We start from the raw sequence: 62,510 nt of genomic DNA, 5'->3' as shown, positions 1-62,510 counted from the left end.
GTTTGCTACTTTTAATTATTGTTTGCCCTTCTACTTCTGCTCCCTAGTTTAAGAGAAGGTTGGGGACACATTTGCTACTTAAATGTTGAGGAGGTTGAATAAAAAAAAGAGAAATTGAAATTAAAACAAAGTAGTGAGTGACCTGCGAAAATAGTAATCAACAGGTAAAATAGTCTATAAAAAATGTGTATATTAAATAAGAACATTACCTTGTTATTGTTATATAAATGAAGATAGTGTACAATTTCCAGTTATATGAACAGCACAATAGGAAACCTTTGTAAAAAAAATTGAAAATGATCTCTTGTAACCTACTGGTAAAAGAACTAACACAATAGGGATCGATATACTCTACTTGTTTTGGGCCCATTAAAGCTTACCAACCTTAAATAACAATCTTTGTTGTAGTGTGGTCGTGCATTTTTTGTTTTTAGGATAAATAGTAGTTGTTAATTGTTAATTTTTTAATTATATTTCCGTGTAAACATCCTTATATAACGTTTCAATCCTTAATGATAAAGATGATGGATTACGATCCCGCAATTACTCTTCTCCAGTTTTATTTATTTACTTTTAGCTGTTTATTTGCAAAATAAATAAATAATCTATGAAGGTGAATAAAATTAATTTTAATTAATGATGTCATAAATATAAAAATATCATTTTTTTAACTTACTATAATGTAAGACTCTATTTTTAGGCTAGTGGTGGATTTTATTTTTTTTTTGGGAGCGAGGGGATGACGCTTTTAAATTCCGTTAACTTTTGTTACTAAAGAAAATCATATAATACTAGGAATGAATTCCTGAGAGTCCGAGACAACCCAAAACTTTTATAAAGATGATAGATAAAACTCTTAAATTTGGACTTACAAACTGTGTACGTTTAACAAATTAAACCTTCAAGAAAGTTAAAATTCATTCTTAATTTGACAAAAAAGCATTTTTATATATTAAAAACAAAAGCTTTTGCACCCCATTCAAACAATACGTGAGAGACGATCCACAACATTATTTATACTTTTCATCTGCCATCCAAACAACAGTTTTTGTTATGGTAGCATTTATTCACTTCTCCCTCCATTTCTAATATTTGATTGCTTTGTTTTTGTTTCAAAAAATTTGATGTTTGTTTTAAAATTCTTATATATAACTGTGCATTTTCCAATAATACCCCCAACACTATATGATGAATCCCATTGTCTGTCCTTACATTAAAAAGATCAATAACTATATTCGAATGCCTTAGTTAATGTAACATCAACTTTCTTTGGAATCGATGTATGATGAATCCTAGGGTCAAATTATTGTAGGCACTTTACTTACACTTCAGAAGATTAGTCTACTTTTTTTGCAAACCACACAAAGGCAAGACTTACTTTATAAAAAAAATGAAGACAACTTCATAAGTCAAATTATTTTAATAATATTAACTCGTAATTGAATTATATTAAAATAAACTACTAATCTTCAATTTAAGTTTTTGTACTCAGCAAATATATATATATTTTTTAACATCTAATCATATTTGCAACCATCTATTACCAATTTTCTGTCCATTATTACAATCAAATAGAATCCACAAAACAACAAATTCGACCTACTTAATTTTGTCTATCACATGTAAAACTCAACATAAGTACGTCAACTTAGCTTACTTTAATAACGAATCAGAAATTAACTAACTTAACTCAATTCACTCAAATTGGTGAGCTAAGCAAGTGACTCGCCTAAATTTTAAAAAATAAAATAGGAAAAACTATTTTTTTGAGAGAAACTAAAAGTAAAAAAAACCGTAAAATTTGCAGTGCATAGAAAATAAATAAAATATAAAAAATAACATCATTAATCAAATTCCACTCTAAATGAACAGGTCCATGTTAATAAATAATACTATATCATTTTCAAGATATAAGACTCTTTCAACTAATTTACAACCTTTAAAAAAATAATTATTTTAATTAATAACATTAAAAATAATCCTTTATTTCTCTGCACTTAATTTCTCCTCATAAAAAATAATTAATGATTGGAGAGAGAATATTGCAATTAATTAAGGGTATTATAGGATAAAAACAATCAATACACTAAAGTTTTAGAAGAGTATCTTATAAAAAAGGATAAACTATAAAATAAAAAGAGTTTTATACAGGGATGAAGGTAATAGTCACCATTAAGTTGTTACCAATTGCCTTAAAAAAAAGTTGTCACCAATTAATATAAATTAAGTTTGAATTCTTTAAGTAAGATCTTTTGTTGAATATTATGGATGAAAAAAAATATAATTGTGAGAGATTTATTAAGATGCCTAATTAGATTCCATGCAAAAAATTAATCATTGATGAGATTGGTGCGCACCAATAACAGGCCGTTTGATTCTGCTTTCACTGTATAGGAAGAAGCTTTGGGGTTTTTTAAAGTCTGTTGTTGTCCCAAGCACTTTGCTTGATTTTTAGTTTTTTCTGTTTTGTTCTATTGGGCCTAGCCCCGGTGTGAAGAAAAAAAAATATTACTCTAAATGGATAAATCATAAATAATTAAGTTTATCAAAGAACGAAAATTCTTGTTGATAAATGGTTGAATGCGTAAAGGTGTGACAAGTATGTCTTGTAGGTAAGTTTTTTGAGATTATTTTTTCATAAGTTATAATGATTAAGGATCAATTGGACATTAATTTATAAATTTTATGAATTAATTTATTATTAAGTTATACAATATGATGTAATTATTGTATTTTTACACATTCAAAAATTAAATCAAAATTCTTATTCTTTTAAAGACTAAATTATCACTAACTTACATATTTAGCAACCCAAATGATGGTTTATAAAAAAAAAAAGGATAATGATACGCATGATAGAAAATGTGAAAAAATTGGATTGTTTTATCAGTAATTTTGAATCATGCACCATTGCGTTAAATATTGGGGGAAAAAGTTATCATTCAGAATGGTTTTATTGGGTTCAAGTAAGATTAGAATAAAAATGAAATAAAAGTGAAAGTAAAATAGTAGTAATATTATTTATAAAATTATAATAATTTAGTGCGTTTTCAGGTGAAAGAGAAGCATGGAATGTATGCGTGACATTGTGATTGGTCCCTTGTTTTTGTTGATTGGTTCATATTCCTATCTCCTATCTATCATCTCACAATGCCTTTGATGATGAATTGATGGAACTGGGAATCAGAAGCCCTGTCCATGCAACACTCTTTCACCATTTCTCCAATTCTCTTCTCTTCCCTGCACGTCTCACCCTCTTAAACACTACCTCTTCATCTTTCATGGCTACCCATTTGCACGTCTCCAGTGAAGAATTCGACCCTTCTCCTTCTCTTGCAATTGGACAACACGACCTCTTAATCGTTGGTCCTGGGATTCTTGGTCGTTTAGTGGCTCACAATTGGCGCCAGGTACCTACTTATTCTTTTATATCTACTATTTCATTTTAATTATTGTTAGACATATCATATCAGTATATATATATATATATATATATATATATATGTTATTGTATATGTATGTATGTATGTATGTTTACTCAAGCTGCAGGAATATTCTGGTTGTCAAGTTTTTGGACAAACAGCAACCACTAATCATCACCGAGAGTTAACTGAAATCGGTATCAATCCGTCTTTGAAGTGGACCAAAGCCTCCCTCAAATTTCCCTATGTCATTTTCTGTGCTCCCCCTTACCAATCCTCAGACTACCTTGGTGATCTTAGGTTAGCAATCTTATCCTTGAAATTTAAATTAAAGAGGAAATAAAATAAAAACAATTATAAAAGTCAACCTTTTTGTGTTTGCAATTGTGTTTTTCTTCTGAACTTATGTGGGGTGGACTGTCAACCAATCAGGCTGGCTGCATCATGCTGGAATGGTGAAGGTGCTTTGCTGTTTACATCAAGCTCTGCTCCTTATGATTGTAATGATAATGGATTGTGTCACGAGGTTGGTCTTAAAAACATTCTTTGGCTGTTCTCTCTGTCTTTTATAGCTTAATTTGTGCAATTGATCATCACTTATTTTTCTCATCTTCAAGACTTCATGTGCATAACATTGTAGAAGTGACACACTCTCTTTGATATATTATTTTGAACACACTCTTTATTATTAATTAAAATTTATTGAAAATCACAAATTTTTTGTAGGTCTCATTTCTTATTTAATAAGTCTGTCTGTTACTTTTGTAGTTTCCAATAAAGTTTAAGTAATAGCACAGAGTGCGATAGGGTGTGGTGTGAGCACTCTTCTCCTTTCCCATGTTTTTGGCATGGTTGTCTCAACAACAACGTATCTTGTTCATGGGGTTAGATATTTATTTCTGTGCAGGATAGTCCAGTGGTGCCAACAGGGAGGAGTCCCAGGACTGATGTCCTTCTAAAAGCTGAAAAAATAGTGCTGGAGTTTGGTGGTTCTGTTTTAAGACTGTCTGGACTTTATATATCCTTTTCAAAATTCAGTTTACTAGGATTCCAACTATTCATTCATCTGGGTGGTTATTTCTATTATTATGTTTATCAGTTTATGTCTAGTGTCTGCTTCCAACCTTGACATTTTAAACAAAGTAGATAAAGGTGCACATGCTTATTGGTTAGAGAAGGGGATAGTCGAATCTCGTCCTGATCACATTCTGAATCTTATACACTATGAGGTCAGAATTTAAGTGCATTTTATCATATTCTGTAAATTAACATGACAGTGGTTTTATCCATATTTGGCAATTAGCCTCTTTAAATTTGTTTGACATACATTGAGTCATCGAGGTATTGAGATTCATTCTATGTCAAAAGATGTTTCATTCATGTGCTTTCACTAATTATCTCTATTTCCATCACACTTACATATTTTGTTTCATATTTGACATTTCACCATGAGACTTGTTTGAGTCCCTTAACCAACTAAAAGTTGAATACATTGTTTAATGTGTTTAATGTGCTGCTTTAAAGGTTGAAAAGTTGAATACATTGTTTAATGTGTTTAATGTGCTGCTTTAAAACCAGGATGCAGCTTCACTCTCTGTCGCAATTTTAAAGAAACAATTTCGTGGGAGAATTTTCTTGGGATGTGATAATCATCCCTTATCCAGGTTACATGTTATATGTCCCTTGAGTTTACAACTATTTTCTTTCTTTGAGATTTGTTCCTCACTATTGCTTGCCATGTGTTAGGTAGTGATGCCAACATATGTTTCTTGCTCTCTCTGACCCTTTCTAAATGTTGTCAGGCAAGAAGTGATGGATCTAGTTTACAAAAGTGGGAAATTTAGTAAAAAGTTTGAGAAATTTACAGGTAATAACGATTGTTTCCTTAAGTGCTTATTCAAACATTCAAACGCGGGTACAACACTGGTGATAGTTGGTACTTTGAGATTCAGTATGATTTCTAATTAGTTGATAATGTAAAAAAAATATATTGATATGAAAATTAAACTCTAATGAGAATCACCTGTTTTTTTCTCACTTTTATTTAGGATGCTATCACTGCGTAACTCATCATTGTAAAAGCATGCCTTTGTATATTTCCTTAGCAGGAACCGATGATCCTCTAGGCAAGAGATTGAACAACTCCAGAACACGCCAGGAAGTAGGGTGGGAGCCCAAGTACTCTAGCTTTGCTCATTTCCTTGAGACCATCTGATTCACTCAGTATTTTGTTATCAATAATACTTTTTGCATGTAAATCCGTACTTGACATGATTTTTTAGCCTTGCTGTGGTGGGGTAATAAAAACATGATGGAGTGCATTTGCAGATTTAGGCTGTGTTTGGATAAAAAAATTGAGAACGTGCTTTTGAAAATTTCAATGCACCTAATTGTTGTGCTTGTTATCACGAAGTGTCAATGCTTTAAGAAAAATGTTAATTAATATTCTTGACACTAATTAAGGAATAAAAATTAAAAAGTTTTTGTTTAAAGATATATGAATACTCCCTTTTGTAATTTCTAAAAATGTTTTTTTAATTGCTAAATGACCTTAGAATTATTTTTGTTGCCTATTCCATTTACACACGTATTTTCATGATTAAAATATTGAATTTTAAAAAATTGAAATAAGATGAATATTTTTTATAGATTATTGTTTTTAATTCGTTTAAGGTGAAATGTATGGGTACCTTCTTAAAATTAATGTAAGGTATTGAAGCAATAATTTTTTTTGAATAGTTAGGGTCAGTTTGTTTGTAGTGGATTAAAATGCTAGAAAATTCAAATGAAGATATCCCATAATAAGGCAACAATGAATTTTTATGACTACTGGTAGACTATCCAGCCTCTGTTTCAAACTTCCGGTATGTGGAGTGGAAACAGAAAGAATGAAAGTGAGATAAGATGAAACTTTTGAAGTATAAAAGTATGAATTTTACATCATTTTAGTGTTATTGTTTTCATTTTCTACCTTCTTTCTCTGCAAACGAACGGGGCCTTCATGATAAGATAAGTTCATAACAAACTCGGTCATCTCAGAAAAGAATATTTCACATGGGATTGACCTCCTGTGCTGCAATGGCAAGGAATGTTGTCAGAGTCCAAAGACCTACATTAACAAATGACCCTACCCTAGAAATGCATTATGGGTAAAGAAACTCACTCATATGCAATTTTAACATCCAGAAGCCGGGAACTTGCTTGATTCTGTGACAATGTCACTCTTCCTTCAATGAGTTGATCTTGTTTCAGATCTTTTGGATCAAAAAAGTATATCAAGGTCTGCAAAATACAATTGTTAAATCAAGAGACCAAGATAATATAAAAAAAGATGATGCAACTTTTTCAGATCTCTCATCCTATGCATTTGTCTTTAAGAAAGCTTAAGATAAGAATCGATCAAATATTTAAATGTACACTTCTCTGAACAATGAAACTAGGCCAGCATATTGGAATTGGAAATTGAAAATATATACTGCACCTGTTGCCAATGTGTTGGCAGGACATTAGGTGCAGTGGACAGGAGCAGCGTAGGGTCTCTTCTTGTTTGACTATCCACCGGAGGATGATCGTCAACAGATGAAGTCGGGTAACGAATACTGAGTGGCATTGGTGATGGTCCAAACTCAACATCAAACCAAAACGCAAAACCATGTAGCGGTGCTGGAAAAACAGAACTATAAGTACCAAGATATTACAGGCATCAAATGCAGAAGAACTATTCAGTAAATTGGTAGAGAGAAACAAAAAAAGAAGTACAACAAAATCAAGGCTTTAGAGCTGTGTCGTCAAAAGAGATTTGACACACAAAAGCATCTCCAATAAGGGTGCATACATGAGATGCTTAACTTTAAGTTAACATTGTTTATTTTTTTTTACTGGAGCAGATGACATCAAGTTGCTTATATAGTCACGGTTGCTTAACAAATTTATATTACAAATAACACATTTTTTAGCATTATAGGACTTGTAAAATTAAGTTAAACATTCATTTTAGCCACTTAACATTTGAGTAAATTTTGTGTAGAGTGGTTAAATCTACATGAAATTGTAATGTCTATAAAATTAAGATAAACAACCCATCTAAACAATTGTGTACTTTAGATGCTCTAAGGGATTTAGTATAAAGAGTAAACTGATGATGAGTTATAACTTATAACCATTGATTGAAAAATCAACTGTCAGGATTGTGATTAAATGCATACAAATGTTTAATAAAATATTTAGCTATTTAAATCTCAACCATTGATTTTCTAATCAATGGGTATAACTTTCACTTTACTCTCTAAAGTGAATCCCTTACATTAGAGGAGGAAAATCAGAACAAGTGAGTCTGGGTTGGACACAGAATTTGAGACAAGCAAAGGGAAGAGGAAAAACTAGCATGATTGATCTTAACAAGGGAGACGTGGCACGTTAGCTGTAAACAGAAATTTTAGCAGCAAGACTCAAATTAAATACATCAGCCAAATGGAAGAGCATAAGAAACTTACCTTTCACCGTTGAGTTGAACTTAAAGCTTTCTGTCACAGATCGTAGCTCAGGAATGGTAACAGAATCACAGTTCACGCATTTCACCTGTAATATTAATGTAAAATATCAACTACTTCAAAATGAGAGGGGATTATTAGCATAGAGAAAAAACTGAAACAACACAGTACCACACACAGAAACAAACATATAGACATATCTACAAACACTTAAAATTAAGCTAAAGTCCTACATACATATAAGACATTCATATTTGTTAAAAGGGAGGCAAGACTCATGCTGCAAAATCCATGGAGGAAAAATTATATAGAAGAGCAGTGATAAACACAAAGATCACAAGTATCCTAATTATATCTTAGATTTCCTTTAAGACTAGTTTTTCTATTCCTTCATTATCTCGTAGGATTAGTCACCATATTTGCTTGATTCATGATTTGTTTCCTATTTACTCCCTTTCTTCCCTCATTCTTGACCAAGTTGTCAAGAGTTCAACCCTTTCTGCCCTATTCTTCTAAATATGAAGTTGAATTTCAAGTAACCAGGCCTACAAATTATTCATGCTCCAAGCTCTAAGGACTTTTGCATGAAAGAGTGTACTAGATATAAAAACCATTTATAAGTTTTAAATATGTGGGTCACTAGTTCCAAATTAGTAGCTCCACACTAAAGTATAAAATATAGGCAAGATCACTAGATTTCAACTTTTCTAGACAAACTAACTTGTCTGGTCCAATTTAAGATAGAATACAAAAATTGCGAGTAACTATCCGTTTAAAATACGTATTGAAAAAATTTCATAATTTAGAATATAGTTATTAAACATTAATATATGTTTACAAGATTAATTTTTGAAAATATATAATTGTAATTTTGAAGCAATTATAATTTTTTTAAAGTACTATTATATAAAATAATAAAAATAAAAATATTATTATAAGATAACAAGCAGATTTAGGACAGATTATTATATAATATAACTATAGTTATGTTTTTCATGCAATAGTTAATATAATAATAAAATAAAAACTATTAACTTCGTTAAGATAAATATTAGAATATTAACTTGACATTAGAAATTATATTTTCGGGCAACACATTTGAGTTGGTTTCTAATTTTTTTTAATTAGTTGAAAAACTGTTTTATGTTAATTTTAGTAGCTCTTAATAGTTTTTAATGTTTTTTTTTTAACTTTACTTGAAACAGGGTTTTTTTATAAAACTTGTTTATTATTTTTTATTTTTCTGCTATTTTATATTTTCCAGTATCTAATTTTATAAAATTCTTATAATTTAATAAGTTAATTTTTTAATTTTTGATTGCTAATGTTTCAGCTAATTTTATCGAATTTTATCCAACGTAACCTAAATTTCAATGATTTTTTTGAAAAAGATAAATGAAAAATGTAAAGTTGAAAAAAACTTCTTAAATTCGGAGAGAAAATTGAAATGCATTGATATTGGTGCAGTTAAAAAAAAGACAAATAAAGAAAAAGAAAACACATTAATTAATATTAAAAAAGGGATGCAAAAGGGAACGTTGAGCAGCTCTGGATCTGATGCACCGGCACCACCAGAGTAGGCTTCGATGACGTATCCGCAAATCGTATGTTTTTCGTATCCGATCGTATCTAAACCGTATCGGATATTTTAATATTTGTTTTTTAAATATAAAGATAAAGATAACTGATATCGCTAGGACACGTATCCGATACTGATACGGGAGCAAAAATGGCGTATCACTTTGGTGCAAATAGTAATTGAACCTGTGATAAAATATAGCATAAAATCATAAAAGTTAAGTACAGTGAAATTTCAAATTAACATAAGGCTAAATAAATATCATTCAGCAAATGTCACTTGAAATAAAACAAAGAAAGGATACTTTCTATTATGTTCGTGCTTCAAAGTTCAAATGGGCTTCAACAGTAGTATATAGCAGATATAAAAGATAACATCATAAGAGGCTATACTTTCTATTTCAACATATGAGGACCTTCGTAGGTTTAGATTAGGTCTAATGGGCTCAAAAAATGTTTTTTTGTCGAGTTAAAGTTTTTTCATAAAAGAAGGTTGAAACCTATAAGCCACTGGTTTTGCTGTTGTTGCTTTAGTTTGGCTAGTTTTTCAACTGTTCTTCACTCCTCTGCTTTTATGGGTTGAATGGACCAGCTGGACCAGTTCATTGCTTTTCCAGTCAAACCAGATGTCTGATTTGGCTTTTCGATCAATGCAAATTAGTGAGAATTCAACATAGGACACACGAAAGACACCAATTCAACATGCTTCATATAAGTGTAGAAAGTACATTCATCTCACTTCAAATGGGATAGTCCATTAATTTAACCAACCTTTTGATCCTATCGCAGCACTAAATTTCACATCACACTCACAAGCAGGTAACAAAGTATGTATAGCCAAGGAACTGTGTACAGCTTAGCATCTGTACGAGATATAAGATTAGTTGGGTGGTTAAGAAAGAAGGGAAGAAGGAAAATGCCGTCGATTCGATCCCTCTGCTATCTAAATCTAACAAACTAACAATTAACATTTGTCGATAAAAAAACAGTTCAGCATCTGAAAGTTGAAAAGTGAGGTAAAAAATCAATGAATGCAGTAACATTAGGGGACTCACCACTTGTGGCCTTGCCAAAACATTTTCAAAAGTAATTGTCTCCACACAAGGTCCCAGGAATGCACTCTGTTTTGCTAATGGTTTAAATGCAGACACTGCAACAAAACTCAGTATTAGGGCATGCTAAGTTTTCCTATGGTATCAGTATAGTTCAACTGTATGATTTCATGAGACAGGTTTAAAAAATAATAGTAATAAATCTAATAAGGTGACTGAAAATGTTTGATCATCATGTCACTTGAAACAGGAAACTTTAGTTAAAAAAAAAATATGAAAGCTGCAGACAAACTGTTAGTCTATAAGAAATAAATGAAATGTTGCTGGACAGATAAGATAATGTAGTATTGATTAGCAGATTATATTATATTTATAATCATTATGAAGAGTCATTAACAAAGACAGTAAATAAGCAGATCATAGCATGCATTGTATGTCTGTATGAATTACAATATAAATATGAGCATCAATAAAACTAGCTACGTAGTACTGTACTCACTATTAATTCCATAAACACTATTCCAGTAGTTAATGCTTTCCTCGTATCTTTTGGTATTTGTAACAGGAGCCATGTACAACTACAGAGAGAATACTAAGAGGTAAGTATTGTCTAGTACAACATCTATTGAATTCAGTAACTAATAAGTTTCCAAACACATCCAAGCCAATTAACAGAATTAACACAGATTAAACTTTGGCACGCCATTAGTCTGAAAAACAACCTCAGGGAATTTCACTACAAACTATTAATGATAGAAAATAAATGTACCGTTGCCTTTGAAGGAAGCATTAGACCTCCTGGTTTGAGCCAGCGATCTCTGGCAGTAATAACACTTTCCAGCATGTTCTACAAGTAAAGGCAAGTCTTCAAACCAATAAAATTATGAAAGCAAATGTATTCTAAAAAATCTAGGAAACTTAAGGTCATTTCGCCTGAAATAAAACAAAAAAGGGTCATCTCATTTTCTCGCTTTGCCATATTTTTATGATCATAATGACAAGGAGATGTCTTTCTGTTAGTTAGCCAATGAATTCTTCAAGAGGATTCTTTGTTCAATGTTCAATAGGATTTGAGAGTTTCATTGTATTGATACTTGGTTCTACTTTGCTTTGGACAATAAGATCTAATTTAAAGTTTGAGAGGTCCTTTTCACTTAAAAGTTTGTAACCACAGGACTGAGTTGCAGGTTTTTCTGAATAATTCCGTTTTTCTTCGTACTTAGCAACAACATTTTATTTGTTTCAATTAATTTTAATATCTGGCTTTTAACCCACTTATTTTACAATCATGTGTTTCAACGTTGAACTACAAAAAATATATATTTACTCAATTGATCACAAAAATCCTAATGAGCACCTTATGTAGAAGCATATAGCCCATCCATTCTGAAATTATAACATCAACTTGTTCCTTGATTTCAACATCCTGCAGACACCATAACAAAACAGCCGATTATTAACAGCAAATATACAAATTGATCAGAAAACAAAGTATAAATACAATGAAGTGAGGATTGTCCAAGGCTTAATTTTAGCTCTATTTTGACCATAACTATAGTCTATGTTAATGTGGGATCTCAACACACCCAAATTTTCACCGATTCAAGGGGAATTAATCTCGGGATCTAGTTTTGGATCACATATCTAAATGGTTTGGTCATTCTATTTTTTGAAAACCGAGTCAATATTTAAACTCTCATAATCTAAAATTGGAAGTTATAGCAACTCTTTCAAAGAGTAAAACATATTTGGTCAGAGTACCCTACCTCAATTCGTCCTTGCAATACCGTGATAATATTTGAAAGATTGTTATCTTCAACTACTTTGCTTGTCTGCTTGCAACAAGGAAAAAGTCAATCGAAACCAAGAGCTCAAGCTCTAAAGTGATACTATAAAGAGCATAGATTGATTGATTCTGTCACAAATATATGTTTTAGCTTGTTATAGCAACAATGTAAGAGAGAAAAGCAAATCGTGGGCATCCACCTAATAGCGCAAGCTTTTAGGAGAGTTCGTCTTTAACAAGATATTACAACCTTTATGAAGCCCAATGGGTTCTTGCGAAAAGGGGCATGTATGTGAGATACAAAACCATACTTTTTGCCTTCACCAAGTAGTTTAAGTTCTAAAGAGAGTTGATTTTTGACATTTTACTTACAAAGCTCCAAAAAACACACAAAAATATAGTGAGGAACACATTTCTGTAACCGTAACCCTAATCAACAACACCACAAAATAAGCAATGAGAACTATGATCTTGAAAAAATTTACCGCATGTGCAATGTCATGAGTTGCTTCAACTGCATACACCTGGCAAAATAAAATTTCAGTGTCATGCCGCAGGACAACAAATTAATGCAAGTTTTAAGAAGTAATCAAATCAAATTCATCCATAATTAATTACTTACAAGTCAACTAAATGAACATTATTGATGAAAATCAGAACTAATATTCTGATTTTAGTATTAATTAAAGTTTATGGAGATATTATCTTTTGATTTAGAGGAAATAAAATATCCTTTATTTATCCATTGTGTACTCTGACACAATTTTCAGTCCAAATATCCCTCACTTTCTCTCATTTTACAATTATGAATGTGTAACTGAAAGAGCTAATTACCCGCTTTGCACCAGCCTGAGCACAGAGTATAGCAAGGATGCCAGTACCGCATCCAACATCAAGAACAACCTGCATGCAGACGATCGAGATAACCCATTACATTAGGGAGAAGAATAGAGCCAAAAAATAATAATTAAAAATCAAGTTCTGAAGTTTGCTTAATTACTTTGTCTCTAATAAATTCCTCGTGACGAATTATTGCATGCAGATAAGCATCAGTCCGTGCCTTATCCTGTACCAAACAAGGGGGCAATAAAGGAAACATGATATCAGCATTCCACATATATATAGAAACACAACATATATAGAGACAAAAAAGGGGGCATGGCGCTGTTGTTGACTGAAAGTGAATGTTTGAAAGATACATAATTAATAAATCTTGACAGATATAAGCAAAAATGACATTGAGATACTGTATCAAGAAAAAACTACCTATCAAATACGGACATGAACACACGAACTTGATGGTATATTTATTTTTTTAAGCCAACCTTTTATATTTTTTTAAGTGTAATAATTATGTAAAAGTGAAAACTTAAGTGTTAAAGTAAACAAAAGTTAACTTTTGAATCCCACACCATGTAAGTGTCAGACAACACTTGAAACAAAAGAGGTATTCATGTTTCTTAGAAAATAATTAGTATATCAAACGAAAGAGAAAAAAACCTAGCGCAAGATCGAGAGATTAAGAAAGAAAACCTTGAGCAACTGTTCGTGAACGCTAATTCGAGCATAGGATTCGAAATACGCCTCGTCATGATCAATGCTACTGGTCACTCGCATTGGCACTACTTGCTCTTCTCCATCGATACCTTGTCGTTCCTTCGGCTGCTGCATTTTGTGGTGGCTACGGTTACTTGCTGAGATATATAGAAAAATGAAGGAAATCTATATATATATATATATATATATATATATAACAGCCTTTCCACCAAACCAGGTGAGATACAAAACTACGGATAAGCTTAACAGCAACAGAAATTATCTCTTATCTAAATCAGTTTGTTTCTTCAATCTTCTCTTATGTTAGCCCAAATGAAAGTGGTTAGGCAAGTTAATTTATTATAAATTTTAGTTTTCTTTGAAGTCATGACATTAAATAATTTAAGAGGTGATTATTTTTTAAAATATATTTTTTCGACCAATGAATGTAATTTATTTTGTTGATATGATTTTTAGAAGGCAAATTTTACGGTGCCTTTGTATTTGAAATGGTATTTATGCCTTTTTGAGGAAAGTAATTACTTGGAACATTTACCTTATAAATAACATGGAATTGATAATATGCTCATTGTCTAGGCTTTTGTTACGTACTTTTAATTGCTAAATGATTATTTTTGTTGCTCGTTCCATTTACACTGGTATTTTTTATGATTAATATTGAATTTTAAAAAATTTAAATAAAATGAAATTATTTGTAATTATAAAATATAAAACAATAAAATTGTAACTCATTTATTGAATTATTTTAATATAAAGATTATTGTTTTTAATTGATTTAAGATGAAAAGGTACGGTTTTAAAAGTATTTACTATGAAAAGTTAATAAACTTGTCACTTAATAGTTTGTGATTGATGACTGGAAAATAAATTGTGTAAGTTTTAATAAATCCAATAGGTTACTTCAATTTACTTTTCGATCTCTATCACTTGCCTACGTATGCATGGCATTTAGTTCGATTGTATTGGATATTAAAACGCGAGATAATTCGAATGATACTAGCCCACAATAAGACAACAATGAATTATTACGACTACAGGTAGATTATCCAGCCTCAGTTTCAAATTTCGGGTAGAGTGAAAAGAAGAGGAATAAAAGTGAAATGAGATGAAACTTTTGAATTAAAATAGAATATAAAAGTAAGATATTTAAATCATTTTACTGTTTTTTTTTTCATTTTCTATCTTCTTTCTCTGCAATGAAGTGACCCTTCATGACAAGGTAAGTTCATAACAAACTCGGTCATCTCAGAGAAGAAAATTTCACATAGCTAGTATCGACCTCCTGTGCTGCAGTGGCAAGGAATGTTGTCAGAGTCCAAAGACCTACATTAACAAATGACCCTACCCTAGAAATGCATTATGGGGAAAGAAACTCACTTGCTTGATTCTGTGTCAATGTCACTCTTCCTTCAATGAGTTGATCTTGTTCCAGTTCTATTGGATTAAAACAGTATATCGTGGTCTGCAAAATACGATTGTTAAATCAAGAGACCAAAATAATATAAAAGAAGATGATGCAACTTTTTCAGATCTCTTATCGTATGCATTTGTCTTTAAATATGCTTAAGATAAGAACTGATCAAATATTTAAATTTACACATCTCTGAACAATGAAACTAGGCCTGCATATTGGAATTGGACACTGAAAATATATACTGCACCTGTTGCCAATGTGTTATTTATCAGGTGCAGTGGACAGGAGCAGATTAGGGTCTCTCCATGTCTGACTATCCACCGGATGATCGTCAACAGAGTAAGATGAAGATGAAGCTAGGAAGAGTCGTGGAATTGCTGATGGTCCAAACTCAACATCAAACCAAAACGCAAAACCACGTAGCGGTGCTGGAAAAAAAGAAAATATGCATATCTATAAACACCAAGATATTACAGGCATCATTAAGTGCAGAAGAACTATCCAGTAAATTGGTAGATAGAAACAAAAAAAATACAATAAAATTAATGGAAGGATTTAGAGTTGTGTCGTGAACAAAATAGATTTGACACATCTAAGGGATTTAATTTGAAGAGTAAAGTGAAGAGTTATAACCATTGATTGAAAAATCAACTGTCAGGATTGTTATAAGCAATACAAATGTTTAATAAAATATGCAGCTATTTAAATCTCGACCATAGATTTTCTAATCAATGGATATAACTTTCACTTCTCTAAAGTGAATCCCTTGCATTAGAGGAGTAAAATCAGAACAAGGGAATCTGGGTTGGACAAACAGAAATTTTAGCAGCAAGACTCAAATTAAATGCATCAGTGAAATGGAAGGGAGAGCATAAGAAACTTACCTTTCACCGTTGAGTTGAACTTAAAGCTTTCTGTCACCGATCGTAGCTCAGGAATGGTAACAGAATCACAGTTCACACATTTAACCTGTAATGTAAGACATCAACTACTTCAAAATGAGAGTGGATTATTGGCATAGACAAAAAACTGAAACAACACAGTACCACACATAGAAAAAAACATAGAGACATATCTACAAACACTTAAAATTATGCTAAAGTCCTACATATAAGACATTCATATTGTTAAAAGGGAGACAAGACTCATGCTGCAAAATCCATGGAGGAAAAATTATATAGAAGAGAAGTGATAAACACAAAATTATATCTTAGATTTCCTTTAACACTAGTTTTCCTATTTCTTCATTATCTCTTAGGATTGGTCACCATATTTGCTTGACTCATGATTTGTTTCCTATTTACTCTCATTCTTGACCTAGTTGTAAAGAGTTCAACCCTTTCTGCCCTATTCTTCTAAATATGAAGTTGAATTTCAAGAAACTGGGCCTACAAATTATTCACGCTTCGACGCTTCAAGCTGTTGTGCCACCATGCACCACCATCACCAAGCGTAGCCACCACCATCACCGATCTAACAGTTTCCTGGGGCGTGATCCTCTTGAACCCGCTGGTCCACGTGCTCCCGATGCATATGTCACCCTCGCTTCAGTCGTCAACTGTGAAGGGACCTTGCCACGAGCACACAATGGGACGGTCCCACAGAGAAGGGAAGAACAAAGCTCACATCGTCAAGGACATGCTGTTGCTGTTCAGCACTGGAATCCACGCTGCCTTCTTCATCAACAACATGGCGAGTCTCATCAGCATCGTCACCGTGTGAGCTCTGACCCACTTACAATGCCATCATCCTCTCAATCAAAGAAGAAGGAGGTAGGAATTTGGTGAAGCAGAGGACGACGACGCAATAGGGAGGATACAAATGCCTAAAAAAAATAGGTAAACTCCACAGCACATTGCACTAGGTTTGGCCAAAATAAGTGGTTTTTAAAACTGGGCAGATAAGGCACAAGTTCACTGGTTCAATACTAATTGAACCTGTGATAAAATATAGCATAAAATCATAAAAAGTAATTTCAGTGAAATTTCAAATTAGCGTCATAGTACACCATATTACATGTCCTGAAACATTAAAGAAAAAAAAATGATGAAAGGCTAAATAAATAATCATTCAGCAAATGTCACATAAAATAAAACAGAGAAAGGATACTAATTATGTTAGTGCTTCGAAGTATTACATTGAACAGCAAACAAAGTATACATGCATATAACAGATATAAAAGATAAGATCATAAGAGGAGGCTATACTCGCCAGTTCAACATACGATAACCTTTGTAGGCTGAGATTGGGTCTTTATTTTGCTCAAAAAATGTTTTTGTTGAGTTAATTTTTTTCCTTCAAAAAAGGTTGGAAGCAATAAGCCACTTTTGTTGGTGTTATTAGTTTGTTCAGTTTTTCACTCTCTGGTTTTATGGGGTTGAATGGACCAGCTGGACCAGTCCATTGGTTTTCCTGTCAAACCAAATGTCTGGTTTGGCTTTTCGATCTATGCAAATTAGTGTGAAGTCAGCATAGAACGCACCAAAGACGCCAACTCAACACGATTCATATTAGTGTAGAAAGTACATACGTTCATCTCACTTCAAATAGGATACTGTATTAATTTAACCAACCTTTTGATCCTATCTCATCACTAATTTTCACATCACACTCACAAGCAAATAACAATATATGTATATTGTATAACCTAGAAACTGTGTACAGTTCAGTATTTGACAGTTGAAAAGTGAAGTAAAAAATCAATGAATGACAGTAACATTTGTGGACTCACCACTTGTTGCTTCGCCAAAAGATTTTCAGGAGTAATTGTCTCCACACAAGGTTCCAGGAATGCACACTGTATTGCTAATGGTTTAAATGCAGACACTGCAACAAAACTCAGTATTAGGGTATGCTAAGTTTTCCTATGGTATCAATATAGGTCAACTGTATGATTTCATGAGAAACAGGTTTAAAAAATAATAATAAAAAAAATCTAATACGCTAACTGAAAATGTTTCATGATCATGTCACTTGAAACAGGAAACGTTAGTTAAAAAAGAAATACGAAAGCTGCAGACAAACTATTAGTCTATAAGAAACAAATGAAATGTTGCAGGACAGATAAGATAATGTAGTATTGATTAGCAGATTATATTATATTTATAATCATTATGAAGAGTCATTAACAAAGACAGTAAATAAGCAGATCATAGAATGCACATTGTATGTCTGTATGAAGTAAAATATAAATATGGACATCAACAAAACTAGCTACAAAGTAGTGCACTCACTATTAATTCCATAAACACGGTTCCGGCAGTCAATGCTTTCCTTGTATCTTTGGGTAGTTGTAAAAGGAGCCATGTACAACTACAAAGGGAATACAAAGAGGTAACTATTGTCTATTACAACATATATATTGAATTTCACTAAAAACTGATAAGTTCCCAAACACATCCAAGCCAAGGCTTCGTGTTAAATCCAATTAACAGAATTAACTCAAACTAGAAGTAAGAGGAGATTAAACTTTGGCAAGCCTTAGTCTAAAAAACAACCTTAAAGGGAATTTCACTACAAACTATTAAAGATAGGAAATAAATGTACCGTTGCCTTTGAAGGAAGCATTAGACCTCCAGGATTGAGCCAGCGATCTCTGGCAGTAATAACACTTGCAAGCATGTTCTACAAGTAAAGGCAAGTCTTCAAAACCAATATAAATTATGAAAGCAAATGTATTCTAAGAAATCTAGGAAACTTGAGGTCATTTCACCTAAAAAACAAAAAAAAGCTCATGTCATTTTCTCGCTGAGCCATATTTTTATCATCATAATGACATGGAGTTGTCATTCTGTTAGTTTGTCAATGAATTCTTCAAGAGGATTGTTTGTTCAATGTTCAATAGGATTTGAGGGTTTCATTGCATTGATACTTGATTCTAGTTTGCTTTAGACAATAAGATCCAATTAGAAGTTTATGAAAAGTCCTTTTCACTTAAAAGTTTGTAACACAGAACTGAACTGCAAGTTTTTCTAAATAATTTCTTTTTTCTTCCGACTTAGAGACAACATTTTTTTGTTTCAATTAATTTGAATATTTAAACTATCAGTTTTACCCCTCCAGAGTTCAGTATCTGGCTTTCCACCACTTATTTTACAATCATGTGTTTCAACATTGAACTATAAAAAATATGTATTTACTCAATCGACCACAAGAATTATAATAAGCACCTAAAAAAAAGCATAGAGCCCATCCATTCTGAAATTATAACATCAACCTTTTCTTCGATTACAACATCCTGCAGACACCATAAGGAAACAGCCGATTGCTAATAGCAAATATACAAGTTGATCAAAAAACGATGTATAAATTGAACAAAAAGCATAATTGTTGTGGATAAACTTAATTAGAGAGGAAATAGAAGATACAGTGGAAGGTGGAAGCATCCTATTAACCAGTAAAATAAGGAAACTGTTAGGGTCCAATTTCAAGACATGGATGGGACTTGAGTTCCACAGTGAAGGTATGGGATTCTAGTGAGGTTTACAAGGCCTCAGGCTCTTTAACTACAATTATAACTTTTGTGGTGTGGTTCTCCCAAGGTTCTTATCAATTGGTACACTAGCTGAAGGGCTAAAGCACAACTAGTCCGCATACCACGGCTACGGTACGTGGTAGGATATGTTAGGATCCAATTAAAAGATATGGAACTTGAGTCCCACGCATTGGACATATGGGATTGTACTGTGGCGGTTATAAGGCCTTAACTCTCTCATTACAATGGTTAGCTTTTGTGGTATCTGGTATGGTTCTCCTAATGTTCGTTTTTAGAAACTCAATATGGTTCCACTGTTCTACTAATCCAAACTCACTAAGTGATCACGAGAACATCAACTATATATGCTCACACACCTTGAATATGCAAGAATATTCATGCCCAAAAAAAGTCTTATTTCTTTCTCTTTGAATTAGGCCTTACTCAATCCCAAAACTAACATATGAAAGTGAGGATTGTGCAAGCCTTTATAAAAGCTCTATTTTCACCATGTTTATTGTGAATGTGGGGTCTCATCACACCTAGATTTTCACTGTGTAGGAAGCAAAGCTTTCTTAAGTGGACACAGGATCCACCCATGGCATGTGAGGCTAGCTTCCTTAATGCAGATAAAGGTTACTGCTCATGCTGGCTTAAGAGCTGCAAATATCTGTGGAATAAGAGCCATGACTCTGTCATGCTTAACCACACTCTTCTTGGTTCTGGGCCTTCTGGCACAAGCTTCTATAGAGCACCAACCAGTCCAATTTGCCAATGACAAGTGCATCAATTCGTCCTAAGTAGTAAAGTTAAAACGAAAGTTCGAGTGTCGAATTCACATGAAAATTGTTTGTACTTAGGTAAATGAATATTTTATTAATAAAAGAAGTTGACTCGAAAAGTTATGAGAAAAACAGTGATTTAAATTGATAGAAAATTAAATCAAACAAGAGAAAAATTTAAACAAGAATTTTAATTGATTAATTAAAGAGAAAATGAATTCAAAAGATGAGAATGTTGAAAAGAACTACTCTTTAATGTAATGTTAATGATTTTTCTCTATTTATAATTATTCGAATTTATACCTACATTTATTAGTATACTTACTCTAACTTTGATCCCCGTATGAAAGAATCTAATTTATCTATTTTCTCTTCCAAATCCCTTTGCATTAAGAATATAGATATATAACATGTTAAACAAATATCAACTTATCCATAATGATGACTTTATTTAAATATTCTTTTCCAGTTCTATTAGAAAATAACATCTTCCAACGCTACCCCTAAAACTTACCATGCAAATGGGTGATCAAGCCACAAATAATAATATTAAACACAAGAAAAGATAATGTAAATGTAATATTTATAAATAGTCATAGGAGACTTTATAATTATTTCTCCTAATGCACAAGAGGAGGAAAATATTTATTGAAGGAGAATAAAATAAGAAAAGGAGATCGAAGGAAGGATGACTCCTAATGATTATTTTTCCTTATTTTGTCCTTTATCTTCTCTAAGAAATTGTATTTTATTAGAATTTTTGTATATTTTTTTCTTATTTACAGGTGCATATTAACTTGTCTGAATTAATGCTTTCCTTACTTTGTTTTGTTTTTCTTAATTATTCTTACTTTTTTTTTCTTTGCTTTATTTTACTCATTAAGATTTTTTTAAACAAAAATTTAAATGATGATAATTTAATAATTATTTATTAAAAAAAAAGAATTAAAAGAGAAAAATTACAAATTTTTATATCATTATTAAATTTCAAAATATACTCATAATTGTTATCCGTCCATCACCTTAATTCCCCCACTTTGGTCACAAGCTAGCTAGCTCTTGGACTGTCCAAGACTTTATAATAAAGCTTTACTTTCGCCATAACTATAATTTACGTGATATCTCGACCCTTTCAATTAACATTCACCCAGTGGCCATTATTCTTTTCTACATCCACATGATAGGAGATGTTAGATAGGACTTCATTACCCAATCATTTGAGCATCAAAAGCTTGTAATCTATTTCCCCGATTCAAGGGGAATTAATCTCGGGATCTAATTTTAGATCACATATCTAAATGGTTTGGTCATTCGATCTATTTTTTGAAAAGCAAGTCAATATTTAAACTCTCATAATCTAAAATTGGAAGTTATAAGAACTTTTTCAAAGAGTAAAACATATTGGTCACAGTACCCTATCTCAATTCGTCCTTGCACTACCGTGATAATATCTGAAAGATTTTTATCTTCAACAGCTTTGGTTGTCTGCTTGCAACAAAGAAAAAGTCAATTGAAACCAAGAGCTCCCCATCGATTTGAATAATCGGTCTCAATTCGGGAGGAAGAACCGGTAAAAGACATAAAACCATCCATTCTGATTCTATATTTGTTGGGAGAAAATGCTTAAGCTCTAAAGTAATACTATAAAGGGCATAGATTGATTGATTCCATTGCAAACATATGTTTTAGCTTGTTATAGCAACAATGTAAGAGACAAAGGCAAATCATGGGCATCCACCTAATAGCGCAAGCTTTTAGGAGAGTTGGTCTTCAACAAGATATTACAGCCTTTATGACCATGTGGTTAGGAGTATGATACATGCAGCCCAAAATCTTCAAAACATTTTTAATTTTCAGCATAGGATATGGTAAATTGTGAGAAGGGGCATGTCAGATACAAAACCATACTTTTTGCTTTCACCAAGTAGTTTAAGTTCTAAAGAGAGTTGATTTATAACATTAAGTTCCAAAAAAAAATAAAAAATAGTGAAGAACTCATTTCTATAACGGTAAACTAAATCAACAACACAGACAAAATAAGCAATGAGAACTATGATCTTGAAAGAATTTACCGCATGGGCAATGTCATGAGCTGCTTCAACTGCATACATCTGGCAAGACAAAATTTCACAATGTCATGCATGCAGGACAACAACTGCAAGTTTTAAGAAGTAATCAAATCATACAAAAAAACAATGATACAAGTAGAATGGGCAGCTCCAGATTATTTAGAGGGGTGTGCTGAATTAAGAGGGAGAGAGAGAGAGAGACAATATGGAATTGCTCGAGTGATATTGCTTTTACGTAGAACATCCATATATAGGAGTATAGACTAAGTGGATACTATTTCCTGGGCTAAGAATAAGAGAGTGGTACTATTTCCTAGATACTGATTTCTATGAACATTAATGCTAAAAAACGAAGAACAGCAAGAAAGGAAGAGGTATCTTCAAAAAAAGACAAGCTCCCATAAAGAATCCCAGAGAAAGGATAAAGAGCCAATCTTGTCCTAAAGTAGATTTATCGCCAAGAAAACACCTTTAAAAATGCTCGTTTTCCATGCAACACATTAATACTAATAAATGACTCACTACTAACTAAACGAATACGAGGCAAGCGAATCGAAGCAACTTTGTTAATACTGCCTCTGCCTTTGGGCTGTTAGACTCATATATAAGTAAAAAATTTGTATTTTAAACTTAACTATAAATAAATTTAATTAATTTCATTGATATTTAATGATATTATTCTTAAGAATCTTGTTAATTAATATTCTTAAGACATTTGTTAAAGAACTAAAATGAAAAAATATTTATTGTATAAAATATAAGAGAGTATAAAAAGATCATGAGAGCATTGTAATTTTTCACCTCTCAATAAAATATTTCTAATTTAAGTTTCTTAACCAATATTCTTAGGCTTAGCATTTGTCTATTCATTTAGTAACTCTATTTTTAAGTACTTTATTTTATTCTTGATATCAAATTCTAAAATGAATAATATTTTAGAAATAATCTTATTTTTTATTTGAGATTTATAAAATTAAATTATTTCAATTAATTTTGTTAATTATAAAAAAAAATAGTTATTTTTGCCTATATATATGAATTGAGAGGAACTAAGCAGCTTTGGCTTTACTGTTATATTAGTAAAATACTAATAATTAATTAGTCACATGTCAAATAAATGAACATTATGAATGTGTAATTGAAAGAGCTTACCCGCTTTGCACCAGTCAAAGCACAGAGAATAGAAAGGATGCCGGTACAGCATCCAACATCCAGTACAACCTGCATGCAGACGATCGAGATAACCCATTACATTAGGGAGAATCAAGTTCTGAAAATAAAAATGAATTAAAAATCAAGTTCTGAAATTAGCTTAATTACTTTGTCTCTAATCAATTTCACATGATGCGATATTGCGTGTATATAAGCATAATTCCGCGTCTTATCCTGTACCAAAACCAATCTTGACAGATATAAGTAAGAAAAGAATGCAAGAAACCATAGTAGTAGATCGAGAGATGAAGAAAGAAAACCTTGAGGAACTGCTCGTGAACACTCATGCGAGCATAGGATGCGAAATATGCTTCGTCATGATCTACTTGCATTGGCACTTTTTGTGGAGGCTGGACCTCCGTGCTCCGGTGGAGGCTGCTGCATTTTGTGGCGGTTGGCAGTTACAACGGTTACGTGCAGAGCAAGGTGGAAACTCAGAGAGAGAGCAAGGAGGCAAATTAAAAAAAACACTGTGTTTATAATAATTAGTTTTTTAGATTTCGTTTTGATAGAAGTTTTAGTTTACCTTTTGCTCAAATGTTTTTAAGAAGACAAAAATCATCGTGGTTTTTTAAATAAATAAACCATCAAGAAACAAATAAGTAATTTATGATACATGGTTAGAAAAACATACGTTGAAAAAGATAAATCCTATAAATGAATCTCAATAATACTTTAAAGGATTATTCTTTGTCTTTTTGTGAAAAATACCTTGGTTCACCCAAAAAAGTAATACATAAGAAAAATTAAAATGATGGATGAACACTCAGAAAGAAATTAAAAAAAAAGTATATTATAATATAAATAATAGGATATGATAGAAAAAGAGAAATTAATATGATTGATATATATTAATAGAGGATCTATAATACATAGAAAAAAGTTTAATATACATGCACTTACAATGCGAAATAATTTTATATTCTCATTTAATCATAAATTATTTTATAATAATTATTATAAAAATTAATAAATTTTTCGTACATTGAGTTGTTTTTGAATGATTATGTAAAAAATTTTACACTTATCAATGCATAACCATCTTTCTTTATAGAAAAATTTTCATATATTATTATTCTAAAAGAAATTATTATGTTTATTTTTGAATTATTTATAGTGCAAATTAGTGTAAAAAAGAATGAAGCAATATGCCAATATCAACAAATGTTTTTGCTTTATCGAATTTCATGCTAAAACGTAAAGTATGTAAAAGAAAAATAGCTTAAATTTTATTTAATAAATCCTGTGTTTAAGATGAATTTAGTTCAATCTCTTCTTGTAATATTCTTTTTTTACAAATTCTTATAATAATAGCTTGAAAAACCATAACCAGTTGTTTGGGTGTTTTATTAATTAGATGAATGTAATTAGAAAAGAGAGGAGTGGATAATTGTTTTTAGTTATTTGGTTAGAAACCAAACAAAATTGGTTAAATTAATAAAATATAATTGTATCCTTTAAATATTATAATAGAAAGCATACAACTACGTATATATTTAATAAAACTAACAAGAAAAATTAGTTGTTACTTGAAAGCAGCAACTAGTGACTAAAAACTCTAAGATAAATATATTAATTTTAAATATAAAATAACAAAAAGTAACATGTTTTTATGATATTTTTTTAATATAAGTTCTAATTTTATTTTATTGATAAGAATATATTTTGTGGATTTATAATATTATTTTTTTAATTAACTTCAAACTCTTGTATTTTCTATTTATGGATAATTTATTTTAACTACATTTTTTAAATTTTAATTATTATATTTTTATATTCTATATTCTACTATTTATATTGTACTATATCTTACATATTTTTCATACTTTCGTCTTTTTTTTATTCATGTTAACTTCTTACGATCTTATATAGTATTACAAAGTATCTTAATTTGATCATTAATACTATACTATATCTAAAAATGTTTATACTTTTGTCTCTTCTTTATTTTTATTCATGTTGATCTTGAAGTGATATTAATAGTGTTTATCAAGTATTTTAATTGAATTATTATTATACTTTAGATAAAAAGTTAATGATATACTATATGGTGATCATTATAAAAAAACAATTAATTAATCAAAGAATAAGATATATTTCTACTTTTCAATAATATAAAAATAAATGTATATAATAAAAACTCCTAAGTCCTATCATAGGGAACAGTGAATTTTATTTGGATAGTGGATGCAACCGGCAAGCCCACGTCATCTCATCGCCACCATCCATTTGGATTCTCTTCTCTAACCAGTTCTCCTTCATTATAGTTTCTTCTCTCCCTCATTCCCCACCTCACATTTCTCTTCACTCCAATTTGCACACTTTTTTCTGCTTCTCAACCTCACTGTGACCCCTTAAGGCCTTCTTCAACCTTCTAAAACACCACCCTCTTTTGCATAACTTCACCAAAATGTCCCTCTGCTACACTTCCAATTTCATCTCACTGAACCATCAAAAGAGCTTCTCCTTAACCTTCTCTTCAGAGTCTTCTCCTCACTTCATCAACCTATTTCCGGTTAAGCCTCAGAAACCACACCACCCTATTAAGTTCACCGCAGAAAGGTTCAAACTTTTTGCCTCTCTGACATCATCTCCATCCGTTGAGACCTCCCCATCAAGTTATAGGAGCAAGAGCCCCAAAGATGTTAACGTCTTGGTGGTGGGTTCAACTGGGTACATTGGAAAGTTCGTGGTGAGAGAGTTAGTTAAGAGAGGGTTTAATGTTACAGCCATAGCTAGAGAGAGGAGTGGAATTAAGGGCAGTGTTGATAAGGATCAGACTTTGGGTCAGTTGAGAGGGGCCAATGTGTGTTTCTCAGACGTGACCAATTTGGATGTTTTTGAGGAATCTCTGAACAGGTTGGGGAAGTCATTTGATGTTGTGGTGTCATGTCTTGCTAGTAGAAATGGAGGTGTGAAGGACTCTTGGAAGATAGATTATGAGGCAACAAGGAATAGCCTTGTTGCTGGAAGAAAACGTGGGGCTTCACATTTTGTGTTGCTTTCAGCAATATGTGTGCAGAAGCCGCTCCTCGAGTTTCAGCGTGCCAAGTTGAAGTTTGAGGATGAGTTGGTGAAGTTAGCTGAGGAGGATGGTGGATTCACTTATAGCATAGTGAGGCCAACTGCATTTTTCAAGAGTTTGGGGGGTCAGGTTGAGTTAGTGAAGGATGGGAAACCTTATGTTATGTTTGGAGATGGGAAACTGTGTGCTTGTAAGCCTATAAGTGAGTCTGATTTGGCTTCTTTTATTGTGGATTGTGTGCTGAGTGAGGATAAGATTAACCAGGTGTTGCCAATTGGAGGGCCTGGGAAGGCATTGACTCCATTGGAACAAGGGGAGATGCTGTTTAGGCTTTTGGGGAAGGAGCCTAAGTTCTTGAAAGTTCCAATCGGGATCATGGATTTCGCCATTGGGGTTCTTGACTTTTTGGTTAAGGTCTTTCCTTCACTGGAAGATGCTGCTGAGTTTGGGAAGATTGGAAGGTACTATGCGGCGGAAAGTATGTTGCTTCTGGATCCCGAGACCGGAGAATACAGTGCTGAGAAAACACCTAGCTATGGGAATGATACATTGGAAGAGTTTTTTGCAAGGGTTCTCAGGGAGGGCATGGCTGGTCAAGAACTAGGTGAGCAAACAATATTTTAAGATGATTGTGGTTAGATATGTATGAACACAATAAGGCAAATAGAGCAACCAGTTTTGTTTCTGTAAATGTATGTATTCAGCTAGAGTCACTGTAATGTTTACAAGTTCAGGCATTGTTGAAAGAAATTCAAGTCTCTGGAAATGAATTGTTGAAGATTCATTCTTCAATTGCTTATTGCACTTCAATATATTCTTTAATATTAGATGAAAATCTTATGAAACTCACTAAATAAGGAATAGACCTACAACATTTAGTAAGACTCATGATTTCATTCAATAACAAAGACTGTCGAAAAGAATGTTCATACAGAGTGTAGTTAACATTCTTCACTACACATAATCAACACCTTTGAAGAAACACTCAGCAACAACAAAAGCTATCCATGTCGATATATGAACATTAACGGACACATTGACTGATTTTGTGAACAATGTAAATCTGGAGTTGAGTGCATATCTATGATGAGAAGGACGGTCACAATACAACAAAGCCACTGCTATGGAGCCAGCAAGATGCCTACAGAACTTGTCGTAGACGTTGCAAACTTTAATCCAATCCACACGGTAGTTGCCCTTTAAACCAATATATGCCCCTCTTCCGGCTGCTCCTGTTGCTGAGGTTGTTATCCCCAATATCAGTTGCACTGTGTCATGGTAAACAGTTTATCATAATTTGTTATGCTTTGTATGTTAAGCAAGAGAGTGGAGAAGAGAAGGTGAATAGAAATGTGGAAAGAAAGGTTAATTGATTAATTACTGCATCCCAGAAGATAAAGTGGAGGAGGAACTTCAGTTTGAATTCTGGCTTCTGGATGACAGAGATAGATGCAAGAGCAGAAACGAGGGCATAAAGGCCAGAAACACTGAATGCAGCCACAAAATATCTGCATGTGTATCATATTATATGTTAAGTTAGAATTCTTAATAAGTGATCTTTAGAAGACTTGTTTGACAGAAAAAAAAAAAGGAATCAAATAGAGTGAGTCTTCATAATAATTGAATGTAAATGGAAGACTTTGGACCTTTAAATTAAAAATGAAAAAAAAAATACTTGAGGAGCATGACCTCAGGAATATATTACAAAGAGAACAAAAAAAATACTCAACAAAAGAAAAGAAAAAAAAAAAAACTTTGCCTGTGCGCGACTAACATGGATGTTTACCTTGTACTTGCGAAGCTGTTAATGGAGCCATGCGATTAGTTATTTACTTTTGCAACAAAACTCATACTAAAGAAGGCCAGCATATTATTACACCCTTATTTTTAGAGTAGTTAAGTACAGAAGTTGATTTCTAAAGGAATTTTCATCTAGCAGAAAGAAGGAGCACAAAGTTTGATAGTTGATACTCCTACATCCATAATTATCTCTCAGAAATCAATAACTTAGGGGAAAAAAAGTTCAAGCAGTTAGAAATTTTTTGTCTTAAGGTTGGTATGCTTCATATTCATAGTGGCTGTGTTTCATCGTTGGTTCTTCCTTTGTATTAAGATATTTGATATCATATTTTATACAAATAACCAAAAATAGTAAATCTGCAAGCAAATAATTTGAATGATTCTCAACTTACACAAAAGCTGGTTAGTATTTGAACTTGGCTGGCTGTGGTACAAGCACATCTTGGAAGAGCAATTGCTCTGTTTGATCACCGGAGACAATCACTGCAAGCACTTCCACTGATGCTGCCAACAACAGAATTCTGAGGATCACGTCAACTTTAGAGTAATCCACATCGGCCGGAGGCGGTGGTGGAGTTGATGATTTGTTCTCAAGGTCTGTAGTAGCCATGAAATGCTGATCTGCAAGGTGGCTAATGAATTTGATTTGAATGGCAGGTGCTACTAGTAGACTAAGTGGGAATAGAAAGTTACAACCAAGAAAGAGATGCAGAATACAGAAAGTTGAGCAAAAATCTATTTGCTTATATATACATTTAGATGGATTTGACCTTTGTGGGGAACCAATTGAAGTATTGAACCAAAATGATGTAAAAGCAAATGAGTTGGAGTTCCCTACAGACTAAGTGATCAGGTTTGAACAGTTGCTTGTTAGTTGGTGCGTATGTGATGGAGTCATACTGTTAATAACGTTATTGTACTACAATTTTGGAGATGCCTTGGCACAAGGTTCACATAAAAGACATTTTTTGTCAGCTCAATTAACTTACGTATTATAGGATTATGATTGACTTTGATTGGTAATTGGATTGGAAGGTTTTCCTTTTGTATTTAGCTATAGCATGGTTGTCACAAGTAATGTTAAAAGGTGTGTCTGTATTTGCGTGGCCAAAGAGCAGAGACATGTATACAATTGTTACAAGGGTTAAATCCGTCACTAGATGTGGTCCACTCTTCTATAATCGTCTCTTGTGTTTATTTATATATGATGCATATATAAAACAATTACTATTTTTTATTTTTGTCCGCTTTATCATATGCATAATATAGATGATATATAAAGGGGCAAATATTATAAATGTGTATCTAGACGGTGTTTATATGTTTTTTTTTAGCTCACATTGTTTATATGCTTTATGCATAGCCAATTTTTACTTTTCCCTCTATGCATTTTCATATGCGTGTGTATTACTATTACCTTGTTTCATTTATTTACGCTATTAACTTCTTTGAAAAAGAAAAGTTTCAAAAGAACAAGCCATCTCATTTTCTACTGAAGTTTAATTGTAATGTTTGCAATAAAAATAAATAAATCTAAACCACATGTATTTCTTTAGGCAATTGCAATTAAAATTTAGTAGAAAATGAGATGGCTTCTTAATTTGAACTATTTCTTTTTCAAAGAAGTTATCAGTGTAAATAGTGTTTTAAAACAAAAATCGTAAACTTGAATGGTGATGCATATTTAAAGAAGAAAACAATACATGCAAAAGTCTTTTACATAGTTGTCTAATCATGAATGGTGATGCATAATAAATTTTTTTTTTTATAAATACTTTTAAAATTTTATACTAGTATATACTAAGAATAATTTCTAGTTAATTAATAATATGTAAAATTATAAATTTTTATTGAGATGAGTATTGCTAAATTTGATTCATCTAGTCGGCCGCCAATTAATTTAAGCTCAACTTAAATTCATTAGTGGACTCCAATAGATTGAATGTGGCTAGTCCACACTCTACTGATTCTAGTAGGTTTATATAGTTTTATTTTCTCCCATTTCGAGTAGGTTTTAGAAGAATGGTAGGTTTTTAAAGAAATATTAAAAAAAATAATCACTTTGTTTTATCTTTGATCTTATCCCTCTTTTTTGAAATGATTTGATACACCAAGAAAGAGTGGTCTTTCAAATAGTATCCAGAATTCGATCGCCCTTTTCTTTCATGACACCTAACTAAAACTTTATTAATCTTCCTTTTTCTTTTAACTTTTCCTTGTTAAAAGGTAACCATGACCGTATATATACTGGGATTCACCTGCGGACTATATAGCGTGTGTTTGGCATTCCATAAAAAAATGCGCGTTATCAGAAAAATCCACGTCAAAAACAAGCCTAAAGACACACAAGTTATAAATATTTGCTTCTACAGATTTAGATCAATTCTGACGTGATGAAATACCAAACATTAAAAGAATCTCAACTTTCTTTTTTCTTTCATTTATAATTGAAAAATAAATGTAATTCCAATTTTGCTAATCTTGGCCAACATTCAAAAAAGCAAATGAATGAACACGAAACTTATTACCAACGTAACCCTGTGAATGGAGTACTTTCTTTACATAAATTAATTTTATACTAACTTAATTTCCAATACACAGTGGAAAAAACAAAAATATAAATTAATAAGTATATATGTGTAAGAAACAAGTGTATGCGTATAAAAGTGTGAAAATCAGCGAATAGCAAGATAACCACTCGCAGTCTCAGGTACCTTCAACGTACATTTAATCGTTCAACTTCAAGGCTACAAGTTGATAAACTGTATATTTTACCCATGTATGGAGATGGACAAAAAAGTTTGAAAGATATTAATTTGAAGCTACATAGGTTCATTATCGCCATTTTATTATCAACTTTATATTTTGCTGCTATTAGATTTCCCTCCCTATTTACCGAACTCCTAGTAACCATATATAAAGATGCTCGTAGTCAAATTTGTAATTAATTTAATCATGAATTTTGGATTTTGTCGGCTAGATTCAAGTGGTCAATCATATGTGCATGCTCAATTCAACCGCACAAAAAATTATCTTCACGGATAGTGATTGGTGATGCATTCATGCATCTGCAAATACATATATAAAATAAAGTACTAATGAAACTGTAATTAACGTGGATTAAGTTGTTTTTGTAAAGTGGCGGTGACCTCGTAGGGTTGAACTTTGAATGAATAACCCATTATTTGTTAAGAATAATTTATTGCTTTTCATCCTTCTAAATTTTGGAATTATTGTTTTTAGAGGAAAAAGAGTTATAGTGTTAAAAAATTTGGATTGTTATCTAATTATAACATAGCATGTATAATAAATTTATTAACTTTTATAATAATTATTTTAAAAATTATATTATAGGTGAATTATAATTTAATAATAGTGTAAAAGTATTTTATATTGTCAATAAATAATCATTATATTTTTGTTTTTAATCCTTAATTAATATTCATTTAGGTCAAATAAATATGATTTAGTTTAGAACTCAGAGACTTTTAAGTGTGATCTGTTGACATGAATACATACAATTTATCGGGTGTCACTTAATATGACTGCATGGTGGCCACCAAAAAAAAAATGATTACATGACTTTTCATTAGACACATAGAACAGTATAAACAATAGAGACCAAAAGCATTAATTTTGAATGTTAGAGGGATATAAATTAAAAAAAAAACTGGTTAAAACTAGAATTTATCCGCTTTACAAAGACTACAATAGTATTTAATTTTTAAAGTGAAATACATTTAGTTTTCTCATCTTTAATTGTTCAGTTCTTTAACAATTAAAGATGAGAAAAGACTTATTATCTACGTAACTTTAACAATACCTTAGCCACATGCAATTGTAATTATCTAATGGTTTTTTCGCCAAAACACTTATTATATAAGATCAAAATTCAACGATCAAGTAAATCATTATCATTTTCTCAGTCCTTTCATCCATCTTACTGACTTAAGCATTAGAATTCTTACTGGTAACACCATCATAGCTCTTTACCGCCATATGTTGCATCACGAAAATCCTCATCACTTCCTCATGGGAGTGTCCTACCATTGTGGTTGATTCCTCGATATAACTTTCCACCAAACAAAATATGTGTTTAGTGTCGTGTCCAGGGGCGAAACCAGAAAAATAAATGTTAGAGGTGACAAAAATTTAACACATACTAAAAAAAAAGGATGAAAAGAGAAAAGCCAGAGCGATAAAATTGAAATGCAAAAAGTTAAGTTTTTATATATGAAATTAAAGGGTTGCAAAAAAAAAAATAGATGTTAAAAAGAAAAAAAGTTAATGGTAAATATAAACATGTAATATTTCCAGCCCTTTAATTGTTGGGTTGTTCCAAAGGCAAATAAATTTAATTGGTTAAATTGAATATTGGAAGAGGGGGATAAAAAAATATTACATGTAAATATTAGGAAGTTTTTGTATTTTAGGGGGAGGTGACATTAGTTTGGCCGTATTGCACCAGAAGTAGTTTTGTATTTTATTTTTCTTTTGTAAAATTTGACGTGAAATTACAATTGAACCCAGACAAGTGAAGGCGTGACCCTAGCCATCTTTGAGAATTGTTCAGTTCTTGAAGGAAAGCAGAGCAGAGAAGAGAAGAGAGTTTCAAGAATGGGGAGCGAAGAGGAGAAGGGTGAATTCTACTTGCGATACTACGTGGGCCACAAGGGCAAGTTCGGGCACGAGTTTCTGGAGTTCGAGTTCAGACCCGATGGCAAGCTCCGCTACGCGAACAACTCCAACTACAAAAACGACACCATCATCCGCAAGGAGGTTTACCTCAACCCTGCCGTTTTGCGTGAGTGCCGCCGTATCATCGCCGAGAGCGAAATCATGAAGGAAGACGACAACAACTGGCCCGAACCGGACCGAGTTGGACGGCAGGAGCTGGAGATTGTGATGGGGAACGAGCACATTTCCTTCACCACTTCCAAGATTGGATCTCTCGTCGATGTTCAGAGCAGTGCAGATCCCGACGGGCTACGCATATTTTACTATCTTGTTCAGGTCACCCACATTTACATTTTTCCTATCATTATTACTAGTTAAACACATGCTTGGCTTAGCAATTTCAGTGCTTTTGTTTACCACTTTGACATCACACTGAGTAATGCTCAACATTAGTTTTGTTATCAAAACATGCCCTGTGTGTTTGACATTAGGGAAATAATAAAGAATGGAAACATGGTGGATGGAAATATAATGGATTTTAGATTGAGAGAAATAGGGGGAAATAAGAATAAGAAAGAGATAAATAGAAAAAATTAAAAATCCATCAGTAATCAATTTTTTTTAACAAACAATTGATTGTCATTTGTAAAAATGTTTGAGACAATCGATTATCAATCCAAATTATCAATTATCTTTTGGTGAGAAACGTCTTTATTTCCGGCCGGTTTTGTGGAGAAACAAAAGGGTGTGTCACGCCTCTTTATTTCTCTCCTCTCTTATTTTCACTTAACCAAACACACATCATTTCTCACCTCTCGCTCCTTCCTATATCCTCTTTATTTTTCTGCTTCCAAACGAAGTGTAACCTGGTGAATGTATTTATTAGAAATCTATGTGGATGGTATAGGCATTTTTTTTGTGCAAACAAAAAGTTCAGGTTAGTTGGATCTTGGGAGTTCACTAGGGTCAAGATAACCCTTAAAACTCAGAGAGCGCTTAAAGAGGTGATTACATATTACCAACCAATAAGGTCCTCACATCGGCAGTAAAATTCAAACTCACATCCTTGTGGGATATGAGTCATATATTTACCAACTGGACCAATCTTCATTAGCATGGATGATATAGGCAGTATATGAAATGATCATGGCATAATATGTTAGGGGAAATTTATCCAATCACTTTCAAACTAAGGGCTAGGGTAACCTCAAATACTTCCTTGGTGTTTAGGTAGCTCAGTTTAGGGGTGGTATTGCTATCTCATGAAGGAAGTAAGCTCCGTACATATTGGAGACTGGGAGAAAATAGTACATTGAAATAGTGGATAATAAACCAGAAACTATACTACTTTACTGTTACTAGATCCAATAATATTTCTAACAAAACTAACATTTCTTATTAAAAAAAAACTAGATCCAATATTTCTTAGTCCATTAATGTCATAAGTCAGTTAATGCAGACACTGCACAGTCATCTTTCAGATGCTGCTGTACTGATTTTTAGGTATATTAAGAGAGAACCCGGACAAACTGTTGCTGCATGAAAACAAAGGAAACAAATTGGAGACCATCTCTAATTGATATGTACAACCTAAATACAGAAAATATGAATGTACAAACTTTACAATACCCAACTCATAGGGATACAATTATATTAACTGAGATTTTGCAAAGCTTACCCCCTTGCTTATTAATTTCTTTGATTGTCACTTATATGTATAGGCCAGGTGTAGTGTAATTTTATGTGGAAGAAAATTATGACTTCTATCACAATACTCCTGCCTTCTAACAGTCGTACGGTGGTAATATCGGGGCATCAGTTACCCTTGATGGTCCAGTTGTTCTTTGGTAATATCAGGGCATCAGCTTTTGAAATTCTCCTGACTAGTAGAGTAATAATAGCTCTTAACTACATTTGTTTTTGCGTGAGAAAATATATCCATCATGAATCATTCTGGAATGCTGCTCTTGGTCATAGCTTGCACTTTGCTTTGTGCCAATTTTACGTGTCCAGTTGAAGTCAAATGAAGGACGTTTCTGTGGTGCACTTGTGCTGTGAACTTACTTAAAGTGGTTTTAGGTTAAATCAAAAGACAGCTTTCTTATGGTTATGTTATTTGTAATAATACATTAAAGGGAATTGTGTAATTATTAAATGGTCAACATTGACTTAGAAAAGAAATCTGTCTGGATATCAAGCTGAAATTCCTATGGTATTAAATATTAACCTTAGATTGACATTGCGTGGTACATTCCCATGGATCCCTTTTGGGAAGAGAGAGAGCCACTGTATAACCCACAAGCATGAGTTAATATAAAATATAAATGGTCAAATTATTATTGGTCTTTTAGGAGAAAATTTTCCACTGACTTGCTCTGTAGTAATATAAAAGTCTATGGAAGAATTTCTTGGCATTTAGGTTAGAATTAGGACTCCCATCAACTTAAATACTTTCAAAGTACAGTAATAGGTATCAAATTAAGCTAAAGACTAAATAAACTGAGAAAATCAGTAAAATGAGAATATATCAATTTAAAATGGAATAGTAAAATGGGTTTCAGATTAATCTTGAAGTCTATCAGATTAAGCTAAATGAGAAATCAAACAGTTTAAAATACCAGCCTTTACGAGGGACTTTAAAAATTAGTAAAATAGTATGTAACTCTAAATAAACTGACCTAATATAAATCACCATACTCTGACTTGAAAGTTTCCAATGTAGTTAATGTAAGAATCTCAATTTCATAATTCTAATGTCAATTTAACTGAAATTTGAAAGTTCCTTTGCTCTAGTGTTTTCCTGACTATATTTCACAATGCTTCATAGTGATGTGTGTCCTCAGTGATTATTATTTTGTTTATCCTGTGATCTTCAGTCTTGGGGAGGGAACTCTGGTGAATATTATTGGTAGCCACCCATTAGCTTGCTGAATGCCAGATTTACTTTTTGTCAACTTATGTCTTTGGTTTATTGACTTTTGTTCTTTTTATAATTACTGTTTGCAGGATTTGAAGTGCTTTGTCTTCTCTCTCATTTCACTTCACTTCAAGATCAAGCCTATATAATGTGTTTGCAATATTATGCATTCATCCTCTGAGAAATGTGTACTTGTTTAACAACCATCACTTTTTTTTTTCTAATGGAGTTTGACATCTGATAGTGACTTCATAATCATGAATATGATTTGGTTCTGTATTGGTGGTTACATGAATTGCAACTTTTAGATTTGAGGGTATAGCCCTTGTACCAAAGTGTTGATTGGATTGGTTTTTGTGCATGGGTTAGTTATTCTTTCTTTCTTTTGCCTTCACAATTGAATAATGCGAAATGTTACATTTGGAATTACTGTGTGCATGATGGGATGGATGCGTACATGCTAGCTTTTTTTTCTGGATTTCTTTTGAGATGGAAAAATATTTTATAAAGTAAACCTTTTTTTTTGGGTGAAATACATTATAAAGTAAACCCATTGATCGCAAATAAATAAACAACAACGAATGATGGAAACAAGTTAATTCAACAAAAAATAAAACTAAATCAATCGTGACTGACTGGAATCTGTCAGATGGGTGATCTTCATGAGACTTCATCCACCACAGCTCATGGTCATAAATGCTTTTGATTTCTTTAGCAAATGGAAATGGTATGCAATATTGTTTGCTTGGGGGAGCATCTTCCAACGATACTAGTTAGTAACCAGAAATTAATATCATCTACGGTACCAAATTCAATTTCGTGGAGGTCTGGCCAGCTCTGACGACGTGCATGTTTCGAGCATCATTTGTTTGCGTAGTAGTAACTGGCAAACCGATTCTTTAAAATAGATAGATAGTAAATAAATAAGAAGACACATAAATGATGTTGTTGAGAAAGAGAGAAATAACGCAATGGATTCAATAATATATATATATATATATATGAATTAATAATGCAATTTGCAGTGTGTTGTTGAATTGCGTTGTTCAGTTTTTCAATTGACACCAAAAAAGGCAAGATCCAACAGCCTAGCACACAACAATTAAATGAATAGCATGATTACGTTATTTACAATCTATATATACGTACGATAGTTTGATGAAATAGGAAAATATAACTTGTTTTTTAAGTACACGCACATATATGTGTGTGTGTGTTGAATCACAAGGAGGTGTGGGTCTTGGAAAAAGTAGACATGGAAGGAAATGTGGAAAGAAACGGGTTTAATTAAATCTGCACATTCACATAAAATATTTTACAGTTTTACCAAGAAAGCTATATACATCCTCAAGTATACGGCTATTTATATATTATTATTACTTTTTTAAATTTTAGGTAGTGCAATACATACATGGCATTGTTTTTTGAATGAATTTGAGTTCACACCGCACACATATGGCATGTGCAACTGTTGTCTTATATTTTTAATAGCAAGATGATGCAAGGTGACCGATGTATAGTCACGATTCAACTTAAGCGGTTTTTGAATTGCAGTGACACTCATGGCGTGTCAACTCTTGTCCTACATTTTTGTAGCAAAATGATGCAAGGTTAGTCACGACTTAGCAATGGTTACGATGATGAGGTTTATCATGTATAAAAAATAATCATTTTTTTTAGTTACCATATTGATATAGATTATAGAGAATCAAATATCAGTTTCTATAAGTTCGGGTTGACCGAGTTTTTATTAAATTAAGTTGATTTTTTTTCTTTTAATAGACAAATATTAATTGTTAAATTGTTAATTTTTTTTTTTGTTAACAGGAAATTAAGATTGCATCTATCGCTTTTCTTTGCTTTTTTTTCTTTTTAATCACCCAACCAATTTTATATTTCCTAAAATTAAATTGATTTAAATGAAATTTGAATAGATCTACTCATTTTCAATAAGAAAAATGATGAATAAAAAGAATTGGTCAATTTGTCTAACCCGCCACAACCCAAGTTATTTGCATGGGAAAGATTATGCAAGTTAATTAGCAACTTAATATTAGCTCGTCCTATAAAATATTAAAAAAATTACTATGAATTAAGTATCTGTTTGGTAAACATTTAAAATCAATTATTTCATGTGCATATTTTAATGTAAAATCCAGTGTTAAAATTAATTTGAACACATAGTGTTAAAAAAAAATTCTAACTATGTTTAACATATTAAAATTGGTTCTACCTAACTTAAAACAAAACGCAGTTGGATGGGGTCAGGCTTGCTTGGAGTAGCCAGGGACGATTAACTTGGCCAAGAAGAAAAGTGAATTTCCCTTTATTATAACGGGAGAACCAGTTCCAATGAAGTGATATTCTTGAGAAGGGCTGTACAGAAATTGTATCCCTTCAAGCAAACAGACAGTGGAGCAAGATGGGCATAGAAATATTATTGATTGCCCATTTGACATTAATCATGTCTAATTGTCTAGACTCTAGAGTTGCACAAGTTACATATACTTATTGGTGAATGCGAATTAATATAAGTAGTTAAGAATTTACTATGAATTCTCATCTTTCTTATGGGTGTGGGTCCAAATTTTTTACACCACTTTTTTACTTGATAGATAACTCTTTTGAAAGAGATTTCGTTACACATAAAAATTAGTTGAATAGTTGTGACTAGATGAAATTGTTTGCAGTTTGAATTTATAATCTTTTAGATAGATTTCTGTTCACAGTCCTAACATTTCATCGCACAACTTGCCTATTAGGGATACCTTAGCATTCTACTACTTTTTTTTTCAATAAAAAAATGCACTAATTCACTTCTTGCTCTGCTTGCTGACTCTCCATGCTAATTTACTTTCTAACAAAGACCCGCTGTCACATATGATATGTGCATACTTTTCCACGCCTTAAATGCCATTCCACACAAACAGTATGGGGATAAATGAATGATTCTTCACACCCCTAATATTGCCAACTTGCCTTTTCCCACTTAAATTCCACACACGCCCAATTTTGGGCTAACAGACTATTTAAAGACACATTACCCTTTTGCAAACACTTCATCACAGAATCATAAGAGTTTTTGTGTGCTCTTGGATTGGTTGTTAGAATGGAGGGTCAGAGTAAGGGTAGTTTTAATGTGATGGAAGGGAGTGAGGGCAAAGGAAGGGAGTTTGTGGTGGAAAAGTCTGCATCATCAATAGTGGGAACTTGTGATTTGGTTCTAAGGATTTTGGCCTTTTTACTAACCCTTGTGGCTGCTGTAGTTATTGGGACAGATAAGCAAACTGCCATTGTTCCAATCAAGCTTGTGGATTCTATGCCAACTTTGTACGTTCCTGTTGCAGCTAAGTGGCATTACTTGTCTGCCTTTGTGTAAGTTCTCTGATACTCATACCTCACTTTTTATGTGCTGTGTTTTTTTTTTTTTTCTTGAGAAAAATATATATGAACATCCCATGTCCTAGTTAACGCCTAGAGACACAGCAGAAAAAGATACAGAAGTATATATATGGTATGATGGAATAGGAAAACAGACAAAAAGAAACGAGATATTAACGAGTTGTTTGAAATAAAAAAGTGATCAAATATCGTTCATCTTTTTTTAAAAATGTAAGTATCAAAAATAGCATATGAGGGTCAATCCTTTTTTTTCTTTTTAGGAAGTTACAGTGTAAGCTTTGTCAATTCCTCAAGCAATGCTTCTAAAGGTAAAAATCTAATACCTCCGTCCCTAATTATAATACATAGTTCACTAATCTATATTTATTAAGAAAGTTACTAATTAATATTTATAAGTTGTCTATAATTATAATATCTTTCCAAATATATTATTAATTTTATTGAAAATTTATTCATCTTTTGCCTATTAATTTCCATAGAAGAAAGAAAGAAATAATTTAGGGTATTTTAGTAAAAAAAATAATTAATACACAAAAAAGATAAAATAAAGTCTTATAATAAAGGATAAATTTTGTTGATTATGTCTTATAAGTAAAAATGAAGTATATTATTTATCCAGCCCCACCTCGTTAATAATTGGTTCTGGTATTTATAGGAAAACTAGAAAATCAATCATACAAGCAAGCACCACAAATTATTAGCTGATCAGTGTCCATGTGTTAAAGGATTTCCCCTTATTTTCAGCCGTCTTGTAAATTAATTTTATAGGTAATGTTTCGTTTGGGATAGAAGAAGTTGAAGTGAAATACTTTACCTTGGAGAATTTATTTTAATACTTTTTAATTAAAAAATTTATTTATGTAAATTCATAACAAATAAATTTATACGTACATTTTAACTACAATAGTTTGCACAACTAAGAGAGAGAGAAAAAATAATGAGAAACATTTGAGATGTAATAAATAATGTGCGAGAAAGAGATTAACATAAAAAAAATAACGTTACACAAATTATTGTATAAATGTGGCATGTGGATCGAGTCTTTTTATAATAAGGCTTTTAAATAAGTTAAAAAAAAAACTTAACTCTAGATATGTAAGTTACCTAACTTAAATATTTAATTAAACCAACAAAATATATATATATATATATATATATATATATATATATATATATATATATATATATATATATATATCAAAATGTTACAGCACAATTGTAATATAATAATAATAATTTATCTTCATTATTATTTGTAATGTTATTGTCATTATCATCATTATTTAATTACCTAAATATAATGAGTTGTCAAACTGTTAAAAACATTGGATTAATTTATTTTATTATTGTCGAAACTTATTTTTATCCCATACCAAACTATTAAGATAAAATAATTTTATAAAAAATGGTAAATAAAATCCTTAATATTAAATAATACATTCAAAAATAGTTTTTTTACAGCATAAGAAATAGTTTTTCAGTACGTGTGAAATATTTTATAGAATGTTATACATATTTTTACTAATTTTGTATCCTTTGATTTTGTTCTCCAAGAAGATGGTTTTTTCCGATGAAAATTTGTAAAAAAATTAATCACTAAAAAATGTTTTCTCTATCTATTGCACAAAAGACAAAACACTAGAATGAAAATAAATGGGAGAAAATTTCACATTAAAGTTCATTAGGTGCTTCAGACGCCCATACTAGATGTGGATGGAACTCAAAGATTGACCCTAGAAAGATCTGTCTAAACCATGCTTCCCGGTTTAATGCAAGCATTTATAGTCACCGTTTCCCCTATATTTGACCCAACCATACTATACACCGATAAAAGTATTTATGAATAATTTTAAGAGAAATGTCAATAAGATATATATTAACATATTTTTTTATTATTAATCAAAAGTAGTTAGAAAATACAAAATTTTAAGAACCTCACTTATTATTCAGTGAATTTACTCATCATTTTATCATTTTCAACAAATTTTAATCAAAAGTATAAAGTACTTCTTTTAACATATCATTTATTATTGGTTAATATTTATTAGAAACTATATAATTCAGAATAGAGTTTATTAAATAAAAAGCCACTGATATATAAAAAATTAAATATAAAGCAACAGTCACAAAAAAATGTAATTTCTAAATTTCAAGTCAATAATAAATAGTGTGTTTAAAATAAAATATTAGAGAATGTGTTAATAGTATTTCTCAATTTTAAATCATCTTGCCTATTATCCTATTTAATTTGTAAGGATCCTTCTAATTCTTAAATAAAAAATATGAATTGTTTTTCAACATTTTTATAATATTACATGTATTTATTTTCCATTTGATACTTTCTACTTGAAGATATTTTAAAATTAAGCTCCAAAAATATACCAAATGCAACTAACACAAATTTTCGTTCATGGATTAGCTATTATGTGGGGGCAAATGCAATAGCATGTGCATATGCAATACTGTCTCTCTTGCTCACTCTTGCAAATAGGCGTAAAGGCAAAGGAACGATGGAGACATTGATCACTGTGCTGGACACAGTAATGGTAGCTTTGCTCTTCTCCGGCAACGGAGCCGCCATGGCGGTTGGTCTCCTTGGCTTGCAAGGAAACTCACATGTGCATTGGAACAAAGTGTGCAATGAGTTTGGGAAATTTTGTGACCAAGTGGCTGCTTCCCTTTTCATATCACTGCTTGGATCAATAGCATTCCTCTTGCTGCTGATAGTTCCTCCTGTTTTGAGACTTAAACAGACAACTTAAGGTGCCTAGGAGTCTTTAATCACTGAATCAATAAATTTAATGTGGTTAATTATCCACAACTTTATTTTATATGTTATGTGTGAGAATTAATAGTATTATGGTGGCACCCTAAGCCCAATAGACTGACTACATTGTAATGTGAGAGAAACTTTGTACTTTTTTTAGGAACATGTAATGGGTTTATTTGGATTATAGCATATGAATGTATGCTAGACATTCAACTTTCTATATGGTGTTAGAATTTGACCAAATATTTTGATAAGAACAAAATAATTAAAAGGCAAATGTTAATTAGTATTACATGAACACCGGTTAAAGAATAAAAATAAAAAGTTTCCATTGATATTAATACACATTTACTGATATTTTCAATGTATCTCTTATGTGAATTTTAATAATGATTTTTCTTTTAAATTCCTTGAAGATAATTGTTAGTAAGATTCTTATTTTTGTTAGACAAACATTTTTTAGTGAAGAAAAAAGGATTGCAAACTAAAAACCATAAAGAAAAACCGTGAAACTAGCATTTTCTAACAAGGGAATAACAATAATATTAGAAACAAAATAAAGAATTGGGTAAATGATTATTTTCGTCGTCCCTAGATGTATAAAACGTTACAAATCCGTCTCCGAAAGATAAAAATTCAAATGTTAATCCCGAAAGTGAAAAAATTATAAATCTATCTATCCATTAACTTTCATTCGTTACTGTTAACGAAAGAACATACGTGACACATACAAGGATGAATTTGTCAACGTTTTACACATCTTGGGACAAAAATGATTATTTACTCAAAATATAATTTAATCTTCATCTCCTCCCTTTTTTTAATCATTGCAAGCATAACATTAGAACAAATTATACTTATTAATTAACATTATGGTTATTATTATGTTTGTTTTCATATTTTTGTTAAGTTTTTATTGTAATATTATGCTTGCCAAGATTAAAAAGGAGAAAATATGAAGATTAAATTATATATTGAATAAATAGTCATTTTCGCATATAAAACACATAAATTCATTCTCACATGTAGACTTTTTCATTAACGGTAACGAATCGTAGAACATTTTTTAGAAACTAAAATTAAATTTTTCATTTTTTCAGGGATGAATTTGTCAGCACTCTACATCCAAAATCTGATTTGGCCATTAGTAAAAAGCAAAGACCTAATGTACCTTGAGCAGGTGATCCGGGTTCATTTTGGTTTCTATTAGGGAGGTGCAACATATGCTGCATCTTTTTTTTTTTGGTAAATTTATTTTATTTTTTGGGGTACGGACATATGCTGCATCTTAGTACGTGGTTGATGCATTTTGAATTACAAATTCTAACTTTAAACATAATTTTTTTTAATAATTCGACGTATAAAAAATGTTCAGATTTGTTCGATGATAATAATACTCTCTAATCAAATTTATCAAAGTCTCTACAAACCTCAAAATAATTTCAGATTTGGCTTCCTCCCTGGTATTCAAGGGGGTATTTTTAATCATCTAAATCACATTATTTGATTCTAAATTTATTGTATATGTAGTTCTTCTACTGCTTTGTTTTTCACGTATCTGAAATTATTTTGAGCACTTGCTTTGAATGATTCGATTTCTATATGCGGAGTACATGTAGAACAGAAAAAGGAGCATCCAAGATTCAACTAATATCAACATATCATAGTCTTTATAACCTATGTATCATGAAGAAAAAGAAGGTTGATTTGATTTAACATTGCAGAAACAGCAAAACTTAGCAATGCCAAGTAATCACTTGATTGTAAAAGTGTAACCACCAAAAATAGCATTGTTTTAACTGCAATTATTCAAAAAATTAATCCAATTCATTTCCCTTTCCAAATCTATTCTGTTTGATAATGTGGAATAACTTATGGCAGTGATCAAGGGAAAAGGAGATTGTTATTATAGATAAATGGAATTGTATAACACAATATGTACGTTGAATCATAACAAATCAATCACTATAAAGGTAATAGCATATGATTGATTTATGCAGGGAAGAAATCATTGAGTTGTGTTGATTAAATTCAATAATGGCAAAGACAAGCCAATCCATCCTCCAACATCAATACATCACTAGTAAACACAATTACTAGTAGCTCATGCTGACTAAACCACATTCTCTATATTACAGTATACCCATGTTTATATCAGCCCAATTAGTGCCTCATAACAAAACCACTAGTCCCACTCCAAATGGTGGAGGAAGAATAACCCAAGATAAGTTTCAGGGCATAGTACATCATTAATCTTGATGATGAATCAAATAAGGCTCTACAATAAATGAGTCATAATTTTAATTTACTGCCCGGAAAATTTTGTCTCCAAAACCATAAGTATCTGGTCATTGAGGAAGAACAGGGGGAGCTATAGCGCGAGTATTATATGAACTGCAGTGACCACATTTTTGCCCAAGAACATGGAAGTAAACTTCAGTTGTGTCATTACAGTCATTACAGAGTATCCAAACCTGCAATGGTTGTTGTTTATAAATCTTCTGATAGAACCATGATATATACATGTGTAATTAAATTAGATGCTTTAAGTTAAATTAGTCCCTAAACTATTTGATAATTTTCAACTCTCAAATTAAAATGATTTTTAAAAAAATAGCTTGGGAACCTGCTTGAAATTTTCCAAATAGTTTAGGATCAACTGAGTAATTTAACCTAAAATGGCATGTCAAACTTTAGATAAGTAGGTTTGCTAGAAAGTCTAACTCATCCATACGGTGTTCTTTGTTCCATGGACACAAAGGACAAGAAGGGCATTCATAATTTAAAAGCACATTCTAGTCTAATTTGCAGGTTTTCACAGAAAGCACATGAAATGGAGATAAATAGAAGTAGAATGCATTCAAAAGCATTTCTAAGAGCAAAACTCTACCTTTCTGTACCGATAATCATCAGGCATGACAGTTGCTTCAATCTAATATAGCAAAAATAAATGAGTAAGACATCATAATTGTACTACATCATTTCTGCCAGTAAATAATCTTCCAGATTATTGAACCATATAAAAACCAAGGAATCAAGTGAAAGCATCTATATAATTTAACCAACTACCTCTTCATCAATTCTCTTCCATGCCCTAGACATGTCCATCACCGACTTTGAGCATATGGGACAACAATACCTGATCCATGTATATTAACAAGTCAATTCAATAATTAAGCATAGACCGAAGAATTGGTAAATAGTTAATACTCACTTGTCACGCTTTAGCATCTCTAGGTAACATTCACTATGCATTGTGTGACCACATTTCATAACAGCAGTGTCTTTCAATGAGTCAAAAAGGTACTATACCAATATAATGAAGTCATATCAGAATCCTTTCATGTTTCTCACGACAAAATGCTAGAAATTCCTTGCTTGGTTGAAAACATGAGACAGGAAAAGAGGGGAACAATGCACTCACCTCATAACAAATGGGGCAATGATGCCTCATGGAATTCTCCACACACATATGATTATCACGCAGACTAGTTGAATAGCAAGACCCTGTTAGTATTGAGCAATTGATTTGTTAACAGAACAAAAAATTCAGTAACTGATGTGAATGATTATTAGGTGTGCCTCTAAATTCCAAAGGAAACAAAAGAATCCATCTTAGAGAAATTCAGAGAAAATTATAGCACAAATGAAACATACTGTTCACAAAATTATCAGATACCATAGATCAAGAGATGAGTTTGAAAAATATTTTTTCAGCTCCATTGCATTAGCAAGCACATGAAATAAGAAATCACTTGTGCAAAAACGAAAATAAAGCTATAAGTTTAGGAAACTCGCATACTGTAATAAAAAAAATAATAATTCCATTCCAACTACAAAAAAAAATGATTTGGAAGCTATAATCAAAATAAATCCACAATTACAGGAAAAAACAGCAGAGTTAATCAATACAAAGCAGTGCTTCTGAACTTCTGGTGTCACTAAGAGGCTGATAGCATGGTTTTTAATTCTTTCAGGTCATGGAATATACACTTACCATGCAAACTCTATTGATTACTATAATTAAATTAATTCAAATGTGATTTCAGCACTTCACATAAATAGATAAAGAGGTAATAAGTTCAAAAAAAAGCAAGGTAAGAAAGAATTGAATCTTTTAACAATTTGAAAGTAACAATTTACAGCATAACTTAATTTAAAAAGGAAAAAACACTTTTTTATACTCAAGCAATGAAAGAGACACAATGGTAGCTAGATGTTGAATGCATACCACACTTATTGCAGTGGAAATAATTCTCTCGACCACCAATTCTGTTCCAAATTTCATCACCAAAATTAGTAGCATGTCATAAACTCGGATAACTAAGGCCATAATGGATGGATTTATTCAAACGAACAAACAACGCACCTACAAATCCCACAATCATCACAATGAAACTGTTGTTTCCCGGTCTGCATAATGTGTAACCAATGCTCAGTATCAAATAGAAAACAGTAAGATTAACAATCACAGGCTAGAAGCAAACACCAACTGTCAACTCTCAAACAAGTCCATCCCCAAGATATATAAAGAACCCAAAGTAAAAGTAATATAAGTATATTAATGAAGCAAATTTTAATCATATACTGTAGATTCGTTCAGTGACCCCTTACATCATCATCGAAGAATTTGCAGATGCTGCAGAAATATTCTCCCATTCTGACACCACAGTTTGTGCAAACTTGAGCAACCTTCAAAAGAAACAAATGAAACATTTAAAAAAGAAAACATAGTTTTTAATCAAAATGGGAATGGATATTAGATACACACTGGCTGCTCTGTGTCACAAACTGTACAAACAACCTGAAACAACATCAAAATGCAAAAACCATATTACCATCATCTCATGATAAAGGCAACAATAACCAAGGCAGTGTGGAAAATGAATATCAAGTGGGACATTAAATTATCCTTACATGTTGAACGTCCTGGCGAATGAGTTCGTGCCGATCAAAAGGGTTGCTCAGCATGCTCTGATGCGGGGAACAACACACACCCACATCAGATAAAAGCAAAAAGACAAGGTTTTTTGAGATGAAACACAGAAGGGTGAGAACAAGAAATACCGTTGCCTCGTTATGACAATGGCGGCAAAAGTAGAGCTCATTGCAACATGGTGCTCTAATCCTGCATCTTCTTCTATAATGCTTGCACCTACAAAAGGCCATTGACATCATCAAAAACAAGAAACCAATGGACAAAACTTAAATAAATTCCTTAGGTGTTTTTTGGGTTATTTTTCAATCGGAATTGGAATTTCACCTCGATAATTCTGATAACAAAGGTTTGCATTAAAAGGATTACGCGAATTAACAATTCTAAGTGGAGAACAATACAAACAACACTTAAGGAACTGTATCCAACTTTGATCCGAAATCAAAACACAATGAACGAAAAAAAAATCAAAATGAAAAGAATAAGGGCATGGAAGAATAACATAAGATGAGGTACCCGTATCCCATCTTCCCAAAATCAAGACGTTCAAGGATAGAACCTTCCATGAGTTTTGGAAAAGAAAGGCCGGGAAGGAAGGCTGAGAGAAGAGTTTCCTGAAATGGGAAGATTCTGTTGGTGTTGATATTGACAAAGAAAGAGGAAGGAGGAGGAGGAGCAAGCCATTGTTGTTATTATGTAGTAGTATTTTAATGCAATGTAATGTAATAGTATCAAAAATCTTTGGCTACTAACCAAAATTGATAAGAAATAGAATGTATCCACTTGGTAAGAGAGAGAAAGAAAAAGGATAAGGTGGTGTGGTGGGAAAGGATTGGCATGACAGAAGACAAGAGGATGTAATGAGTTTCAACAATAATTAACAGAAAGAGATGTGACCGTTGGATCTACCAATGGGATTTTTAGATTTGGAAAAGGCCAACCAAGAAAACAAACCGTCTTGTAAGACAATTTTGACTCAGCAGTTGCACTATTATTTTTTTGGGGGGTCTTATTTAATCAATTTCCGGAATTAGACCCAATGACAGTTGCAGTACTTTTGAAGAAATAAACTTCTGCAATTAAGAGAAATATAAAAAATAAAAAATTGTTAAATAGTATAAAAACATTCTATAAATAAATATATCTCTTTTTTTTAGTTATAAATAAATAAATCTCTAATCTTTATACGTAGATGAATAAGTATAGTTTGACTACGAATAAAATAAAAAAACTTGTAAAAACATTTTTCTTAAAAAATTCTTATGAAAGAAGCAAAGGACTGAACTACTTGATGGACTAGTAATAATTTGATCTCGATATCATCGTGACGCCGCAATTTTAATTTCAAGGGCCATCTCATCAATTATTCATTTCTAATTTTTTAAGGGAGAGAAAAAACACCACGGGGTGTTGGGCTTCGAGATTCATGCACCATGATCAAGTGGCACACGCATGAATCATGTCATTCATTTATTTATTTATCTTTGGGTAGGGGGGTATGTCCGTCTCTGTGATCTACGAAACTCAAATTTACAATATTAGATTATATGTGCTCTGTACAGAAATATTGTGACACGATCGACAAATATATTGACAGATTGATGTTAAAAACAACTAAGCTGATTCTCTTGTGAGTTGTGAGGTATAACTTTGTAAAATAGAGTTCAAAGATTGACGTATTGTTTGAACTTTGAAGTAATTCAAATGAAGATCATTGGGCTGGACTATTAGGATAAATTGTTAGATTTACAATTGGTAAAATGAATTGTGAAATTTTTAAAATGCTAGAGTTTATTGAGTGAATTTACAATGTATAGCACCATATTGATTTCAGAGAGATTATTGAGAGAATTTGGAATGCTGAAAAATAGCCCAATCTTGTGTTTTAATGTAAAAAAAATAAAAATGCAATGATTTTAAAATTTCATGAATTTCTGCCTTATTTTGTTAACTCTATTTGCTAGGATTTGCTGAGTATTGATTTTAATTGTATAGATTAATCTTTTTATCCTTATTAAATAACATGTTTAATAAAATGAAATGGAATCAATTCTATTTTAATGAGTTCTAAACCTAGGCCCTTCCTTGCCAATCCTCATGAAAATGTTCTGTCCCCTGTGATTTGTTTTTGCTTTGCAACTCTGTTATGTACATGAATTGTTGTTATCGGATTATGATCCGAAGTGTATATCACTGTCACATTAGTTCCCGGAAGCAAGAAGTCATATTCTGCCCATCACTTTAGTCCAAAATTCATAAGATCGTTTGATTTAAATTATAATATTAACATATGTTTAGGGTTTAGAAGTCATATTCTACCCATCACTTTAGTCCAAAATTCATAAGATCGTTTGATTTAAATTATAATATTAACATATGTTTAGGGTTTAAAGTGATAACAAATGTGTAGTTAAATTTAAGAATTTAAATTAAACAATTAAAAAATTTAAGAATTTATTTTGAATTTTTTTGGTTTTAAGAACTAGGGGTGTATTTGGTTTGCATTTTTATTTTTTGTTTTCATTTCCTATTTTTATTTTCTGAAAACTGTTTTCATTTTTAAAAAATTAGAATTCTGAAAATATGTTTGATTTGACTTTTTTATTTTTTATTTTTAGGAAATAAAAATACTAAAAATTTATGATACATTGACTTTTTGTTTTTTTTATATTTTTAAATTTGCTTAAAATTACGCTATCTCATTTTCATTCTACCCAAGATGAGATCCCTGTTTTCATTTGCGGGTTATTTTTTATTTTCATTTTCATTATAAATATTTTCAAAAATCTAACCAAACATATATTTATCATTATTTTCTATTTTTAGTAAAAATAAAAACACTCCTATATCACATAGTTTTACATTTTCTGGGACCTACCCTTTCGTTATTCATAACAAAATATGTCACCCAAATAATACCGATTTCCACGTGAGCTAATGCTGTATAATAAGCCATCTCCACCCAAATAAATTTTGCATTGGAACTTGATCATGGATGAAAATAATTCAAGTTTTCGCCCAAGTTCAATGCATAGATGTAAGCACGTTCCTTCCACATTAGCTTAGTAATGTAAAGATTCTCATCTGTGAACCATAATCGATTATTTATACCAACTAGTCAATTGTATATATTTGGCTCCTTATTATAGATTTCAGCATGCAACTATATATGCAAGGCAACGCATTCAGCTTTATTATTGAACTTTGCCAGTTTTCTGCAGTAACCGTGTTTGTTTCTCTGCACTGCTAAAAATATGTTTTCCATTCACTGCAATTTGTGTTAAGATTGAAACTGATTTTGCATGCAGTATATCCCAATTATCTGTGATTCTTAGTTAACCTTGTAAGTGGCAAATGACAACATATTAAGACTTTCTATACTTGAGCTAGTAGAGGTAACAAATTATTTTATTTCTAAGCAAAATAAGGATGTTAATATAGTTTCTTTCTGAGTCTTTTTGCCTCTTGAAATTAAATTAGCATCATATGCGCTCGTTATTATATACTCTTGCACCTTCAGTGATCACTTATTCGACACAAGGCCATTACATTTTGCACACTCTTTTTCTCTAAGCACATCTCTTTCTTTTTTTTTTTTATTTCAATTTTTATTCTTTTTTTACATTTGTTTAGTGTTATCATTCCATAAATTATGTTTGGGAAGTGATAAAATTTCAACACTACTTTCAAAACTATGTAAGAACCCTTCTAGAAATTAATTTTCAAAAGTATACATAATTTTCTCACTTTCAAATTTAATTTCCAAAACAATAAAATTAACCACATATATAAGGGTATTGTTGAAGGAGAGAGTGAGAAAGGGCTGCCCTCAGAAAAAAAAGGCACAAAAAGAAATCCACTTGATATAATCATGTTGGTCTCGGAGTTGGAACTAGCTCAAACATGAGTTTGCCAGTTGCACCCCCAAATCATATTCAGGCATAAAGGATGCATATTTTTGTTAATAGTTGAAAATTATTTTTGAAAGACCAAAACCAAATCCCAGATGGATTAGATAAAAATAAGGTGCTCTTGGATCGATCCATCCTATATGGGTTATATTAAAAGAAATATTGTAATACTTATAAGTAGCTATTTGCTGAAAATAAAAATAATGTGCTCTAGTCTCTAGGATCAACCAGACAAACTTTTTATTGACATTTATTGAATTAGCTTAGTTTCCATTCCAATATAATTTATAATCAAAAATTCAAAATCTTATTGAAAACGCTTCAAAAAGGATTTTTGCCAAAGTATTTTCTCTTTCTTGGTGAACCTAGAACCCAAATCTCAATATTGCTAATCTCGAAAGGAGGGGGAAACCCAAAAACAGAAAACAAAGTTGGTTTGCTAAGGCAGTTTCTAGTTGTAACCAACAACTTTACATTGTCTTTTTTCCATCAATGAAGGCAACTAATTGCCGTAACAAAGTTCCAATTATAGCACAGGAAATAAATAAATAAAAAGTTGGTTCCATGACCCCTAATTACACCCATGCAACCCAAAGTTTCATTGTTAAACCATAACAATTAACAACACAAACCATGTCTCTCCTCTTCATATAAAAGAGAGTTATTACTTGTTACATTCCAACCTTCATCTCAAGTTTCCTTCTGTTTCTGTGTGTTTTCCCTTATTACCTTAATCAGATCACATAAAAACTAGGAAAACTAATCCAAGACATGGGTTGTGGGAAGTCCAAACATGATGTTGCTTCAGGAAACACCGTCCTCCAGCGCAAGAAATCCGGTGTGAGCAGCCAGGAAAATGGGACAGAAACCAAAGACACAAAAAACAACAATATTGTTGACAATGTGAGGTCAGAGGTACAAGTGGAACAGAAGGAGAGTGAAAGTGTCAAAGAGTCTGATGTAGTGGTTAATGATGTCAAAGGTAAAGATGAGAAAACAAATGTGCAAGAGAAGGAGGAAAATGAGGGTGGAGAGGAGAAGTCTGAGTCTGAGAAAGATAATACATTGAAGGAGAATGAACAGAAGATCAATGATGCTGAAACTGATGATGCTACAGAAGAGAAAACGCCAGCAGAAAATGAAAAAGGTGTGGAAAGAATGAACCTCTAGAGTTTTCTTCAAATGGAACTTAAAATTCCCTTGAACCCTTTAGTCATTTTTGCATAAAATTTTCTTAAAAAATTTCAAGCACAAGTGATTGAGTATAAATTTTAACAACTTTTATTCTTTTACATCACATTGTCTTACATCCCTTCAACACTGAATTTCCCTTTCTCTCTCTTTTCTAATTTCCTCTTTTACATTACTCATCACATCTTGTTTTCTTTCTTCTATTTCTCTTGTGTCATCTCATACCCCTTTACGGAGAAATTATTGCGTGGTTGAAACCATCATATGTCCATAGTCATAACTAATTTTTATGTGACACGTAATCAAGTTTTTTGATTTACAGGAAAAAGCTAATAAAACTCAACTGCATGTCATGTAATAATTTCTTCCTTCACGACTTATGAGAGAATCATTTTTTAAAATTTTAATTTGCTTTTATATGTGTACAGAGGATGTCAGTGTGAAGAAAGAAGAAGACATAAAAGACACAAACACTTCAACCTCTGAAGGTGAAGAAAAGGATATGAAAGCTGAGGAGGTATGTGGGGTTAACAAAATTTCACACATTAATTAGTCACAAGTGCTAGTTGTGTGAAAGGAATTTATGGAGACATGTTTGTTGTGCAGCAGGGACAATAGAGAATCCAACAACCAGCGAAGATGTGAAAAACCAGAGGAGATTAAGGGCAATTGGAGATAATACAGATATCATTCTGGTTACTTTTATGTGATAGCTTTTGTGGTCTGTGTTGATCTTTCATCCTGGATTTAATTATACTTCGTTTCCCTTTTCTGTGTCCTCTCAAAATGTAACAAGTTGGAGATAATGGAACAGTTATAGTACTTCATTCATTCTTTTCTTTCTTATGAGAATCTAAAGTGTGGTAATTCTAATTTAAAATAGGCAAATGTTAACTAATAAATATTTTTTCTTATAATTTACACAATAATTATTTACTCATTTTAATTTATTAATCATGATTTTTCTATTGGAAGGTGAAAATTTGTGTTATCTATTATCATTTTTACACTATCATATATTTATATAATAAATATTTTCTACTTAATCAATATCCTAAAAATACAGTAAGGTTTTTTTTTTTAATATTCTCTAACATAGAAGCATAGTTACCGATGACAATGATATTGTAATTATCGTAGCTTTCATCACTCGTGAGATCAACAAATTAAATGAAACTTAATTTGAAAATTCTAGAGAAGGACAAGCAACCTCTTTGTTATAATGCTATCAATAATTAATGGAAAGAAATGAAGGTCGAAAAAGTATCATCAAGGACAAGGAGGATGAGGGCTCTATAACCCTCAGCGTTAAGTATGTTGTACCGTCAAATCTCTTATTATTTTAATCGTTGATTTAATTGACGTGATTAATTTAGTAGAAAGAAAGAATAAATTCAATTTCTCAAAAGAAAAAAAATAATAATAAATCCTTACATGAATACGTAAATTGGTTATCAAATACAAATATTAACCCTGTCCATTTTTATTTTATGTGCCAATTCGAACTAAACTTTTTGAAGGTTGGACATTTTTCACGTTTTTAATGTAGACTTACGGGATTCATTTTAATTTTGAACAAATTATAGGCCACTAAGTTACTACTTGTCTACTGTATGGGCAGAATCTATTTTATCCGAAAAGTGGATCTTCTGTATTTGACTTTTCTTTTGGTAAATCAAAGGAGGAAAGAGTCCTAAGAAGAAGAAAAATTGCCTCAAATAAGTTATTCATGATGGATAACTCTACCAAAACCAGTATACAGCCTGACAAAATTTGTATATTCAGATTAACATTGTAAAGTCTATAAAAAATGGGTCAAATCCACTTTATGAAAAATCCTTTAAAAAAATAAGTATTTTAATTTTATTAAAAAGATAAAAGAAAAATAAGTAACTTTTTATAAAATTATCAAGTGAAAGAGTTTAAAAAAAACAAATATATTTTTTCTCCTTGTAAAAATGACAATTCAGATTTTATCCTACTTGTAATTAGTTTTGGTCAACATAAATTTATAATGTGTCATTTTTTGTTTGAAATAAGATTTAGATATTTGATCCAAACTTATATGTATAAATTTTTTACATCAATTATATGTATAATCAATGTAAAAAAAAATCATTATCATAGATTCAGATATAATCAAACCTTATTTCTTATAAAAAAAAATGACACATTATATTTTTATGAGAATGAAAAACTAATAAAAAATTTACAAATGTGTATTCAGTATTTTATCAATTTCACAAGGATGAAAAATATATTTTAATCTAAAAAAAACTAGTTTTTCTCCTCTCGCATGCATTTTCTCTCTTTCTCCCCACTCCTATAGCATGTTTAGTTTTAGGTCTGATTGTTCTAAAAATCACATTAAATTCACGTTTAAGGCAGAATACACACGTTTGAATGAACAAACACATCCAAATGAGTTTAAGCCCTATTTGGACAAATTTCTCATCATGAGCACTTATAAAAGACAAAAATAAGAAGAGAAACGAAATAAAGTTAAAAATTAACTTTAGTGAAGTTAATACAAGAGTTTTTACAAATTAGTTAATACAAGAGTTTTTGACAAATTATGTCATGTTATGATTGTGATTATTGCCAACACCGAATAAATCCACAATTTTAAAGTGGTTGATAATGGAAATATATCTCCGAACAAAATGTAAATTAAAAAAATTAGCCTAATAGACACTTTGGAGAAACAGAGAAATTGAGTAAAATTAAACTTTGGATACGACAATGGGTAAAAAGAATTATCACCCAAATGAGGAGTGGAATTCAGTAGAATTTGAAAGTGAAATTATACAATTGACAAAGTATCAAGAATTATTACTTATGCAGTAAAAAATATAGAATTATTAATTATATATACAAGGATGAACATATATACACGAGTCAAAGACTATACAAACTCCTTCCAGCCCTAGCCAATTCAATAAAATTGTTCAGCTGTATGGACCGTGAAGAAAAAATAAATCTGAAGTATAATGCCCCACAGCAAACCTCTGGAACATATCATGCAAGAGATATCTAATGCCAATTCAATCAACATTAATGGGATTTTCCTGATTGTCACCCTCTCCACCCAATTTGATGAGGGGGGTTGCAGGATCTCTGGACAAGATTAAGTTTCCTCTTGAATCTCTGATGCTAGTATTCTGAACATGAGAATCCATAACAATTCTGCATGAACTAGGCTCATCTGATCCCATGTCTACGCCATAATAGACTAAGTGATCAGCAATGCTATTCCCAGTCACCGACCTGCATTAGATAACCAAATCAAATTTCAGCAGCATTCGATCGTAACACCAAAATTAAGGGAAACTCTTAAATTTTATTCACACCCATGCAGTGGCAAATTCATGAAGTCTACATTTTTAGCGGCATTATGGCAGAACAGATAGACTAACCTGCTGCAATCCGGATCCTCACCAGATTCATCACAAATCTTCTCAACGTTGTACACAAGACTACCTAATCCGATGTTATAAAGCCAAACCTGCAGTCCACAAGTTCTTAGGTTCTTGAACAATTGGGAAAACAAATTAAACAAGTGCCATAGGTTTGCACTCCCCACAATAAATAAACAAGGAGTCATAGATCATGACAACAGAATGACCAACACTAAAGTTATTGCGTTGTCCAAGCAACAAACAAGCAGACAGATAAGGCACAAAATATATATATTTAAGAGCTTGGAAATGGGAACCTCTATCACATTCACATCGCTGGGGGCACAGGGGAGAGATGGTATCTCAAATTAAGTCACGCCAAAATGACACACAAGCACCAAACTATAATTGTCCAAACAAATTAACATGCAAGCATTATTCCTAATGTTTTCAAAACTATCAGAAATGGTGAAGAGGGAGATTTTAGTGACAAGTAAACACAGAATTTGAATGGGTAGGAAAAATATGGCTGCAATGAAGGAGATGAGAGTTATTACAAACGCACAGAAGAGTGGCCATTTATAACTAGGTGCAATTTAATATATTAATATTAATAAAGATATGCAAAAAATATTTCCAATATTCACAAAAATATCTAATGGCTACCAAAGGACAAACAGCAGATGACATAGTCATAAATTCCCACAAACAAGGAGACAAGCTGACTTTAATTTAAAGACAATATAACAGGTTTAGTATACAAATTTCATCATTTCATTATGCCATGCCCTACCTCTCTTGGGAAGTGGTGGTATGTCTTCTGCGGTAAATAATAATAATATGGAGGCAAATGAGGTACAATATCATGGTCATTTGTGACTCGGATGGTATTTGGAACTAGTTTGGTATAGAGAGATGCAAAAGCAGCATTTCCAACACGAGGTTGTCCAAATGTCATAACTTGAACATTTTTTTCATTTTGATTTACCTGTAAGAATGTAAAATCAAATAAGTAACCATTTCGTCCCTATAAAATACAGAAATCTTGAAATGACTACATGAGAACTTAAATAATGGTCTTTAAAAAGTAATAATAACACAATTTTGCAGTTTGGACTTTGGATATTATTCACGTGACCAAACTAGTGCCATCTTAGGAAAGTTTGTCATTTTCTCCTCAAAAGGTGCGCTGCAACATCATTGATCCAGAACATAAATGATTTTACAAATTTCCATATTAGCCATCGATTGCATAATATAGCACTCCACTTTTACCCAAGCCTAGGACAAGCTATATAAATTTCTAACATTAATAAAAAAATAAAACACTTTCCAAATATGATACTTCCACATGAAATTCAAAGTCCCTGCCTCAGGCAAAATATAGACAATACTTATGCAAAAAAAAATTGAAGGGAGATTGAGACCATAAAACCTTGTTGTATAATGCCCCGTCATGCCAAGACAGCTAAACTATAATTACCGTTAAATCAAGTCCACAAAATGAAGCCATTGCCCCTCCCATTGAATGCCCTGTTGCTATAATTTCAATATCTCCATAAAACTTCTTTGCTCTTTCAACAGCATCTAAAATTGCAGGACGTATTGTTGTATTGTGGTATGCGGTATAAAAACCACGGTGTACCTGGAGACAGTGATAACAATATGTCAGAACTAACACCAATACAGAGAAATTGAGCATAACCTAAGGCTAAGCTTTTACACACCATTGCATCATCCATGCCTGGATAATTTATATCATGCTGCTTCCAATATAAATCTTCAATCCAATTCTGTAAGCTGTATAAAAGTGGTTACAAAGAAATCAGCTCAGAATATAACTGAAGTTGCCTCGTAGGTAAGCCAAACATCTGACAGACTTGAAATGTTTCCTTATTAACATATATTTTTGGACTCTTTTTTTTCTCTATAGGAAAATTATTGGTTCTCTTAGTAGACAAGCTATATACTCTAATACTCTCAAAGGTGAACAATAGAAGGGAACTTGTGTTCTCTTAAGAAGCACAATGACCAAGCATTTCTTTCACATATAGATAATTATGCTCTGACTTTCTCAATGTCAATATATGAGAGCACATGTGGCTTTAGACACAATCTATAATGTACAAACAAATCAAACATGATAGGACATCTGGATGGCCATCTGCACTATTTCAAAACTAAAGAATGTTGCTGATCAATTTAGGGTCTAAAAGAAGGCATGCCCACATGCCTGGTGCACATAAATATGGAAACAATATATTACTTAACCACCTATGATTTAAATAATCAAGACACCATTGTGCCAATAATACATTGCATGCACAGTAAATCAAGTTAAATGCATTTGCTTAGCTTACAATTACATATCCATCAATGCATGCATACCAGCATATGAACATCATACAAAATTCACATGCATAAGCAAACCATTCTTGTTTCTAAAGCATAACAGTGCCTGTTCTAGGAATCACATACAACATTGTGGTATTGCACTCTGGTAGATCCATTTTAATGGTGCCTATACAGTTGTGAGCCCAAAGTTCCATAAAAAGTAAATTTAATCCGGTAAGAAAGTCCACCTGTGTTCATTTGTTCCTCTGAATGCAATGATAATGGCACAAGGATCATCAGCCACTCCAACAAATGCCTAGAATAGGTAATGAAAATTATATTAAAACAAAGTATATTAGTATAAAACTTTGGAATAATTTTTTCTATGATGAGCGCCCACCTGTAAGCAATGCTCGACGTCAACAACTAACTCTATCATTTCAAATCCCTGTTTCCATTTTAAAGATCTTTAGACCAACCATTTTAAACAGACAAATTAGTAGTACACCAGAATGTAAATAATTCAAAGTTGACTCATGACGTAAGTGAACATGTAAAGTTAAAATCAATATTCACATTTTCAGCACCTTGGTCAAGCCATTACACCTAGAGCACGTCCAAGTAAAAAGTTCAGTTAAATCTGACAAGTATACCTGCAAGAACCAAACCTACCTTAGTCCCTTATATAATTTATTCAGAATTCCCAGTGCCCTAAACAAATTGGCTAATGGATGTAATGAAACTTCAGAATCACTGCATCAGGCAAGTGAAATTAGTTAAATTCTGAAGTTATTATGATATACTTCAATATATCCCCCCTTTGACTTATTTTGACCATGGCCTGATAGAGATGGGAAGTCTCTCCATCAGGATCGGCACAAGAGAAAGTTCCCCAATTCTTAAATTAGTTTAGTTCTGCAAAGCAAATATAAATTCATTGAGTCTGTTTATCAGTAAAAGAAAGAGGGTATGGTTTTAAGTGGCCTACCTAAAGCTGTCTCGAATACGTATTTGGGAATTCTGAATTATTATAAACAATGAAAGTCCCATAAATCAGACTTATCATTAAAGTTATAAAATACTAAACCGCTTAGAGACAGAGAGAAAGGGAGTTGAAACTCTAAAATTACATCACAATCCCAACTCTCAAATTCATGACTAACCCTTCAATTCCATGGCTAACCCTTCAATTCCATGATTTATAAGATTAGAAAACAAATAATACACATAAACAATTCTAAATCATTTGCCTACACATCTTAAAGGTTGAACATATAAAATTCCCATAAAACTCACCGCAGAAGCATATTCCACTAATATTGTAGCAAGCGTATGATTGTATTGGTAATGAGGCTTTTTATGTCTAACCTTGAGTTCTGCAAATGGAAAAGACATTACATTTCATTATTGTTATGCAAACGTGAATGATCCAATTTGCAGACAAAACTAAACAAAATCCAATGAATTGAAAGATAACAGAGAGAAACAAGACAAACAATGTCGCAAACCCTAGAACATTAACACAAAAGTTCAAGCTTTACCTCTACCATCAGAAAAGGCAAGCAGGCACAAACAAGTAACCAATATTATCAACCAACTAGTTTTTCCCATATGCTCTGCAATTGAAGTACACAAATCAAAGCAAGAAAAAATCATTTTTTTATAAAGAAAAATATCAATCACTTCAACACCAACCACAATTGGGGGAAAAAATTGGGAACGTGTTCCGAGAAAACGGAAACGTTAAAGAGAAAATTGAATAGTTGAATACGTGTGTAAGAGGAGCACGGTGGAACCGGAAGCGGAATCGCGAACCGCGAAGGTTGCGGTGGGTTTTCCGGCGAAAAGGGTTTTCTCCAGCCAAAGAGATGAAGGAGAAGTCAAAGAGTCGTAACAATAATAATTTGAAGAAAAGAAGAAGCAGTGCAAATACGACGTCGCAGGGGTTGATTTAGTCATTTCGTGCCGTACTGGAACACTCTGATTGACTCAGCTGTTATTTAATATTTAATTGCCACGAGGATGGATGAGATTGGGTATAAGTATATGGATGTGAATTATTGAGTGTGTGTCCCTCAAGCCTCTTGTTCTTCAATTTTCTTCTTTCTTCTTGGAATATTCAGTTTCGTGAAAAGTTTCAATTTGAAACAACAACATTATTAAAATAATAAAATACTCAATTTATTTTATCTTTCAGATGTTGAAGGATAATTCAATCAAATAAAACATTTCATTGTGATCGTTGTCTTTTATTGGTTAAAATATATATTTTTTTTATAAAATATTCAAAATTTGTTTTTAGTCTTTACAAAAGTTTTTATGTATTTTTCATCCTCATAAAATTATATTATTATATTATACTAGTGGAGAGAGAGGCATTTCGCACTTCTTTGTCTATTTTAACTAAAAATAAAAAGAAAAAAGAAAAAATTATTAGAAGTTAAAAGAAAACATGAGAATAGTAGATAATTATTACAAGAGAAGTAATAAAAACTAACAAATGATAAAATGGTATAATAAAATGTATACCTCAAATGGAAATATTTCTTTTATTATTAGTATAGATGGTAGGTTTGGAGTATCAAATTTAAACCTGAGATAATAAATCTAAGATTCATGAGATAGGAAGTAGTCTTAAGTCCTCCTCTCTAGATTTAGATAGCATGATTTAGAACTCTTGAATTGTGAGAGAAAATCAAATCAAGAAACTCAACTATACAATTCTTTGGAGGGTCTAAGAATGATGGTAGTGACAACAACATAGTTTGGATGAAGAAGATATTACAAGAGTATTAGTGAATTTTGACATAAAGGGCTGAAAGGGGTCTTGATGAGAGGATTGAGTGGGTGTAATCTCATTGGAGGAGAACATGAAAAAGAGGAAGGAAAAAGGAAAAAAGATGATAAGCATGTTAAATTTTCTCTAAAAAAACAAATATTACATAGGTTCTAATTCGTCTAAATCTAATTCCAAGTAAAAAATTTACACAATATAATTTTGCAAGACGAAATACAAACACAAAAATTATAGTAAAAACAAAATTTAAATATTTTATAAGGAACTGAATTTAAATATTTTAGAAGGAAAAAAACATATTTCAACTTCTATAATATAATTTTGTTTATTCACGTTTAATAAGTTGCTCACAATTCATTAATAGAGTTTGTTTTGATAATTCTGATAATTATTTAATTTCTTAGAGATTTTTCTATCTATTCCTTATTTATTTTAGTGGATAAAATTTAAAAATATTCGGTTAATATCTGGTATTTAAATAATTTTTTATTAGATGTTGTATTAAAACATGTTTTATTATATTTACTTAATATCTTAATTCGTTTTTTATTTTAAAAAATAGCTGCAATTTTATCCTTCTTTTTGTTTTTTAAAATATTTTGAAACAAATTATAAATACTTTAAATTTAAATAATACACATGGGGGTATATTCGTGAATACATAAATTTATAATTGGTGGTGGGAATTAGTTTGACTCTCACTATTTTTTATTTCTTAATTATTAATGTTAATTATGATTAATATATATATATAAATATATTATTCACTTGTCCCTCTCTGGTAACTTAAAAAAAATAATCATATTATTCATTTATATTTTGATTTCCTTGGGCCATTAAAACCGTCGAGCAATTGGACGAGATCGTTCAAAATTTTGAATTTATTTTTTAAAAAATCCAATCAATTGTTAATACAAAAACTTTTTTTTTGTTCCCATTTATAATGATTGAATCAAGCCATAAGCATATATAACTTATATTGGGTCCATTTTGGTTGTTAGTTTTAAGCTTTGGATTTTAAAAAATTGATTTTTAATTTTATAATTTTGTTTCCATTTTTTGTGGTTTTTATTTTTTCAATTTTAAATTCAAACTAAACTATTATTTGTTACTTCATAATTCAAGCTCATTTGATGATACATGCCATTGTATGATAATCACAATAATAAGGGGGTGAAATTCAAAAATAGGAATAACAACATTACAATGACATTAATAACAATAACCATAATTATGAAAAATTTTATAATTATTATATTGTTGTTATTGTCTTGATGATTATGATTTAATAATAATAACAATATGATATTAATAATTATTGTGATCACAATTATGACCTACAAATTGACTTTATTTTTATTTTCTTTACATATTAAAATGCATATTTCAACCGTTGTACAATGTTTGTCAAGACATTTTCATTGTTTCACACAAACATTTGATATAAATTTACCAAAAACAATTCTTAAAAAAATGGTACATCCTTGGTACAAATGTTGTTTTCCACCCTAGCTAA

At 31.6% G+C, this 62,510-nt stretch overlaps 8 protein-coding genes and 2 pseudogenes across 16 annotated transcripts; 5 read left to right on the top strand and 5 right to left on the bottom strand.

The window, feature by feature from the left end:
- Positions 1-3,077: 3,077 nt before the first annotated feature.
- Positions 3,078-5,827, top strand: LOC114386792. Of its 4 annotated transcripts, none has more exons than XM_028346837.1 (8): positions 3,078-3,410; positions 3,544-3,722; positions 3,855-3,948; positions 4,330-4,440; positions 4,562-4,651; positions 5,001-5,086; positions 5,225-5,289; positions 5,528-5,827. In XM_028346837.1, the coding sequence occupies exons 1-8, from the start codon at positions 3,171-3,173 to the stop codon at positions 5,635-5,637; spliced, it is 975 nt and encodes a 324-aa protein (XP_028202638.1). In that variant the 5' UTR covers positions 3,078-3,170; the 3' UTR covers positions 5,638-5,827. The 4 variants fall into 4 exon arrangements, with proteins under 4 accessions (XP_028202638.1, XP_028202640.1, XP_028202639.1 ...); XM_028346839.1 differs by having other exon boundaries at positions 3,080-3,410; positions 3,550-3,722; XM_028346838.1 differs by having other exon boundaries at positions 3,080-3,410; positions 5,531-5,827.
- Positions 5,828-6,186: 359 nt separating this feature from the next.
- On the bottom strand, positions 6,187-13,244 carry LOC114387781 (probable protein arginine N-methyltransferase 6). Its single transcript, XM_028347982.1, has 11 exons — positions 13,163-13,244; positions 12,814-12,852; positions 12,309-12,374; positions 11,900-11,968; positions 11,312-11,389; positions 11,042-11,120; positions 10,546-10,640; positions 7,916-8,000; positions 6,904-7,085; positions 6,586-6,704; positions 6,187-6,495 (listed from the first exon to the last, which is right to left on the bottom strand). The coding sequence occupies exons 1-11, from the start codon at positions 13,235-13,237 to the stop codon at positions 6,453-6,455; spliced, it is 930 nt and encodes a 309-aa protein (XP_028203783.1). The 5' UTR covers positions 13,238-13,244; the 3' UTR covers positions 6,187-6,452.
- A 1,881-nt stretch (positions 13,245-15,125) lies between these two features.
- Positions 15,126-24,168, bottom strand: LOC114388123 (annotated as a pseudogene).
- Positions 24,169-26,108: 1,940 nt separating this feature from the next.
- Positions 26,109-27,671, top strand: LOC114386315 (divinyl chlorophyllide a 8-vinyl-reductase, chloroplastic-like). The gene has a single exon (XM_028346281.1). It carries the CDS (start codon positions 26,247-26,249, stop codon positions 27,483-27,485), a length of 1,239 nt encoding a protein of 412 aa, XP_028202082.1. The 5' UTR covers positions 26,109-26,246; the 3' UTR covers positions 27,486-27,671.
- Positions 27,672-27,752: 81 nt separating this feature from the next.
- On the bottom strand, positions 27,753-29,529 carry LOC114386316 (annotated as a pseudogene).
- A 3,642-nt stretch (positions 29,530-33,171) lies between these two features.
- Positions 33,172-36,681, top strand: LOC114386553 (protein mago nashi homolog 2-like). The gene is made up of 2 exons (XM_028346579.1): positions 33,172-33,674; positions 36,345-36,681. Exons 1-2 carry the CDS (start codon positions 33,279-33,281, stop codon positions 36,402-36,404), a joined length of 456 nt encoding a protein of 151 aa, XP_028202380.1. The 5' UTR covers positions 33,172-33,278; the 3' UTR covers positions 36,405-36,681.
- Positions 36,682-39,259: 2,578 nt separating this feature from the next.
- Positions 39,260-42,645, top strand: LOC114386513 (CASP-like protein 1E1). The gene is made up of 2 exons (XM_028346522.1): positions 39,260-39,630; positions 42,077-42,645. The coding sequence occupies exons 1-2, from the start codon at positions 39,365-39,367 to the stop codon at positions 42,417-42,419; spliced, it is 609 nt and encodes a 202-aa protein (XP_028202323.1). The 5' UTR covers positions 39,260-39,364; the 3' UTR covers positions 42,420-42,645.
- A 1,719-nt stretch (positions 42,646-44,364) lies between these two features.
- Positions 44,365-48,119, bottom strand: LOC114386654 (E3 ubiquitin-protein ligase MIEL1-like). The gene is made up of 12 exons (XM_028346690.1): positions 47,880-48,119; positions 47,495-47,582; positions 47,345-47,401; positions 47,199-47,231; positions 47,042-47,119; positions 46,797-46,840; positions 46,659-46,699; positions 45,852-45,934; positions 45,642-45,733; positions 45,497-45,566; positions 45,318-45,359; positions 44,365-44,901 (listed from the first exon to the last, which is right to left on the bottom strand). Exons 1-12 carry the CDS (start codon positions 47,927-47,929, stop codon positions 44,776-44,778), a joined length of 804 nt encoding a protein of 267 aa, XP_028202491.1. The 5' UTR covers positions 47,930-48,119; the 3' UTR covers positions 44,365-44,775.
- A 3,754-nt stretch (positions 48,120-51,873) lies between these two features.
- LOC114386338 (microfibrillar-associated protein 1-like) lies at positions 51,874-53,311 on the top strand. 3 transcript variants are annotated; one of them, XM_028346328.1, is made up of 3 exons: positions 51,874-52,421; positions 52,894-52,982; positions 53,075-53,311. In XM_028346328.1, exons 1-3 carry the CDS (start codon positions 52,046-52,048, stop codon positions 53,081-53,083), a joined length of 474 nt encoding a protein of 157 aa, XP_028202129.1. In that variant the 5' UTR covers positions 51,874-52,045; the 3' UTR covers positions 53,084-53,311. The 3 variants fall into 3 exon arrangements, with proteins under 3 accessions (XP_028202129.1, XP_028202128.1, XP_028202127.1); XM_028346327.1 differs by having other exon boundaries at positions 53,072-53,311; XM_028346326.1 differs by having other exon boundaries at positions 52,894-53,311.
- A 1,901-nt stretch (positions 53,312-55,212) lies between these two features.
- On the bottom strand, positions 55,213-60,128 carry LOC114388532 (lipase-like). Of its 4 annotated transcripts, none has more exons than XM_028349064.1 (11): positions 59,969-60,128; positions 59,739-59,813; positions 59,494-59,573; positions 58,774-58,850; positions 58,598-58,664; positions 58,446-58,513; positions 57,591-57,663; positions 57,347-57,508; positions 56,657-56,851; positions 55,882-55,994; positions 55,213-55,732 (listed from the first exon to the last, which is right to left on the bottom strand). In XM_028349064.1, exons 2-11 carry the CDS (start codon positions 59,806-59,808, stop codon positions 55,510-55,512), a joined length of 1,128 nt encoding a protein of 375 aa, XP_028204865.1. In that variant the 5' UTR covers positions 59,809-59,813; positions 59,969-60,128; the 3' UTR covers positions 55,213-55,509. The 4 variants fall into 4 exon arrangements, with proteins under 4 accessions (XP_028204865.1, XP_028204866.1, XP_028204868.1 ...); XM_028349065.1 differs by having other exon boundaries at positions 58,598-58,645; positions 58,785-58,850; XM_028349067.1 differs by having other exon boundaries at positions 58,785-58,850; positions 59,893-60,108.
- Between the last annotated feature and the right edge of the window lie 2,382 nt (positions 60,129-62,510).

Source organism: Glycine soja, chromosome 15 (genome assembly GCF_004193775.1).
Source record: "Glycine soja cultivar W05 chromosome 15, ASM419377v2, whole genome shotgun sequence".
Classification (NCBI taxonomy): Eukaryota; Viridiplantae; Streptophyta; class Magnoliopsida; order Fabales; family Fabaceae; genus Glycine; species Glycine soja.
This window is presented reverse-complemented; position numbering and strand designations above follow the sequence as displayed.

Coding starts and splice junctions, on each gene's coding strand:
- LOC114386792 (XM_028346837.1), top strand. CDS start 3,171: ATGGAACTGGGAATCAGAAGCCCTGTCCATGCAACACTCTTTCACCAT. Junction 3,411..3,543: donor TGGCTCACAATTGGCGCCAG/GTACCTACTTAT, acceptor TGTTTACTCAAG/CTGCAGGAATATTCTGGTTG. Junction 4,652..5,000: donor TGAATCTTATACACTATGAG/GTCAGAATTTAA, acceptor CTTTAAAACCAG/GATGCAGCTTCACTCTCTGT.
- LOC114387781 (XM_028347982.1), bottom strand. CDS start 13,237: ATGCAGGTTGTTCTTGATGTTGGATGCGGTACTGGCATCCTTGCTATA. Junction 11,121..11,311: donor TGCTTCCTTCAAAGGCAACG/GTACATTTATTT, acceptor TTCTCTCTGTAG/TTGTACATGGCTCCTGTTAC. Junction 6,496..6,585: donor GATGTTAAAATTGCATATGA/GTGAGTTTCTTT, acceptor TTGCCATTGCAG/CACAGGAGGTCAATCCCATG.
- LOC114386315 (XM_028346281.1), top strand. CDS start 26,247: ATGTCCCTCTGCTACACTTCCAATTTCATCTCACTGAACCATCAAAAG.
- LOC114386553 (XM_028346579.1), top strand. CDS start 33,279: ATGGGGAGCGAAGAGGAGAAGGGTGAATTCTACTTGCGATACTACGTG. Junction 33,675..36,344: donor TATTTTACTATCTTGTTCAG/GTCACCCACATT, acceptor TACTGTTTGCAG/GATTTGAAGTGCTTTGTCTT.
- LOC114386513 (XM_028346522.1), top strand. CDS start 39,365: ATGGAGGGTCAGAGTAAGGGTAGTTTTAATGTGATGGAAGGGAGTGAG. Junction 39,631..42,076: donor CATTACTTGTCTGCCTTTGT/GTAAGTTCTCTG, acceptor TTCATGGATTAG/CTATTATGTGGGGGCAAATG.
- LOC114386654 (XM_028346690.1), bottom strand. CDS start 47,929: ATGGAAGGTTCTATCCTTGAACGTCTTGATTTTGGGAAGATGGGATAC. Junction 46,841..47,041: donor GCAAATTCTTCGATGATGAT/GTAAGGGGTCAC, acceptor CACATTATGCAG/ACCGGGAAACAACAGTTTCA. Junction 44,902..45,317: donor ATGATTATCGGTACAGAAAG/GTAGAGTTTTGC, acceptor CAACCATTGCAG/GTTTGGATACTCTGTAATGA.
- LOC114386338 (XM_028346326.1), top strand. CDS start 52,046: ATGGGTTGTGGGAAGTCCAAACATGATGTTGCTTCAGGAAACACCGTC. Junction 52,422..52,893: donor GCCAGCAGAAAATGAAAAAG/GTGTGGAAAGAA, acceptor ATATGTGTACAG/AGGATGTCAGTGTGAAGAAA.
- LOC114388532 (XM_028349064.1), bottom strand. CDS start 59,808: ATGGGAAAAACTAGTTGGTTGATAATATTGGTTACTTGTTTGTGCCTG. Junction 59,574..59,738: donor TGCCTTTTCTGATGGTAGAG/GTAAAGCTTGAA, acceptor TTCCATTTGCAG/AACTCAAGGTTAGACATAAA. Junction 57,509..57,590: donor CAGGCATGGATGATGCAATG/GTGTGTAAAAGC, acceptor CACTGTCTCCAG/GTACACCGTGGTTTTTATAC.